The sequence below is a fragment of the Phaseolus vulgaris genome, chromosome 10, assembly GCF_000499845.2.
Source record: "Phaseolus vulgaris cultivar G19833 chromosome 10, P. vulgaris v2.0, whole genome shotgun sequence".
Classification (NCBI taxonomy): domain Eukaryota; kingdom Viridiplantae; phylum Streptophyta; class Magnoliopsida; order Fabales; family Fabaceae; genus Phaseolus; species Phaseolus vulgaris.
Window position 1 is genome coordinate 34564969 of NC_023750.2, and position 69434 is coordinate 34634402.

Sequence of the window (69434 nt, forward strand, 5' to 3'; positions counted from 1 at the left end):
TTTGAAAAGAATAAAAATAAAAAAATTATACCATATAATTTGGATATAAGAATATAATATTGTTGCAGATAAAAAAAATATTGTGCGTGCAAGAATATAAACCCCAACCTCCCCTGTTACTTAATTTATAAAGTCAGTACCTGAAGTGGGTATGTTTCAGTCTTCCAAAAAAATCCCAACAAATTGAATATGTATAAGTTTGATAAAAACCTGAATGAGTGATCCTTAGAACTGTAAGGTTCCACATCTTGTTTGTTTTACTTTCACACTGCTTTAAAGGTTCATATTGTCTTCTATGCATTTCAGAAGTTCGTGAAATGTTTTCACAATGCAAAAGCACCTTTCTTCCAAAATAGAGCTGTTGGTTGATTCATGATGGGGTATGCGGAGCGGAGGAATCATTCATACGCTAATTCTTTCACAACTTTTTTCCTCTCCAACTTCCCAGACAGTCATGGGAAACGCGATATGTTGGAAGTGTTTCAGAAGTGGGCTAGGGTCAAGGAAGTATTCATATCAAGGAGGAGGAATAGATGGGGAAGAAGATTTGGGTTTGTGAGATTTTTTGGTGTAAGAAATGCTGCGAGCTTGGAGAGGGACCTGGACAGTTGTTTCGTTGGAAATATGAAGCTCTATGTTAATATACCAAGGTATAGAAGAGACGGGCTAGGAAGCAAAGGAAACGCGTTTTACTCTGATGAAGTGAAACCACCAGGGGGTGATGCACAGAGCTATATAACGAGGAAGAACAAGGAGGTTTGGAGGGAGAAAGGTGGGAAGGAAGCAATGGCTACGAATAGTTATAACGTTAAGTCGTATGCGGACGCAGTAAAAAGACCAGCACAAGGTCAGTGGAGCGGCCCTAGTATAACAACCAGGGTGCAGTCTCTTCCTTGGTTGACCAATAGTATGATTGGCCATATGCTAGATGAGTTTAACTTTGAAACAATGCGAGAGGAGTGCCTTAAGGGAGGGATGTCTATGTTCAATACGAAGTTTTTGGGTGACGACCAAGTTCTGCTATCACCTAAGGCGGAAGGAAGAATGGAAGACCTGGTGAAATCGCATAAGGAATGGTTCTACAGCGTTTTCGCAGAAATTAAACCTTGGACTGAGCATGACGTTGTAAGGTATAAAAGAGTGTGGGTCAGATGTTATGGGTTGCCGCTCCATCTATGGAGCAAGGAGTGTCTAACAAAAGTTGTGGGGGAAGTGGCTACGGTGGTGGGGTTAGATGAAGCTACTCTGTCTTGGGATTGCTTGGAATATGCCCGGTGCCAGGTTAAGATGCTAAAGTCATGTAAAGCAGATTTATCCAAGGAGTTCCGTATTAATGGGAGATTATATAATGTCACCGTTGTTGAGGAGGCAGCAAAATCTGGTAGAGTAGACTACTGTAGCAAGTGTGCATTTCACAACGAAGGGTCCTCTATTAGTTCATCCTCAGTAGAATCTTTTGTGGCAGACTCGTTGGTCTCTGAGAAGTTCAGCGAGGACGAGGACGGTAGTGAAGCAAGGTATGGGTGGCCGGAAAAGGTATCTAGGGAGGAGAGGGTAGGTCAACAACGTGTGCACCAAAAGCAATGGATAAGGAATGTTCAGAACGGCACGAAAGTTGTCAGGAAAAAAGTGGGCTATTTTCAACTAGAAAAGACCTGTGTACGCAGGGAGCCTCAGCGGAGTGGACTTGTGTGTCTGACACACAAAGACGTGTCAGTGATGCGTGTGCAGCTCTTCATCAGTCGATGGTGAGCTTAGTAGAGGTAGTGGAGGCAATTAGTAATGCTAGGCCCAAGCCCATTAGCATTGAAGCCCAAACCAGCGGAAGTTGCACTCAGAATTTTGAGTGCCACAACGCAAATCGCGTTTTGACTCAGACGTAGGAGTTGGGCGGTGTTGGGCGGTTGTGAGCGGCGGTTAGCACGAAGGATGAACCCAGTACGGGTGAGGTCGTTAGAGGAGATGCGCTCCCACAACCTAGTCAGGAAGAAAATCAAATCGACGTTGCTACGATTAGCAACGAGGTTGAAGTGGAGAAAGCAGAGGGCGGAATGGGTAACGAGGAGGTAGGCTGTGATCGCAGAAAGGAAGGTGGAGCTATGGTGGAAGATGGTATCACACCAGAGAGAGTGCGGCACTTAAGAGCACTATGGGAGAAGGGGACTCTCACTGTTCAACGACGGTGGAGGTCGAAGGGGGGCTTGGGGTCTCTTCATCAAGGGAACAGTTACTCGACCAGGTTAAGTTCCAAAACTTATGCTATGTCAGATTCTGAAATTGTGGAATGCAACAATCGTCTTAGAAGGGAAGCCACCCAATCGGAAGCAACTAGGATTTGGGAAGTTGGAAAGCGTTTGGGGACAACCTGTTCTGGGGATGCAGGCATGTTAATTAAGGAAATGGAAACCTTGGAGGATAGGGACAACCAAGTTTTGAGAAATTTTAAGGAGGGTGACAGAGGAGGTATCCCATGATAGTTATCAGCCTGAATGTCAGAGGGCTGGGGGGGGGGAGTGAAGGCTAAATATCTTAGGAATATTATAGGTAAGGAGGGTGCGGAGTTTGTGTGTGTGCAAGAAACTAAACTAACTGAGTTTTCTGATAGCAGGTGTTTCTCTTTGTGGGGAGATAATAAGGTGGGATGGGTGCATAATGAAGGTGTGAATGGGGCTGGAAGCACGTTATCTATGTGGCACAAGGAAGCCTTCCACTACGTGTCTCATACGGTAGGGAAATGTTTTATTGCTGTTGTGGGGCACCATGTTAAGTCAAACTGTTCTTGTATTAAAATTAACGTCTATGCTGCTTGTAATCCGAGTGAGAAGGTGGCTATGTGGGAGGATGTGTCTGTTATCAGAAGTATCCATCAGGATAAGGTGTGGTGCTGTTGTGGTGACTTTAATGTAGTCAGGTGTGCTGCGGAAAGGAAAGGCATTAGACGAAATGCAAGCAACAAAAAGGAAATCAGGGACTTTAATGATTTCATTGGAAGCAATTCTATGGAGGATTTGCCTCTAGTAGGTAAGAAGTTCACTTGGTTTAAGGCAGATGGGTCTGCAAAAAGTAGGCTGGATAAAATTCTGGTATCCGAAGAATGGTTACAAGTGTGGCCTATGAGCAAGCAATACATACAAACAAGGGAAGTTTCGGATCATTGTGCAATAGTGGTGAAATCATGGAGTAAAGATTGGGGCCCAAAACCTTTCAAGTCTATTGATGCATGGCTTCTGGAGCCCGGGTTTAAGGATTTGGTGAGGGGTAAATGGGGATCTTATGAGGTGTAGGGCGACAATATAACCAAAGTTAAAGAGAAACTCAAACTTTTAAAGTTGGATCTCAAAGAGTGGAATAGGAGTGTGTTTGGGAATCTTGAGGACGAAAAGCGCAGGATTTTGAAGGAGATTGAGGATCTTGATGTCAAGGATGTGTATCTGACTTGGTGGAGGGTGAAAAGTTGAGAAGATTGGAACTTGTAAGCCAGCAAAAATTGGTAGAGAAAAAGATGGAATCCCTCTATAGGCAAAAAGCCAGGTCGAACTGGTTCAAATATGGAGACTCTAATTCTAAATTCTATCACACTACTATCAGATGGAGAAGAATCAAGAATGAAGTTAAAGGATTTGAGTTAAATAGTCTATGGTGTGAGGAACCGGAGGCAGTACGAAGGGAAGTAAAGCGAGTGTTTGAGGAGAGATTTAAGGCCACTCCTGATCTACGAGTGAGGCTTGGAGCTGTGGAATTCAGATCTCTCCCTGAAGAGGTAAGTCTGAGAATGATTGAGGTGTTCTCCGAGGAGGAAGTCAGGGAGGCGGTGTGGAATTGTGAGGGGACTAAGAGCCCGGGTCCAGATGGTTTTAATTTCAACTTCATTAAAGCTAATTGGGAGACCCTAAAGGAAGATGTTATGGGAGCAGTACATAGTTTTCATGAGACAGGGATCCTTCCGAAGGGGTGTAATGCGTCCTTTATTGCTCTAGTCCCAAAGGTAAAGGATCCAACTACAATTGATCAGTACAGACCTATCTCTCTTGTGGGAGCTATGTATAAGATTATAACCAAGGTCATGTCGAATCGGATCAAAACTGTTCTACCTATGGTCATTGACAAAAACCAATCAGCCTTCATGCAAGGTAGGGGGCTACTAGAGAGTGTTCTGGTGGCTAATGAGGTGATTGAAGATGTACGAAGAAGGAGGAGGAGGGGTGTGTTCTTGAAGGTGGATTTCGAAAAGGCATATGACTCGGTCAGGTGGAGTTTTCTGTTGGATATGTTAAATAGGCTGGGGTTTCATGTGAGATGGATTAAGTGGGTGCAAAGCTGCTTAGAATCAACAACAGTATCTATTCTGGTCAATGGATGTCCGACAGAGGAGTTTAGACCGACTAGGGGTCTGAGGCAAGGGGATCCCATGGCTCCGTTCCTGTTTCTTGTTGTGGCGGAAGGTTTGGCGGGCCTAGTACACTCTGCGTCTAAGGAAAACCTTTTAAGAGGAGTGAAAGTGGGGAGGAATGAGATAGAGTGTAGCATGCTGCAATTTGCAGACGACACACTCTTTATGTGTGAAGACTCCTTCTCTAATGTCTTTACTATTAAGGCAATCCTTAGGATGTTTGAGCTGGCATCTGGTCTCAAAGTAAACTTCCATAAATCTAAGTTGGCAGGTATCAAGGTTGGTAGGAGCTCGCTAGAAACCTACGCTAGAAGTCTCAATTGTGGATTAATGCAGGTTCCTTTCAAGTACTTGGGTTTAAAAGTAGGCGGGAATCCTAGGAGAACGCAATTTTGGGAGCCAGTGGTGGAAAAAGTTAAAGCTAGACTTAGTACTTGGAAGGGGAAATGCTTGTCACTAGCAGGTAGAGTTTGCTTGGTTAAATCGGTCCTAACATCTGTTCCTTTGTTCTACTTGTCCTTATTTAAAGCGCCAGTGTCAGTGTGTAAGACGATTGCAAGTATTCAGAGGAGGTTTGTATGGGCATGGGGGGCGGAAAATAAGCGTATCTCGTGGGTCAGCTGGGGCACTGTGTGTAAGCCAAAGGAGGAAGGGGGTTTAGGAGTTAAGGATGTTAGAACGTTTAACTATGCCTTACTAGCAAAATGGAAATGGAGGATGTTGACTGAGGAAAAAGGGAAATGGAAGGAGATCCTAGTCTCTAAGTATGACAGGGAGGGAGTAGGACATGAAGTGTCCAACATTTACTACTCCTGGTGGTGGAAAGACCTATCTAGGGCTACTGGTGAGGGGGAGGGGACATGATGGTTCCACAAGTCGATAGGTTGGAATGTTGGAGCAGGGGATAAGGCCAGGTTCTGGGAAGATGTTTGGTTGGAGAACATTAAGCTCAAAGTGCTGTTTCCTAGGCTGTATTCGGTTTCGCTGGACCAAGGTAAGGTGCTGGGAGAAATGGGTGTTTGGGAGGACAATGGGTGGAGTTGGAGGCTAAGGTGGAGAAGGTCCAGGTTCACGTGGGAAAGTGTGATGGAGGAAGAGTTGCTTAGCCTTATTATGAGAAAGACCCCGCGCAAAGATAGAAATGATGTTTTGATATGGAATGGAGAACAAGATGGTGAGTTTTCTGTGAAGTCTGCCTACTCTATATTGTGCAGTCTAGCAAATAATGAAGTGCAGGACACTTTCCCTTCACTCTAGCAAGCTATAGTTGTCCCTAAAGCGCTGTATACAACTTGGAGAATCCTGATCGAGAGACTTCCAACCTATGACAATTTGATCCGAAGAGGATTGGCTGTAAGCTCTTCTCTGTGTGTGTTCTGCAAGGAAATGCAAGAAACAACACAACACTTCTTTATAGAATGTGCCTATGCGCAGAGGGTATGGATCCTCTGTTTCAGATGGTTTGGCATTACATTTGTGCAGCATAAGGATATTTTGATACACTTCGAGAGTTTCTATCTGCCCCATCTGAGTGTTAAACAGAATCAGATTTGGAAGGGTGTTTGGGTTGCTATTGTTAGAAGCATGTGGGACCAAAGAAATTTGGTGGTGTTCAAGCAGGGGACAGCTGATGTAGAAGAGATTGTTCACCTAGCCCAACTTTCAGTGTGGCTCAAGCTGAAGTTTGGGACAAACTCCTTCACCTATGCTTTTTCGGATTGGGTTCTAAATCCAGGTGTGTGCATGCAAAGCTGCTAGTTGGAGGGCAAGGGCCTGTATACTGATATCTAAGGTAGGCACGCATAAGAGGGGATTTGTTCTATGAAGGTCTCCCTATTCAGTTGTCAGCTGAAGTTAGTATAGGTGGAATCAGTGGGGGTGCACTGAGTTTTGGTGTTAGGTGTTCAATATAGATGAAAAGTGGACTTGTGAAGGTTCTGTGCGGTCTCTGGTTGTCTTGGGTCTAGATGGAGGTCATGGTTGTTAGGGGAGGGAGCTCGGTATACTACCTAGGCCTTTAAATAGGGGCAGTCAGTTTTTTGGTTCTCTAGTTGGCGACTTTGTGTCTGGACAGGTGTGCAGGTTTTGGTTGATGGTATGCAGACTGCATACCAGTTTGGAGTTCGGGTGCAGCTTCAAGCTTGATTTATGCAGCTGGTTATACCAGTGGTACCATCAGTGGGGGGGATGAGCAGGGGTGCGGTTGACGTCTGGTTGATGAAGGGGATCGTTGTTGTCAGGACATGCAGCTTTGATGGGTGCTGTTAGGATGTGCTATGCTGGTTTGGGTGATTCTGTTAGGGGCTAAGTGTTGTATGCTTTGCTGGTTTGGATGACCCTGTTAACGGGTGCTGTTAAGATGTGCTATGCGTGTTGTTCTCACGGTTATTAAGTGAATCTGATGGTAGTTGCGACAATTCAAGGAAGTTGAAACCTAAGTACATCTGGGGTTTGGGCATGCTGTTTGACGGGCATATTTGAAGTTGAGGTGTCCAGGGAATAGACTTAGGATGAAGGAGGAATGTGTGTTGCTGGATCGTGTCTGCTTTGGCCAAAACAACCTCAAGCTGCACATGCTTAAGGCTGTGTCTTAAGGGTCTACAGATGCTTAAGGCTGTGTTTTAAGGGTCTACAAATGTAATTCAAATGGCCAACATTGCTTCTGAAGATCATCACCACTGTGCTGTAATCATGAAGTAAGAAAACCTGGGTTTTGCCTATAGTAATGATTGGGACTACCGTGGGTTTTTTTTGGTCCTAAACAAGATGTAGATGGATTTGTCATGGGTTAAAGGGATGGGAGGGAGTTGCTTTTCCCATATTTCAGCAGTCTGTTTTCTGCTGGTGTTTGTGCTAATCAATTTTTTCTGGTTTGGGAAGCCTTTGTAGTTTATGGTCTCTATTGTTGTTTGTTTAAACTATGAGGGTATTATGTATAAGGGTTGAGACACCCCTTAAGTGTCTCATTTTTATTCTATTAATTTATTGCTGATAAAAAAAAAAAAAACCTTTCTTCCAAAATCAAATCAAAATCACAAATCGCAGAACCTCAAAAAATAAAAGATTTTTTTTTTAAAACTCACCTATATTGAGTTGCATAATTTTGATCGGGATAAATGATGAGTGAAAACAAAGATAAAAAAAAAGAGTAAAAGGAAGAGAGAAAAAAATGATGTGGGGACAACTATATTGTTTATCTGCTGTAATATGGGTTGATAATACGTTAGTCATTGCAATTGAAAAGAATCTTGTCCAATACGATACAACTAAACACATCCAAGGTGAAATATCATGTCATTAGTGAAGCATACAAATAAAAGAAAATCAGCCTGAAGCAAATTTGAGTTGTGGAAATCAAAGCTTGTAATATCGAAAAGAACACTTTTCTAAACACTTAAGATCACATTTGTTTTTTTATCTTCTGTTGCTTTGTTTTGTTAGATAGAAATGTGTGATAATCCTTATTTTATAGGAGAGTTGGTTCTATGGTGAATGATTAGGTAGAAAGAAGTGTTGGTCCCTGTTTAGTGGAGATTTACATCACTCTTTTGTGCACTAACTAAAGTTGGCATATGCACGGCTCCAAGTTCGCATTTTGAAAGTTGATAGTGCGAGATTAGCAAAATGTGTGCAAATTAATAAGCAGCTTTGCAATATTCTTATTGAGGAGGAGATACCAATGTGGTGTGAAGATAGTTATAAGTTTAAAAGTGCCCAGTCAGAATCATCAGACAGCGTTTCCTCCTCAGAAACTTATGTAGAAGAAACAGATTTTACAGCCAATAATGGTTTGGAGGAGCACCGGTCGTGGGAGGGGGAGAACCACTGGTCAATCGGGGCGAAAGAAGGATGGGAGACAAAGGAAGAAGATGAATAGTGTTCGCATACGACAAAGCCGCTAACGCCACTCACTAGGGGCTACACTGCGGAAAATATCACATGTCAGGGGAAAAGTTACACAGCTATAACGAATGTAGCAAGGAAGGAGCAAAAGGTGTCCGAAGATGTTGACTTCTACCTTTCTGAAGGCGTCTGTGGCGCCACCCTACGGAGTGCCCCTGCAAAAGCTGAGGTGGCAAGACTTGTGATTGACATAGAATGTGGTACTAACTTAAAAGAAGCCAACGTAGGGTTGGGCTGTGCAAGGGAGATGAAGGCCCATTGTATCCCAGCCCAAATAGAAGCGGAACAGAGTGGGTCTGCGAAATGGTCAATAGAAGTGGCTAGTGATGGTAGGGGTGCCAACGGTAATATAGGTAAATCTGGGGAAAGCCTTGTAAGAGGCCCGATGAGTAAGGAAAATCATGGTTCAAGTCAGCATCTTTATGGAGGTAGCCCATTGGGAGCAGCCATGCTTGAGAATGGATCGTCGAAAATCATGAAGAAAGGGAAAGGTGTGGAGAAAGAGGAAGGGACTCAAGAAGATGACGGAATAGAAGGAGATACATGGTTGTGTGCATCCGCTATAAAATTTACAGGAGAGGGGGGACTAAAGGCAAGAAGTATGTCTAATTCTCCTTTACGAAGGAGAAAGAAGAAAATTTTTTCTGAACTAGGGGATTCGGTACCCAATCCGAGACGGTCAACAAGGATTAATGCGAGACTTCAGAAGGCTGGTGCAAAACTGGTTCGTGGGGACGATGTTTCGATGGAATCAATCTCTGATAAGGACATCAATCTTTGCAACTCTCGTTGGTGCTCCTATCGTGCTGCGGATGATCCTATCAACCTGTGGGAATCTGGAATGCGGTGTGGGATAGCATGCCGAGGAGATGAAGATGAAGTCATTAATGAATATGAGAGAATGGAAGCAAGGGATGAAGAGGTGGTCAACTGCAACAAGAAGGGGGATGTAAAAGGTGATTAATGTTAATTGTGAATTTCAATATTAGAGGCATGGGGGGGGAACATCAAAACTAGTTATTTGAGACGCATCATAGGGTGTGAAGGAGCATAATTTGTCTGTATTCAAGAAACTAAATCGAAAATGTTCTCCGATGCCAAGTGCTTCTCTTTGTGGGGGAATAACAATATTGGGTGGTTACATTACGAAGGTGATAACGGAAGTGGTAGCATTCTATCAATGTGGCATAAAGAGGCCTTCAGTTACGATAGTCATGTCGTGGGAAAGGGGTTCATTGTGGTGTTTGGTTATTATTCAAAAACCAACATTAGATGTGTAGTGGTAAATGTGTATGCTGCATGTAATCTGAGTGATAAGAGGTTACTTTGGGAGGAGTTGTCTAATATTAAAGCGTCTTCACAGGATATGGTATGGTGTATGTGTGGGGATTTTAATGCCATTAGAAGACGAGGTGAAAGGAAAGGAAGTAAAGATAGGGTTTACCAATCAAGCGAGATGGATGGGTTTAACAGGTTCATTGATACAAACCTGCTGCTTGATTTACCTATTGTGGGTAAAAAATTCACATGGTTCAAATCTAATGGCTCGGCGAAAAGCAGATTGGATAGGGTGCTTGTTACGGAAGAGTGGTTGGATCATTGGTTTATGAGCAAACAATATGTTCAACAAAGGGAAGTATCTGACCATTGTGCTATTGTGGTCAAATCTATGGTTAAAGATTGGGGCCCTAACCCTTTCCGAACAATCGATGCCTGGATGTTGGAAAAAGGTTTTAGTGAGATGTTAAAGGAAAAGTGGTCCTCTTACGTTGTCCAGGGGTGTGAATTCGTTAAGTGTAAAGAGAAGTTGAAGCGGATGAAGGGTGATCTAAAAGCATGGAATAGAGATGTCTTTGGTAATATTCATTCCAAGAAGAGGGAGATATTGCAGGCAATTGCGAATTTTGATAACCAAGACTGTCTCAGTAACCTCACGGAAAGTGATAGGGCTAAGAGGTGTGAGTTGATTAGTTGTCTGAGGGATATTGACAAGAAGCTGGAGTCTATCATGTGTCAAAAGGCTAGAGTAAACTGGCTTAAATATGGGGACTCATGTACTAAGTTCTACTACTCAACTCTGAGGTGGAGACGTCTGAGAAATGAAGTAAAAGGTGTGGAGGTAGGGGATCATTGGTGTGAAGAACCTAGTACAGTTCGTCTGGAAGCCAAGAAGATCTTTGAGAAGAGGTTTAAAGCAACTAAAGATTTTGGAGTACGTCTTGATGGGGTTGAGTTTAAATCCCTCTCAGAGGAAGACAATGCGAGTCTGATAGCTAGCTTTACTGAGGAAGAAATAAGGAATGCAGTGTGGCAGTGCGAAGGCACAAAGAGTCCAGGCCCTGATGGGTTCAATTTTAATTTCCTTAAGAAAAGTTGGGATTTCATTAAAGAAGACATTGTGGCAGCGATGTGTCTTTTTCATGAGAAAAGGTGTATACCGAAGGGCTGTAACGCCTCTTTCATAGCTTTGATTCCTAAAGTAAGGGATCCGTTCACTTTTGAGCAATATAGGCCAATTTCTCTAGTGGGAGCTGTATATAAGATCATAGCGAAGGTGATGGCGGAAAGGATTAAGAAAGTGCTACCGGCTGTTATCGATGAAAGTCAGTCGGCTTTCTTAAAGAACAGAGGAATTCTTGACAATGTTCTTTTGGCCAATAAAACGGTGGAGGATCTAAAGAGGGGAGGGAGGAGCGGTCTGTGTTTAAAAGTGGACTTTGAAAAAGCGTATGATTCAGTAAGATGGGAGTTCCTGTATGATATGTTACAGAGGTTGGGGTTCCATAAGAGGTGGATTATGTGGGTTCAGGGTTGTATGGAAAGTGCAACGGTGTCAGTACTCGTAAATGGGAGTCCTACGGAAGAATTTAAACCATCAAGGGGGCTAAGGCAGGGTGACCCTTTAGCTCCATTTCTCTTTTTAGTGGTTGCTGAAGGCATGGCAGGGCTAGTAAGGCAAGCTGTGAAGGCTGAGTTATTAAAGGGCCCTAAGATCGGAAGAAAGGAGGTTGAATTGAGTCTTCTTCAGTTTGTAGATGACACCTTGTTCCTATGTGAGAATTCTTATGCCAATATAGTCACTCTCAAGGCTATCCTTAGGGGATTTGAGCTGGCATCTGGCCTGAAGATCAATTTCCATAAGTCGAAGATAGCTGGTATTAATGTCCCCCAACGTGATTTGGAGTGTTACGCAAAGACTCTGAATTGTGATCAAATGGGAATCTCGTTTACTTATTTGGGATTAGAAGTGGGGGGTAATCCAAGGAAGAAGAAGTTTTGGGAGACGGTTCTGAACAAGCTGAAATCGAGGCTTAGTGTATGGAAAGGGCGTTTTTTGTCTACGGCTGGTAGAATATGTTTAATAAAATCTGTTATTACGGCTATACCGTTCTACTATCTGTCTCTTTTCAAAGCATCGGACTCGGTATGCAAAAGTATCATCAGCATCCAAAGAAGGTTTCTCTGGGGATGGGGCAAGGAGAAGATACCGATATCATGGGTAAGTTGGAAAATTATATGTAAACCGAGGGAGGAAGGTGGTCTAGGTATAAGAGATATTCGGAAGTTTAATGTAGCACTTCTAGCCAAGTGGAGATGGCGGTGTATTTCGAGTGAGAAAGGAAAATGGAAAGAATGCCTGGACTCTAAGTATGATCTGAAACATGGTGGTAATCATACATCTATGAGACTACAATCCTGGTGGTGGAAAGACCTTGGGAAGGTTTGTGGGGAGGGCGACGGAGATGGGTGGTTTCAAGAAGCTGTGGGGTGGAAAGTAGGAAGGGGTGATAAAGCAAGGTTTTGGGAGGATGTATGGTTAGGAAATGTCAACTTAAAGACATTGTTCCCTAGATTGTATTCTGTGTCGTTGAACCAAGGCCAGAAGGTGGAGGAGGTAGGTATGTGGGACGACGCGAGGTGGAGGTGGTGTTTAAGATGGAGGCGTGCAAGATTTGAGTGGGAAATCCCGATGGAAGAGGAGCTCGGTATACTTTTAACTAGAGCCATCATCATTAAGGATGTAAAGGATATACAGGTATGGTCAGGTGATGAATCTGGATGTTATAATGTCAGTTCTGCTTATGCTTACCTTGACAAAATTGATAGGGGACCACACTATGATGCCTTTAAGTATTTATGGAAGGCTAAGGTGTTCCCTAACGTGTTAACCACAGCATGGAGGGTTTTGAGGGGCAGAATGCCAACTAGGGTGTCTTTGGGCAGGAGAGGAGTTGTGTTAAGCACACTAGTGTGTCCGATGTGCCAGACAAAGGAGGAATCATGCCAGCATCTGTTCTTGGAATGTAAGACTGCAATACATGCATGGGCTTTATGCTTCAGATGGAGTGGACTAGTGTTTGTCCAACATAATGACATTATGGCCCACTTTGTGAGTTTCCATTTAATGCAGAGCAGCAAGGTACAAAATGAGGTATGGAAAGGTGTGTGGGTAGCCATAGTATGGTGTTTATGGGAGCATAGAAACCAAGTGGTGTTCAATCAAGGAGTAGCTGATGGGAAGAAGTGTTTCACAATGCCCAACTCAAATCGTGGTTATGGCTGAAAAATAAGGCACAACATTTCAATTGCTCTTTTGCTGAATGGATGATGAATCCTCTGGTGTGCATCACCAGCTACAAATGAGTAAGGCAGAGGACATCAGCGAAGGTATCAAGGGAAGGGGGAAGGTGCTCCTAATCAGAAACAACTAAAATCAACAGCACGGCTCAATTTTGTTAGGAAACCTGCAGTATTAATCATGGAATTTGTTGGTTTTGTTGCCTTGGTTGGGCTAGGGATTTGAAGATTATACTAATAGTAGGCTCGGTGATTATACTAATAGTAGGCTCGGTGGTCCATTGAGGAAGGGTAACGGAGTGGCTAGTGACACAAAGTTCATGGCAGCCACTAACTTATTATGCTGCATAAGCTGAAAATTATGCAGATCTGGTGCACTTTTGGTTCAGCAGATTGGTTTTTTGGTGTTAAAGCTTGCCTTTTATTATGAAACAACTTGCTGTAATTTGCTTTCTGTGAGACTAAGTTTTAGTTTTTTGCTCTTATAAAAGCAAGAGCCAAAGATCTGGGAAGGATGTCATGATCGCCGGTCGATGAAGTGGCGCTCGCCATATGTGTGTAGTCGGTGGTCGCCGAAGTTATGCAAGGCCAACATGATCGTTGGTCGATGAAACGGAGATCTCCATGCATGCGTAGTCGGTGGTCGTCGAAGGTATGCAAAGGTCAACATGATCGCCGGTAGATGAAGCGGCGTTCTCCATAGGTCAACATGATCGCCGGTCGATGAAGTGGCGCTCCCCATATGGGTGTAGTCGGTGGTCGCCGAAGTTATGCAAGGCCAACATGATCGCCGGTCGATGAAACGACGATCTCCATGCGTGCGTAGTCGGTGGTCGTCGAAGTTATGCAAAGGTGAACATGATCGCCGGTCGATGAAACGACGATCTCCATGTATGTGCAGTCGGTGGTCGCCGAAGTTAGGCAAAGGTCAACATGATCGCCAGTCGAGGAAGCGGTGTTCTCCATATGTGTGTAATCGGTGGTCGCCGAATTTTGTGGATGATTTAGGAAGTCCACTTCTGGTTACTGTATATGGGTTGGGATACCCCTGAAGTATCCCCTTTAATTTTATTTATTCATTGCTGATAAAAAAAAAACTAAAGAGACAACTTTTCTCATCTATCTTTATCTTTTTGTAATATATTATCTACTATAATAATGAATAAAATTAAGTTTAGTTAGGTTTGAATTGCATCTTTAATTTAAATATTTCCCATTGAGTTTATATTAAAAAAAACAATATTTTATTGAGTTTTATATGAAAAAAAATTATTCTACTGAGTGATCAAAATATTTTTTTTTATTTTTTTCTAAGTATTAAGTCGTTTGATTTTTGTCATGAACAATATGATGTGATTGATGGTTACTTTCATTCTTTTCATCTATATATTCATTTCTTCTCTAATATCTTTCAACTGAACTTTACCCTCTTGTACCAAAGCTGCAATAATGCAATATATGCAGCAGAAATAGCTGATGGTATTTGCAGTTTGGCTTAAAAAATTGAAAATAACCTTAAGACAATAGGAAAGTTATATAAGGTTGAAATATTTATAAAATTCTTCGTTTAATTTTTTTATTTTTATTTTTTATTGATAAAAAAATCATCCAAAAGTAATAGTTTATTAAAAGTGTTTTAAATAGAAACTGAATTAAAAGCATTCAAGTTTAAAAAGCTAATTAAATCTTAATTAAACCATAAAATTATAATTGTTTTCCTCCCTTAGCTAAAAAAATAAATAAAAAACATCCTTATGCAGTTTTCTGGTTTTATAACTCTTACTGTTTTGTGGTTTTATAACACCTTTCCTCTTGCTAAGCTATTTGTCTTCACTAGGAATATAGTCTCATCACGCAGCAATATTCTAAGACGACTTGAAAAGTGAACTAGTGATAAATAATCAAGTGCAAAATGTTTTATTATACAGCAAAAATCCATTTTATGCTACATCACGTGATAGAGTATTGGCCCCCAAGACAGCAAGCCCATCAGACAGAAGAAGAAGCCTTCATGGATGAAAGACTATGTTATTTAATAGATTATTAGTATTATCATATCTAATTTTGGCTATAGAGCTTTAGGGCCCAATGACTTGTATCAGCCCACATCATCTCCTATTTAGGTGATGAGAAACTTAAATAAAAGACATGAGAAAAGTTTCTTAAACCTAGAGTAGAATATTCAGAGTTAACATCTTTCTTAGCAAGCACAGTAGCTGTAACCTATCATTGGTGCTTTCATTGCTCTCCACCATGCCTCCCTCACGCCAAGCTAAGGACCTTGAGGACATTCTCCTCACCATCCAAGAACGTCTTTCAGCCATACAAACACAAATGGAAACCACAGAAGCCAGGCAGACCAACATAGAGGCCAGCAACGAGTTCCTTCAAACCACACTCACCTCCTTGGTAAACCAGGTTTCCTCTAATTTCCCTCCTACTTTTTCCCCACACATGTCCACACAAGACCAGCCAAATATTCCACCCACCATACGACCACCAAAACTACAATTAGCCTTCTTTGAAGGACCATACCCCTTGGATTGGTTATTCCAAGCTGAACAGTATTTTACATTCTACCAAATTCCCCCAGATCAAAGATTATCCATGGTTCCCTTTCACATGAAAGGGGATGCCCTTAGCTGGTTTAAGTGGATGCATCAGAACAACCTTCTTGCAGATTGGCCCTCTTTTACCCGTGCCTTAGAGCTACGTTTTGGCCCCTCTTCCTATACCAACCACCAAGCTGAACTATTCAAACTACACCAACATTCTTTGGTTTCAGAATACCAGGCACGCTTTGAAAAAATATGTAACTGTGTCCAAGGGTTGTCCCCAGAAACCATTCTGAATTGTTTCACTTCAGGCCTCCATCCCGAAATCCGAAGGGAACTTGCTATACTTAATCCCTATTCCATTTCCCAGGCTATTGGTCTTGCCAAACTCATCGAAGATAAAATCAGAGACTCCAAACCTAAACCCTTTCGTTCCCCAAACCTTACAAATTTTCAGCACCACACCACCAACAACTCACGCCACCCACACCTTCCTCCAACAACCACGACTACCCAAACCAACCTCAATCACCCTGTTGTACCCCATAACCTACCACCCACCCCTCCCTTACCCATTAAACGTCTCACAGCTGCACAACTTCAGGAAAGGAGAGCATTAGGTTTATGTTATAACTGCGATGAAAAATTTTAACCCAGGCCACAAATGTTCTAGCTCCAGATTTCTTTTACTCCTAGACAATTCTGACTGTCCCTCGGCCTCCACGGAAGAAACCCTAGAACTCACACCTACAGATGACATGATCCATTTCCACCTTTCACCACATGCTCTAAATGGTACCCTCTCACCACAAACCCTTAAATTCACGGGTCTCATCAACAATCTCCCAGTCACAGTCCTAATAGACTTTGGTAGCTCCCACAATATTTTACAGCCTCGCATTGCCCATCACCTTCACCTCCCCATCTCACCCAGTCCCCTATTTACCGTCATGGTTGGAAATGGAGCTTTTATCACGTGTCAGGGCATTTGTCCCTCAGTTAATATCGCTCTCCAAAACACTACCTTCACAATTCCTCTTTACCTCCTTCCCATAGAAGGAGCAGATGTTGTTTTAGGGATCGATTGGTTGCGCACTTTAGGCCCAATTACAGCTGATTTCTCTATCCCCAGCATAGCCTTCACCCATCTCAACCAACAAATCACTCTAAAAGCCAGCACACCCACCACACCAACCCCAGCTACCTATCATCAGTTCTGCCAACTCCTTTCCACAAAAGCCATGGCATCCATCCATCTTTTATCCATTGACACACCATCAGATTCCACCCTCCCTCTAGAAATCAGAATACTAACACCATCCTCTCCGTTATTCTCTCTGCCATTTTCAATACAATCCATCCTTCTTCAACATCAAACCATTTTTCAAATTCCTCGAGGCCTACCACCTCCTCGGCCCCATGACCACCACATACCACTCCTCTCTCACACATCACCCATTAATGTTAAACCATATCGCTACCCTCACTCACAAAAATCCACCATCTCTACCCTTATTCAAACAATGCTTCACGAAGGCATTATCAAACCAAGCACTAGCCCCTTCTCCTCCCCAGTTCTTTTGATTAAAAAAAAAAGATGGTACATGGCGTTTTTGTATAGACTATAGAGCCTTAAATGCAGCCACAATCAGTGACCGCTTCCCCATTCCCACCATTGATGAATTACTAGATGAATTGGGTTCGGCTACTATTTTCACTAAGATTGACTTATACTCTGGATACCACCAAATTCGCCTCACCCCCACAGATACTCACAAAACAGCTTTCAGAACAATGGATGGTCACTATGAATTCCTAGTAATGCCTTTCGGCTTGACAAATGCACCATCAACTTTTCAAGCAGCAATGAATGATCTACTTAGGCCTTATCTCAGACGGTTTGTTCTTGTCTTTTTTGATGATATTTTGGTCTACAGTCCCACACTTCAGGACCACCTAACTCATTTAAAGCTTATTTTGCAATTATTGGCACAACATCATTTCTTTGCTAAGTTATCTAAATGCAGTTTCGCTACCACCCAAGTTAGCTATTTGGGTCACCTTATTTCATCTATAGGTGTCGCACCAGACCCAGACAAAATTCAGGCAATCACAAGTTGGCCACAGCCACGTTCACTCACGGATTTACGTGCTTTCCTCGGCCTCACGGGTTTTTATAGAAAATTCGTTCACCACTACGCCACTCTCGCCTCTCCGCTCACCGATTTATTACAACACAAACAATTTACATGGACATCAGCGGCACAAGAGGCCTTTCAAATATTACAAGCACACATGGCAAAAATTCCTACACTACGCCTGCCAGACTTCCAACAACCCTTCACAGTGGAAACAGATGCCTCTGCTGTAGCTGTAGGGGTCGTCCTCAGCCAAGCCAACCATCCCATAGCTTTCTTCATCAAAAAAATGTGTCCCCGCCTCCAATCCGCATCAGTTTATGTCCTAGAAATGCATGCAATTACAGAAGCAATTAAAAAGTGGCGTTAGTATTTACTTGGTACACATTTCACCATTTTCACTGACCAAAAAAGCCTCAACACCCTGTTATCCCAAACAATCCAAACCCCAGAACAGCAAAAGTGGACTGCCAAGCTACAAGGATATGATTTTAAGATAGTATACAAACCTGGAAAAACAAATGTCGTAGCTGATGCCCTTTCCCGCCAAGAATCGACACCCAAATCAGTGTTTTTGTCCATCTCTTCTCCCATGCCGACCATCTTCCAAACTCTTCAACATTACTTCGCCACCAGTGACGGCCTCCAAGTTATACAGCAGTACACTCACAACCAACCTTCACCATCCCTATTCCACACACGCAGAGGACTGTTATTTTTTCGCAACAAAATTTTTCTTCCAGAGGCCGACAATTTTCGCCAACAGGTTCTCCGAGAATGCCATGAATCTCCCACCGCAGGTCCCTCAGGTTTAACACCCACATTGTCACGAGTGGCCGCGTCCTTCTACTGGCCAGGATGGACAAGGGACGTTAAAACCTTCATACAACAGTGCTCTCCATGTCAACGCAACAAGTACCTGCCAAAGAAAATTCAGGGGTTAATACAACCTCTCCCAATACCAGATCAAGTGTGGGAAGACTTATCCATGGATTTTATTACACACCTACCTTCATCCGCGGGTCACACCGTCATTTGGGTCATCTGTGACCGACTCACAAAATACGCCCACTTTCTTGCGCTTCCAACCCACTACACAGCTGAAAGTATTGCACGACGATTCTCAAGCGAAATATGCCGCCTTCATGGGATTCCCAAATCCATTGTGTCTGACCGAGACCCCATTTTCATTAGCAACTTCTGGAAAACCCTGTTTCAAGCACAAGGCACAACCCTCAAGTTCAGTTCATCATACCACCCCCAGACAGATGGCCAAACATAAGTGATAAACAGAGGCTTCGAAGCATACCTTCGTTGTTTTACCAGTGACAACTCGACCTCGTGGTATCGCTTCCTTCACCTTGCGGAACTGTGGTACAACACATCTCATCATTCAGCCATAGGCACATCACCCTTCACGGCGCTTTACGGCCGTCCACCACCATCCACTTTGGATTTGCTCCATACCCCACGCTCCGGGACCACCGTGACCGAGCTCCTCCACCAACACACCGTCATCTTACACGAATTGAAGAAGCATCTCCAGTGCACACGCCAACGCATGCGGGACAACGCTGATCGACACCGCTCGGACGTGTCCTTCAACGTCGGCGAATGGGTATGGCTCCGCCTCCAACCGTATCGACAGCAATCCGTGGAACGTCGCGTTTCACATAAGCTCGCGCCGCGCTACTCTGGACCGTTTGAAATCCTCCGCCGTATCGGCGCGGTGGCGTATGAACTCCGACTTCCAGCCACTTCAAAGATCCACCCCGTCTTCCACATTTCGTTACTTTGAGGCTACAAAGGACCCCCACCCTTGCACTTTTCAAACTCAAACTCAAACTCAAGTCGCATCTCTCTGCCCACTGAACATAACTCTAATTCGAACTCCCTCTCACCTACTTCAGTAGCCGCACCAACCCTGCCCACAACAATCAATGTTACCTCAGAGAAACTTTCACCTAATTCAATAGCCAACCCTACTCGGCCCACCAAAATTAACGTTACCACACCCCCCCTTTCACCTAATTTTCTAGCCACACCACCCCTCTTACCCAATGACCAGCCGCCACGTCAAAAGTTGCATGTGGAAATGGTAAAGCACCTCGAGACACTCTCCCACTCACCAATCCAGCATGCTCCACTCATTATCTCACCTAATAATGTCAATCCCACCAACCCACCATTACCTAGCCACGTGGATATTAACCTCGAGCCACTCTCCCACTCACCAATCCAGCATGCTCCAATCATTCTCTCACCTAATAATGTCAATCCCACCAACCCACCATTACCTAGCCACGTGGATATTAACCTCGAGCCCCTCCCCCATTCAACACTCCAGAACACTCCTTTTACCCTCCCCTGTAACCCTAATGGCAGTACCACCAACCCACAAAGTCCAAGCCCAACCCAAAATGCTTTCCCTACCCACTTTGAGGACAAAGCGTCTCCACAAGCGGATGGACATGATAGAGTATTGGGCCCCCAAGACAGCAAGCCCATCAGACAGAAGAAGAAGCCTTCATGGATGAAAGACTATGTTATTTAATAGATTATTAGTATTATGATGTCTAATTTTGGCTATAGAGCTTTAGGGCCCAATGACTTGTATCAGCCCACATCATCTCCTATTTAGGTGATGAGAAACGTAAATAAAAGACATGAGAAAAGTTTCTTAAACCTAGAGTAGAATATTCAGAGCTAACATCTTTCTTAGCAAGCACAGTAGCTGTAACCTATCATCACGCTTAGAGTTTTAACTTGTATTCCAATAAATAAGCCAATTTAACAACCAAAACAATTATTATAAAACTCATCCAATGCATTGTAGGGTGCTTATACAGGCTGTAAAGTAACAGGTTGCATTTGGTATACATCGAAAGCAGATTTCCTTTCAGTGTCTTCTCACAACTTCATTTTGAATCTGATCTCAATCAATGCTTTGAAGTGATTGAAGGAAGCTACCATGATTCTTTGTCTGCATTCTTCATCATAGTTTCTTTCTGGTTCTTCACACTAGTACAAAATTTGAAAACAACGACTATTTATTTAGTGCGGCTTTGCGTTTAAACGCATTTGTAAAAAACGCGGTGGCATTTTTGTAATTAAATTGATTTACAAATGCGGTTTTAGGGTAAGACCGCATTTGTAAATCAATTAAAATGAATTACAACTGCGGTCATAGTAAAGACCGCATTTGTAATTCATTCTGAATTGAAGAATGAATTACAAATGCGGTCTTTACTATGACCGCAGTTGTAATTCATTTTAATTGATTTACAAATGCGGTCTTACCCTAGAACCGCATTTGTAAATCAATTTTACCCTAAAAATAGAAGCGCGCCACTGGTTTTCACTTCCACTTTCGTCTTCTCCGCTCTTCGTTTCAACGTTCTCAGCTCTCTCCGCTTTGCATTGTAAGTTTCAGCTCTCTCTGCTTCAACGTTTGTTTTCGTTTTCGTTTTTGTCATTGTCATTATTCACTTCCTTGGCATTGTCATTTCGTTTCCTTACTCGTTTTCTGCATATAGGTGGTTACTGTTCTATTGGTTCTCTGGTTTTTTCTGCTCCGCCACCGCTACTGCTTCCATCACCGCCACTGCTTCCGCCACTGCCTTCGCCTACGCCTTCGTCTTCGTCTCCGATCACCATCAACCTAAAGGTTGGTGTTGTATTTATTTAATATTTTGAATTTATATTTAAAATTTTGAATTCATATTTAATATTTTGAATTTTTATTTTTCTGTATTATAATATATATTTAATTAATAACTAATATAACTTGGAATGTATAACTAATAACTAATAATTTATATATTTGTGTGTATTTTGAATTTTTGTATTATATAATTTCTATTTTCTTAAATTTATATTATATATAAATTCTATTTTTGTAATTATTTTTATTTTTTGCACTTTCTCTTTGCATATCTTTCTTTTTTTCCCTGGCATCATTTATTTTTTATAATTGTCACTTTAAACTACTTTTACTTAAATAAAAATGAATATGATATTAATCTTTATGGAATTATAATTCTATAGTGTATTAAACTTTGTTCTAGAATTTTAATTTTAGAAGTGAAATATTTAGTTAGTTGTTAATTACATTTTAATAAAAGTTTTATGTTATGTTAGTTATTGTTACTTTTAGAATAGAAATATCGTGTTTGGATTGAGTCCGGGGGTGTTCGACCCTCGGCAAATGTGTGAGATTGAAGAGAATACTAATTATTAGAAAATCCTAACTATATTCCAGAATATATAATGGATCGAAGTTGGATTAATGCTGTTCGTATAAGTGATGAGTACGAAAGGGGAGTAGAGGAATTTATACAATTTGCGCAGCGTAACGCGATTATTAGTGGTCATGATGGAGCAAAGATCAGGTGTCCGTGCGTTAACTGTTTGAATGGAAGGATACTGGATGTGAATATCATGAGGGAACACCTGCTATGTGATGGGTTTCTTCGATCTTATACAACTTGGACATGGCATGGTGAATTATTAAATTTACCACGTGTTTCCGTAACTGAAGAATATGTGGGTTCTACCATGGATGAAGCAGTACACGATGATGGAGATGATGATCGATTGGAGGACATGATTCGTGATGTGGGAGCTGAGTGTTTTGCAAAAGCGCATGGATATGAAAGTATGTCAAAAGATGCAGAGACTCCTTTGTATCCTGGATCAACTAACTTCACACGGTTGTCGGCGGTGTTAAGATTGATGAATTTGAAGGCAATAAACGGATGGACTGATAAAAGCTTCGCGGAATTGCTCCAGCTGTTGAAGGATATGCTTCCAGAGGGAAATAGTCTACCTAATCGTAATTACGAGGCAAAAAAGATTCTTTGTCCAATGGGTATGGAGTACAAAAAGATACATGCATGTCCTAATGATTGTATATTATACCGGAAAGATTTTGAATTGTTGAAAAGTTGTCCGAGGTGTGGGTTATCACGTTATAAGTTGAAACAAAAAGATGATGATTCTATTGATGACATGGAAAAGCATGGACCCCCAATGAAGGTTATGTGGTATCTTCCCATCATTCCAAGGATGAAGCGTTTGTTTGCAAACCCAGACGATGCTAAGAATCTTAGATGGCATGCAGATGAGAGGAAATGCGATGGCATGTACCGACATCCAGCTGATTCTATTCAATGGAAGAAATTTGATGATGACTTTCCAGAATTTGGTAAAGAATCAAGAAATATCCGACTTGGTTTAGCTACAGACGGAATGAATCCGTTTGGTAATATGAGTACAAATCACAGTTCATGGCCTGTATTACTAGTTATTTACAACTTACCTCCTGGATTGTGCATGAAGCGAAAATACATGATGTTGTCTATGATGATATCCGGTCCGAAACAACCAGGGAATGATAAGGATCGTCGGAAGAAAGCTCAAGAGATAGCTTTGAAGAATCTTACCCCGCACGTTATGTCTCGTTCGGGGTATAGAAAACTTGAGCAAACACTGATGGTGGAAAAGGAGAAATCTCAACAGGGGACGTATTCTGAGAATGTGGAAACAGGGGTCACTTCTCCTCCACCACCTTTTCGCCATGAAAAATGGAAGAGGGCCCGAATTAAAAAGTCCGGTGCACCAAGTTCCGAGCAATCCGGGGTTATAATCGAAAAAATTGTAAGTTATTTTTGTTATTTTCAATTTTTTTAAAGCATTAATTATATTAAGATTGAAAATATGATTTTTGTGTACTCTTGCAGGATTCCTTGGAATCCGACGGTACATTTGTTGCTGAAGGTCGTCACGATATCCTGGTTGAAGCAATTGGACGACCTGAACACTCTGGTCGTGTTCGTGCCGCTGGACAAGGGGTCGGAATTAAACTTTATTTTGGAGTTTCAGAACGACAGCCATCCTCCTCCTCCAAGAAGGAAACTCAAATGAAGACTAAGTTACGTGAAGAAATAATGGAGGAGATGAGAAAGGAGACTGATTTGATGTGGCTGGAGATGAAAAAGGAGAATGATCGAATGCGACAAGAGTTTCTATCGCAACAAGTTTGTGCTGAGCCGATTGAACCCCTTGTTAGTTCCACTCCCAAGAGCACAAAGGGGAGTTGTGCGGCTCCTCCAACATCAGGGGATGATATCAATGGGCAGACAGAGGATTGTGAGCTACTGGTAGTGGGCGGCAAACTTTCTCGGGTGGTGGCACTTGGAAAAGTCTATAAAAACGCCACCACCTTACATAACGTTCCTCTCTCCCCTGATGTGGCGAAGGTAACTGTTGAAAAAGTACGATTTCCTGATGCTCGTGTTCCACTACCTTCAGATGAGGTAACCACTGTGGCCGATGCATTTCAGACATTTGTTGCCTGGCCCAGAGAGCTCATTCGATCTATGCCCGAACCTCATGTAATAATTTCGTTTCATTATATTATTTTTTATTTATATTTATATATTACATATAATTTAATACAAATGTTGTTTATCTTGTAGGAACCTTTTCAGCCACCAACTCCGAAAAAGAAGCGTGAGGTTCCAGTTGACGATCCTATGGCTTCCCTACGTCTCATTGCTAGTCAGATTGGCAATGATCCTTTTCCAGTTCCGTGGGATAATACATTTTTTCAAATCAACACTGAACTGCCACTGATGATTTACAACACAGATTTATCAGAATTTATATCTGGGAACCAGGAGCTCAATATAAGTATAATTCAATTTTTTATGATGTAAGTATCTTTACCTATTATTCAATTTACTTTATGTTAAATTATTATTGATTATGCTTTAACTAAAAACTTGTAGGTTTTTGCATAGAGTCTGTATCACTGAGGGGAAGGAAAATATGTATGGATTCGTAGATCCTGCATATACTAATCCCGTTGGACCAAACTCAACTGAGACTCAAGCATACATCACTAACATCCTGGAAAAAGAGGGAAAACAAATTTATTTATGCCCTTACATTAATGAGTAAGTTTAATTATATGTCATCAATTATTATTATTTCATGTTTTAAATATTTACTAACTCTTTTCAATGATCATATAGGCATCATTGGCAGTTACTTGTCTTATCAATGGTTGATAAGACTGCTGTGTGGTTCTGTTCCCTACACAAGAAGATGCCCACAAAATTTAAGGATATCATTGATACGTAAGTATAGTATAAACTTAACTTTGTATATGTTACTAATTAACCATCTACTAACGAGGTTTTTTGTATTAACCAGTTCATGGCGTGGATATAACATCCTAAAAGGTCGATCCAGTTCAAATAATTTGAACTACATAAGAGTAAAGGTTTGTAATTTTTTTCTTTCTCTATTATCATTGTTTATCAATATACTAACATATTACTTTTTATTGAATTATATAGTGTAATAAACAACCAGGAAGCTATGAGTGTGGCTATTACATTATGCAATGGATGATTACCATTATAAGACTAGGTGTTAAAACTGGTTGGAAGGAGGTATATGTTAAATCATTTTTATAATTCTTGAACATATATATATCTAGAAACTAATTTATGTCAACTTTGCAATGCAGTTATTCACAGAAGAAACACCAATGAGTGAGGAAGGCATTTCATATGTTAGAGATTCTTGGTCCACATACTTCATTAATTTTTATAACTCTAGCATAAGTAAACAACATTAGTGGTTTTATTATATGTAATTTGATCACTTGTAAATGTACATTTTGATGATTTCAATTGGTTACTACATTTTTGTATTTGTCTGGCTGGGTTTAATCATTATGCAGGTTATTTAAATATATGGTTTCTGCACAAAACAGGATGTACCAAAAAAAAAATACTATTTACAAATGCGGTCATTTACCAAGACCGCATTTGTAAATAGTGAATTCGCATTTACAAATGCGGTCTTAGTAAATGACCGCATTTGTAAATAGTGATTTATGAATGCGGTTTTTACCAAGACCGCATTCATAAATCCTAAACCCCAAACCCACTCCCTAATTCAGAATAATATACAAATGCGGTTACCTAAAATGACCGCATTTGTAAATGTGATTTATGAATGCGGTCATAGAACCGCATTTGTAAATTCCAGATTTACAAATGCGTGTTGATCAAATGCGGTTCTATGACCGCATTTGTAAATTTAAAATAGCCGCATTTGTTTAACTTATCTGCACTAGTGTCATCTTCTCTTCATTGTTGTCAGGTAAGCACTGTAATGACTGTTTGGTGTAGTCATCTTGTTCCTTTCATGGAACAATGCATGTTTAATCTATCTATAACCTAAATCATCTTAGTATCTTAAACTTCCTTCCTCTAACTTTGCTGCTACTAAAATTTTCACAGATCAAATTATTGAATTCATCAATCTTGAAAGTTCACAAAAAAATCACTTTATTCTAATTTCATTACTGATGCTAAAAGGAATCTTCATATTATATATGAATGAAATTAAGTATACACTGGACTGTATTTTTTCAATCGATCAGTTTTTTAATCATGAGAAAATATGTGATTGAACTTGTGAAGAAGAATAAGTCAGTATTTATAAAATTTTGACACAGATTCAGTGAAATCGGTATGGTATAACATACTCCCTCCTTTTGAAAACTTTCTTTATTTTAGTTTTTAATTTTCTTTCAAAATATGTTGATTATTTTATATCCCAAGTTGAGTAAGAAACTTATTTCAGTGAAATAACTTTGATCTCTATAAAATACTTATAAAAAAAGAGAACTAATATCATGCAGTGAAAGTAGTTCTGAAAATTGTTTATAGAAGTATAAACAATTATAAATTAGTAAATGAGAGTAATTTAATCTAAATTAAATTTGTACAAATTATATATTCCCGAATGAGTATGAAAATAAATCTTAAATTTCTAAAATGTTGGAATGAAAAGAATAAAAGTTTGTATAATGATTAAATGAAGTACTTTGATTGAATCATATCTTATATTACAATCATATCTTATATTACAGGTTTGTCTTGTCAAGTGAAGTAATATTGCCTAAATTGAAGTTATTTTTAAGCATGTGACGGTTGTCGATCTTCTCTCATATAAATGGTAATGTATTTTTCTTAGTTTGTATCATGAAATTCATTTAAGTACTTGTTGATAAATCATAAGTGGTAAAAAGATTTTATATTAAATTATTAACTTTGGTTATGCACGATTTCTAACTTTAATCCTTTATTTTTTTTCCCACAATTTTAGACCATGTAAATTGTATATTTGCTCAAGAACATCTATACGCATGATTTTTTTATTCTTTTAACTTTGAAATTTATTTGTGCGAATCAATTAATCTACATATTAATTTAAAATATTTTCTCCATGAGCTTACTTACTAACTATGTAACACCCTAAAATATATAAAAAAATTAAAAGAAAAAAAAATGTTCTCCACTCTTTTTTCAAAGTCTCTATTGCACCTGCATGTATATTGACTTGTACATTTAGTGCAATTCATACACAAACAACACCTCATGCAATGGTAAGATTGAAATAAAATTCTAGCAAACAAAAATATAAGTAAAAGGAATATCATTCATTCATTCATATATATATATATATATATCATTCTATATAAATTAGTCTCTAAATCAAGCTTTTAGGTATTAATATTTTAGATTCTAAATTAGTTACTAAAACAGAGATTAATTTAGAATATAAAGTAGTTAGTAGCTAAAACCTTGGTAGTTAATAGTTAGATACCAATCTAGAAACTACTTTATAAATTTTTATTAATAATAGAAACTACTTTAGATATCAACTAATTATTTTGGTCTCTAAAATTAGTTTTTATTTAATGATTTTCTTGTAATATAGAGGATCTCTATTGAAACATAGGTGCCTTTACTTAATGACAAACCAATCAACAACTCATACATTATCTCAAATGTATGGTCTTAACTCCATACAATTTCATCATCCTTATACAATACATATCATTCATATACAATGTATATCAATCACTCGTATATTATTTAAGATTTCTCAAATTAATTACATAATCATCTCAATTTCATACACCTTCCATTCACACCAATTTATATCATTTAGAAATTACACAATTCAGATAAGCACACAATATCACTCTTATATTACACACGTTCAATCACACAACACATAAACTTTCACAAATCAATTGAATTCACAAACAAATGTATATTTTTCTTAAAAAAATTCGTGCATAATTCAAATCATTGAAAAGATATGAAGAAAAGAAAAGAAAGAAATGGAATTTTTTTTTAAATAGTTTTAGACTAGCTTGAGTGAAAATTTCTAACTTAAGCAAAAATGAGTTTGCTTGAGGGAAAATTTTCTCACTTAAGTGAAAATGAGGCCAAGACAATTGATTTTTCAATGCGGTTTTTGCATGAGCGACTTGAGCAAGAACAAATCTAAAGAATAAGTCAAATGCAGGAATATTTTTTCTTGAGTGAGAATTTTCTTGCCTGACCAAGAGTTGTCTTGTCTAAGCGAAAATATCAGAAAATCAGCCTTAATAATAGACTTAAATACATTTTTTAAAGATCTAATCAAGAACAATCCTACCATACAACTTCTAAATAGTTCAAAATAGATTAATCTTAACTAAAATCCGTTCAAACATCATTCTTCAATCATTTCAATACAATACATTACAAAAAAAAATCAATATTACCTACGAATTTTTATTTACGAATCTAAACCCGTAGGTAAATTCATCATTACCTACAGATATTATCCACGCATTTCAATTCATAGATAAATTTAGCATTATCTATAAATATTATTTATTGATCCGAATCCGTAAGTAAATTCAACATTATCTACAGATTATTACCCACAGATCTCTATTCGTAGATAAATTTAACATTATCTACAAATTTTACCCACGAATTTATATTAAAAAATAAATTCAATATTATTATTAATATAAATATTTTTATAAAAAATATAAATAATCTTAATATTTTTTTTAATAATATAAATAATATTAATCATAATAATCATATATATAATATTAAAAATATTATTTATATATACAAATAATTATAAAATGATAACTAATATTCCTAAATAGTAATAATAAAAAATAATAATTATAACTAATAGATATACATACTATTTATATTATAAAACTAATAATATTATAAATAATATTAAAGGTATTAATAATATTACTGATATTAATAATATTACTGATATTAATAATATTAATAATAATTAATAATATTAATAATAATTAATAATATTATTATAATAATTAATAATTTTATTAATTTGAATAATAATATTAAATATATGAATAATATTAATAATTTTTATATTAATTTTTTTATCAGCAAAGAATAAATTAAATTAAAAGATGACACTTTAGGGATATCTAAATCCTTATATTCTTACTACCTTTTAGATAGTCTATACACATGTAACAAAATTGCTCAATCCGGATGAGGGTTCACTACAAAAAAACGTGTATAATGCGGCGGTTATTTTCGTAAAAACTGGCGTTTTTAACCGCCGCATTATACGTCTGTGGCGGTACCGCATACCGCCAGAATTCTTGCCGCCACAAAGTTTAATGTGGCGGTCAATTAAGAACCGTTGTAGCAGACGCCATATTATGCATTGTATAAAGTGGCGGTTTTAAGCGTGTAATTGACGTCAGTTATAAATGTCGTAATTTTAAAACTGGTTACACCAATTCTAACGTAAATAGTGGCAGTTTTAACCGCCACTTAATACGATATAATATGAATTTAATTTAAATTTTAATATTTATAATAATTAATTTAATTTCGTTTTATAATTTGATTTCATAATATTATTTAATTTTATATTATAATTAAATTTCAGTACGCAATTAAATTTCATAATATAATTAAATTATAAGATAAATTATTTTTATAATAAAATTATACCTCATAATATAATTAAAATTGATAAATATAATAATAAGAAATGATTTTATTCATTCATTAAGATAACAAAGTTTATAATGTCAAACTAATCCAAAAAACAATTAAATTAAATTGTCAAAATGTAAATTTTATTTGAATATATTACAACTAATGTCATAGTCCTAATTCTAATTTGTCTTGTTGCCTCCACTTGATCCAATAATATTCTGGTTCAGTGATGAAGTACGACTTCCATCATCCGGTGCCTGGAATTAATTAAAATATGTTTAGAGTTAATTTTCAAATTTTAAAAAATAAATGAATTATTTTAGAAAAGAGAGAAAGAAAAAATAACATGTGACAAATTAATTATTTAAAATAGGAGGAAAGTGAAGCTTGCAACAAAGAAAGTTGTAGATGGAATAACTACATAGCAAATGAAATTAGTGTTATATATTAATATATCTAATTCAGGTAACAGGTAAGGGTCTAGACATGTATGCATACTCAACCTTTGTCGTTTCAATTTCAAATTAGGTAAGCTCCCATTGTATTCCTCGTTTTCAAAGGCCAGTGGACCTGCAAACTAATTTGTTATAAGGAATAAATTGAAACAAATAAAAAAAAATTTAAAGGATAAATTAGTCACTTTAAAAAATAATCTTTCAAAAATACTTTAAAATATAGCAAAGAATTGGAATTAAAATTAAAAATAAATATTAATTATTGTTAGTATTATAATAGTAATAGAGAAATTTTATGTTCATTAACTGTCATTCATCATAACAATAATAATCCATCAATGGAATTAAATCATAATCCTAGATATTGTTGCAAAGGAAATGCAAAAGAATACAGCATTTCAAACTAGTTTGAAAAATCTACCTTGGAGCCGTTAGGGACCAGTTCTTGGAGTGTCTTAAGCCGCTCACTTATTCTCTCTCTTCTGTTCTGTGATACACTCGTACAAACATTCTATCAGCATTGAGCTTATATTTAAGTTTTCTTAATTTGCAATCAAAACATGGAACATATATGCGACATACATAATTTAACTTAGGTTTGAAGTAATTAAGCAAACCTTGGCAGCAACATTTTGAGGATCCTTGAGTGGGCTTGACTTTGGTTTTGTTGCTTTACTTGTAGTTGTGCATGGCTTCTTGGCATTGGCAGCTTGCATGGTCTCTCCCTATAAACACCAAAATCATTCTTCCATTCTAATTAATTTAATGTACTTCTTATGGATGCTGCCACAAGAGCAATTCTTGTCCTTGTTATGACTCCTAATTAATCCAAAGAAGTCCTGATTCACAAAATGATTCAGATTAGTGCATAAAATACAATAATCACCTTACACACTATATTGATAGCTTGTATTAAAAGAGTAGGGTAAGAATATTCAAATGTACATTATAATCCATAGAATCTGGAAGAAATGACAAACTACCATAAGTACTGTTACTCTGCTTCTTTTTCCCACTCATACGGTTACTCTACATCATCATGATATGGGAAGGTGTCACAATCACACATGCCCATGAGAATCTAATCAATTACCACTACCTATTTTCCTACCAAATGTTACCATCTCTATTACCAACTACATTGTAGCCCTACACAAATTCTAACACTTTCCTCAATTAGTTTACTTCAATTCACAAAAATTCCTAAGGTTATAAAGTTTTAAAGCAGATCAAAGAAATAGAGAAAAGGGAAAAAACACTAGCAGATTTGATCTAAGTTATAAATCTGACAAAGAGTAAGAAATTGTTGTCATGTTGTATCTTTTTTGGCTAGTGTTTGGACTTCTTCGTCGGTAAGCTTGTTGCCATGGAGAACCTTCTTGATTCTATCTAAGGTTGTTATGCGAATGTATTAAGAGAGAATGTGTGTGCCAGAAAGAGAGAGAAAGGAAAGAGAACAGAGAGTGTGAATGAACTAGAAAAACATAAGAGAACGCATTTTTAATAATCTTCAGACAGTGTTTTAATAATTAATTGCTGCAAACATATACTAGCAGATCAATTCAAATCAAAGCAATCATTAATCAAAATGGTGATCAGTGCAACAAATAGGTGAGGGGTTTGAAGACACTTACTACTTCCAAATAGGTAGGAGCTAGTCTTCTTGTAATAACGAGCAAGACGGTGGATTCTGCGCTCCACGAGAATCAACCTAAACTTGGAGTCCTTGTCCTTTCTATTCCTCTCCAGATGCTTCCTAATTGAAACTGCCTTCTTAATCAAATGGTCAAGTGCCCTATCTAGGTGCAATAAGCACCCCCATTCACTTTATTCCCAAGTGAAGACAGAAAGTAATGAAAAAAGAAACCCCAACAAAATTAAAAAATAACTTCATTTTAAAATATAATTATTATTCTTACAGTTTTATGAGTCTTTTAGTAATGTTATTAGATTGTGCTAGTACTAGTTACTTACTAATTTTTTAGTATGTGAATGGCATTAGATATATCTATATTCGTACAAGACACAATTCATGCTTTAACAACAAACACAAGCCAAATCCCGAGAGTCAATTAAGCTTTATTCACCACCACAAACCTAGTGTAGTCACTGCGTTAAATTCCCATGCCCCATCCTAATTTTCATATTCAGTATACTTAACTTTCTGTCGGTATGGGAAAACTGAATACACTCCTATATTTTCGAAGGTATTATCTTCTTTTACCAAAAGCATTTATAAATTTCATTTTACTATCCTATTTTTTTATTATACTATTATAACAAATACTTTCTTTGTATTGTGCTATCTATTGTAATATAAAAATTGTCCACCCGACACCACCTATTGGTTGGACAGTACATTGGAGCTAACTTTTTTCTCCCAGCTCTTCTTTTAACTTTATTTAAAAACTATGCAGAGCACATACACTCTCTTGTTTGATAATAAACTTCATGCTGAATAACAACATTCAGGAAACATACTAGTAGGTAGGTATATGAAAGTATTATCAGTATGTTTTCATAAAGTTCACTTTTGTTGAATCTAACTAATAAGTGTCATAAAAAGCGGGTTTTGATACATTTTACGGTGGGCAGTTGCAACCTATATAAGAGTGATTAATTTTTTTGTTCGGTCCTGCTGGTCCAGGATTTTGGATCCACCATAGGGTGACATAGGTAGTGGAATTTTCTCCCGTCCTGTGCACATCTATTCAGACCTTTTTTCTGCATATACAAATTGTTGAGTCAAAATATACACTCAAGCCTTATTTCTAAAAGTCAATAATCTCAAGTTAGTATTAAAGTAGGCCTTGGTAGTCACTGCCTATTCACACAATAACAACCCAACTGGCTTAACAATTGAAACTGTGACAACGTACGCCTTAGCTATTGAAACAGTTATCTCCCTGAATCTTGATCGATAACTTACAAGACAAAATGGCTTGAATTGATGTAAATATTGTCCTACAGTATTGTTCTGTCAATAGGCTTTCTCTCTTTCTCACTCATTCATCACACTTGGTAGTTCCTATACAATATGCAACTATCAATACACATAACTATCGCAACTCGATCTAAAATAGCTCAAGGATTGGAATAAACCAAGCATCGGTATATATGCATTATTCAACAAGACAACCTTACCCAATTATGTCCATAAGAACTAAAATGTGTTGTTTGTTGTACAGACAATGGATTATCCCTCTTTTCGGCTAAAATATACATAGATAAACAAATACATCATGGACATACATGGTCAAGAGAAAAGGGAAATTAATGAAGAGCATCTTGATATCAACCAGTATTCTCAATAGTAACCAGCTCTTAATCAGGCTAACAACAATTAAGGACAGGAAAAATTTGTGTAGTCAATGCATTACCTACTCAAGTTTTCAATCACGAACATACCATCCACCATCAAAAGATATGTAAGCTTTGGTCAGGATTTGCACCACTTCCATCCAGCAGAATTCCAGGTTTGTTAATACTATCAAACTGCATTTTATTTTTTGAAAATAAAAATCTACAAGATATTACATCATCTTATCTCTATATTAATGATTCATTCAAGAACTACGGAAAAAAATATGATTTGATGATGATAGCCACTTGGGGAAGCCAAATGTTTCGCGTTACTTATTCTTTTAGCAATCGACTTAATGGGGTTTTAACAGAAACTTTGTCTGTTCAATATGTTTTTCAATTCAGCTTTCAACTATCTTTTCTGTTCATTCACTCAAATTACCAGCAGAGAATTATACCTTGGAATTTTAGGCTGCTCTAATTTTGCATTTGAAAGAGATATTGCATTTTCTTAGAACTCAAAATGAGTTTTAGAATTCTCTCACCTGCCTTTGTGATAACTTGCTTTAATTGCTCGAAAATCAGAACTCGAGTCAGGAAACTCTTTCTCCCCTACCGCCTCTGTGATAACTTTTTAGCTACCTAGTAAAAAGATGAAACACATAATGAAATACACAAATAGAATCACATGACAAATCCTAAACATCAAACAAAGTCGGGCATTGATAAGAGAACGCGCGAGCATTTAATTACCTTCAAATTGGTTCCGTGTAGAGGCAGAGAGAGTAGGGTTTTGTGAGGTAGAGAGCGCTAGGGTTCGTATGGAGGCAGAGAGCGTTAGGGTTCATGTGAGGCAGACATCGTAAGGGTTCGTGTGAGGCAGAGAGCGCTAGGTTCGTGTGGAAGCAGCGAACGCTAAGGTTCGTGTGAGGCAGAGAGCGCTAGGTTCGTGTGGAAGCAGCGAGCACTAGGGTTCATGTGAGGCAGACATCGCTAGGGTTTGTGTGAGGCAGCGAGCGTTAGGGTTCGTGTGAGGCAGCGAGCGTTAGGGTTCGTGTGAGGCAGCGAGCGCTAGGGTTCATGTGAGTGTGAGGCAGAGAGAAGGACGAGAGTGAAAGCATTAGAGTTAGGGTTCACTCTGATTTTCAAAATGAAATTAAAAAAAAAATTATTTTCTTAACTTTAAAAAAAAAATTATTTTAAATCAAGTTAAAAATGTGAATATAGGAATAAAGGAATAAAACAAGTTTTCAGAAAGAAAATTATGACAGTTAAAAATGACATAATTTGAAAGATAATTATGACGGTTAATGAAATGACGTATTATACTGAAATTTGTGGCAGTTATTAATAACCGCCATATTAAAACCGCCACTTTTTACACATTTTTTTGTAGTGGTTGTTAGGCAAAACTCCCCATATGAGCATTAGACATTGCCTATGCTACTAAAGGATATGACCCTTGACAATTAACTCAGAGCAATGCCAAAATAAAAAACAACACTATATTCTCTTTCAATTCCAGCCAATATGCTTGATAGAAAACCAACCTTCTCTTTTTCCTCTTCGTGAATTTGAGTGTGTTTTGATTAGTGCAAACTTCTCCTTGTGATCTCTTTGTTAGTGGTTCAGGAATTCTTCTCATTTAAGTCATAACTTTCCCTCTACTCTCTGAGTTGTATTTTATATATATATATATATATATATATATATATATATATATATATTCTTCTGCAGGCTCAAAGCTTTTTTTATGAAGGTTAAAAGAGTCGCTGGAGCCACAGGTACCATGGCAACCACTAGCTTCTGCTGTATAATCTGTTTTTTTTATCGGCAATAAGCAATTAAGATAAATTGACCCACTTAAGGAATGGTCCAACCCTCATACAGAGAATAAAAGATAAAAATTCTTTCCCCCTTCTTATCTAAAACCCACAAATTAATCCTCTACTTCCTTTCCCAACACTAAAATTGAATAAAAGACAAAATACTGTACCATTATTAAATCGAGTACATACATACTAGAGATTCTAAACACCATTCAGAGAACGAGAAACTCACTAATGGTATCTTTGAATTGATCCAGGACCAAACCTTGATCTGTGCCAGAGAAAATACTTCGGTATGATCAACCACTCCTCCTTTAAACAAACAATTTTTCCTGTGTCTCCAAATCTCTCTGACCAAAGCTATGCAAATATTACCCATAATAAGATTAACTGAGTTAGGTGCATCCAAAAACTTGAAATGTTCAAAATGTGACCTAAGAACAATAAGATCAATTGAATTCAATCCTAACCAGTAACAACCTTGCAACCGAAGAAAAGATGATTTGTCGACTCCTCTGATAGCCTGCATAAGCTGCAAATATTATTCGCAATCTGAATCCCTGGTCTCTCCAGATTTATATTCTCAATTTGAATCCATCGTCTCTCCAGATTTACCTTTGTGGCTACCCTGTTTTCAATCACCCTCCAAGTTGTGACATGAGCTGAAGGCAACACTTTTATCCGCTAGAAAGAATTGTAAAATCTCGAATCTTCCTCTCCTCCTTCTCCCACTAATAAAGCGTAAGCATACTTGACTGAAAACCCTGTTGTCTCTCTATCCTTCCATACCCATTTATCCCCTATCTCTGACTCTATCCTCCTATTAGAAATCGTCTCTAAGAGCTGGCTTACTTGATCCTCCTCCCAAGCGAACAAACCCCTTCTCCACCTTAAATTCCACTCCCAGATTCCGTTAATCCTTGATCCATATTCACAAATGTTTGCTTCCTTAAGTACAGACAAAGAGAATAATCTTGGGAATCTACTTTTCAAATCTCTAGATGTTACCCAATTATCTAACCAAAACAACACGTCTTTCCCATTTTCAACCTCCCAATTAACAAGATCTTCAAACTTCCTTCCTCACTCCTCTGAACTCCATACCTTCATCATATCTCTCCACCATAAAGAAACTTTGTTGTTATCATTCTGAAGTTCCTTCAGGCCTCTCCATCCACCGTACTTGGATTCGATTACTTCCCCCCATAACCCTCTCTTAATGCCAAATCCATTTTCCCAATAAAGCAAGATTAAAACGTCTAATGTTAATAATGCCTAGCCCGCCTGCATCCTTGGAATTACAAACCTTATCCCAAGCAACCCATGCAATCTTCCTCCCATCTGCCCCCCAACCCCACAGAAAATTCCTCTGTAAACTCATAATCTTCTTTAACACTTTAGACGGAATCTTGAAAAGAGAAAGGTAGAACAAAGGTATAGACGATAAAACAGACTTAATCAAACAAATTCTCCCTACCATCGATATGTATCTACCCTTCCATCTACCTAGTCTGCTTTTTACTCTGTTGACCACCTCGTCCCAAAATTCACCCCTCTTATGGCATCCCCTATAGGCAACCCCAAATACATAAAAGGAGTTCTCATAATTTCACAATTTAATACAGACATGAAACTCAGAATTTTCGTCTGTTTCACCCCAACCCCACCAATCCTACTCTTGAGGAAATTCACCTTGAGACCAAAAACCAATTCAAAACAACTCAACATGACCTTAATGTTAAAAACACTTTTGATATTTCCCTTACAAAAAAACAAAGTATCATCAACGTATTGTAGCATATTTACCTTAACTGACTTTTTTCCTATCTTTAAGCCTTCGATCAATTCTTTCTCAACTACAATCCTAAACACCCCTGCAAGACTTTCGACCACTATTAGGAACAAGAACGGAGCTAAAGGGTCGCCTTGTCTCAACCCCTTTTTCGAAATGAATTCCTTAGTAGGACTCCCATTAACTAGAACTGATATCGAAGCTGATTCCAAACAAGCCATTATCTAGGATTTCCACTTTTCACAAGAGCCAAGCCTGCCTAACATATAGTAGATGAAATCCCACCTCACACATTCGTACGCCTTCTGATAATCCACCTTGAAACACACACAACTTTTTTTTCTTCCTCTTCATCTCTTCTATTATTTCATTGGCAACCAAAATGCTATCCAAAATCCCTTTTCCTTCAAGAAAAGCGGATTTCCTGATATCTATTACTTTACTAATCACTTTTTTCAATCTGATTGACAAAATCTTCAAAACGATCTTATACACACACCCTACCAATGAGATAGGTCTATAATCGCTAAGCTGCTGCAGATTATCGTTCTTAGGTATCAAACAGATAAATGATGCATTAGTCCCCCTGGGCCACCTTCCATTGACCATAAAGTCATTAATCGCCAACACCACACATCCTCCTTAAGACAATCCCACAAAATTTAATGAAGCTAAAATAAAAACCATCTGGACCAGGACTCTTTGAACTATCACAGCTCCAGACAACATTCTTGACTTCCTCTTCAGAGATTGCTCCTACCAACAATTCATTGTCTTCATCAGATATAGTATTGAATCGAACATTGTCCAACCTAACCAGGGGTTTTGACTCTCTAGCAAATCTAGCTTTGAAAAACTCCTCAATTGTAGACTTAACCACCTCCTTATCCTCACACTACTGCTCATTTACTTCTACCCCGTTGATCCCGTTTCTCATTCTCCTCCACTTCACTAAGGAGTGAAAAAATTTAGTATTTAAATTGCTTTGTTTTAACCACTTTTGTCTTGCTTTTTGGTGCATGACCGCTTCTTGTCTAAATAGGTTCCGACTTTGTTCCGCCAACAAAAATCTCCTATCTTGCCTCCCCAGCTCATCTAACTCACTTTCATCATCTCTTGCGTCCAACTCTTCAATCTTCTTTTGTATGGATTCCCCTTCCTGATTGACATTCCTGAATACCTCTCTATTCCACTTCTTCAAATCTATCTTTAGCTTTTTCAATTTTTCTTTTAGAACAACCATTCCCTCCACTGAACACCTCATAGGTCTGCCATTTACTACGAACAAAATCCAGAAACCTGCTATCCTTTTGCCATACATCCAAACTTCTGAAAGGTTTAGGCCTCCAATCCACTGATGAAACTTTTAGGACTAACACGCCATGATTAGAGACCTTTCTGCTGAGAGCAAGCTGTTTACTATTTGGCCAAACATCCAACCATTCCTTAGAGACAAGAATTATGTCTATTTTGCTCTTGACCGTATCATTTGGCTTGTACAAAGTAAACTTTCTACTGACCATTGGAATATCCAGTAATTGCATGTTATCAATAAAATCATTAAATCCCCTTATCTCTCTACTATAATTTGATGATGAGATGACACTTTTTCTCTCCTCTTTCCTTCTGATTGAATTAAAATCCCCGACAACACACCATACCTTGTTTTGTCGAATCTCCCTAATTTTTCGTTACTCTTCCCAAACCTCCTTCCTTTCTTTCAACGTATCGGAACTGTACACATTTGCTATCATAATATGTATCCCGTCTCCTGGTTTCCAAACTCCTTCGATGATAGGGAAACCTTTTCCATTTAAAAAACTTGTCATATTAAAACTCCTTTTCCACATAGTAATGATTCCACCTGCGTTATTTACTACCCCGTTCTCTACCCAATCGACTTCATTTGAACCCTACAGATAAAAACAACTTTCCTTTCTGAGCACTGAGCACTTTGTTTCCTGTATACAGACCATTCCAACCTCCTCTTTTCTAATCAATTCTCTTGCGTATGTTCTTTTTATATTTCCTCCTAACACCCTTATGTTTAAACTAATTAGACTCATCATCAGAAACATTAATCTCCATCTCCAAATTCCTGCAATCCCGATTCTCCACACTGCTGAGCCTATTTAATACCACCTCTTCTTCACTTAACAGAGTGAAACCCATCTCCTTACCAGCTTTCCACCTCCTCCTAGCTTCGCCCTGCTCATCTTTTAACCAAAGCATTCTACTGTATTTTCTTACATCGTTGTCTGAGATAATGATTTCTGATCTTAAGCCATTTAGAGAGTCTGACTTAGCTAACCTTTCAAACCTCGGTGAACTTACGTCTCTTGATTTAGGCAAATCATCCACTCTTCCACCAAATCTAGCCATCATCCTCCCCACTAGGTGACTTGCAAAAAATGATTTTGTCTCCCTTACCGTGCCCTTAGGAGTGGACATCTTCGTAGCTCCATTATTTTCTCTACTCCATACTAACCCCGTCCTCTCCACCATGCTAACTGAGTCTCTACTTGCCTCACACCCCAAAAATCCTTTGTTTTCGTCATCAAATCCACCTTGTTCTCCCTCAGCCTGCATTTCCCCTGCCGCCACCGCTCACCTTCTCTCCATCACCGCGCCTCATACTGGTATGAACATGCACAACAGCGTCAGCCGCCGTCCCTCGTTGCCCTGCCCCTGCAGACGCCTCCACGTCTTCCCCGGTCGTTGCACTAAAGTCAGTCGCACCATCGCCGGTCACCGCAATCCCTCCTCCGTTGGTACCAGTCACTCCCTCGCTAGTAGCCTTCCCAGTTCCGACGTTATCATCCACCGCCGCCGATAATCATTGTCTCTCGTTGTCCATCTCCGGTGACTTCGAGGTAGAACAAACATTGGAACCCACAAAACCAGCGACGATATCCATCGCCGTCAATGCATGGAGAATCTCGTCGGCTCCATCGACGTCTAGGCTCTCGATACCAACGTCGCAAGCCACTTCGGCGACTCAGGAGTGGCTGCATCAGTTCCATCGTCACCATCACAAGTTTCGCCGCTGCCTCCCATCCAGTCCGCCGCTCCTCCTTGTCTGACAAACCCTAGTTGTGAGTCCATGTCAGCATTGGGCTAAAAAATTAGGGTTTCCCCCACCCAACTACTTGCGCATCCGTTGCCTTCAACAATTTCCCGATATAAAATCTTTCAAGCCAAAAAGATGTTTCTGCATTAACCCTAATATTTGGCAAAAATTCTTCATCTCGCTTCTGATCGAAATCCTCCTTTCCTCCCCTAATAGCTTGAGCATAAGAGCGTTGTTGGGTATTCTGACTCTGAAAATTCCGAGAGTGTGTCTGACTATGTGGATTACGTAAAGGTTTCTCTTGCCTTCTACCTTTTGGTAGTTTTGCTTGCAGTTTCCATGTATCAATCCAAATGGAATCAAGTTGCCTTTACAATACGTATTCATCCCTTACTCCATGAAATCTAACGAATCAAAACCTTTGTTTTTTGCCGTTTAACTTTCTAGAGATGAAGACGTCTAAAACCCTTCCCCAATGCTGAAAAACCTTCCATAGGTCCTTCTCTTGAAACTTATTTGGAAAATTAGTAAAAAAGAAAGACATGTCTACCATCTTCGCTCTCTCTCTCTACATCCTCGCAATGAGAAGTTCGTTGTACCTTTTCTGTATAATCTGTGATTATGCAGATCTGGAGTAGCTTGTATCAGCTGCTGGGTTTGTGTTTTTTTTGGCTCATTCCTTGTAGAAACAGCTTGCTGCAATGTGTTTCCTATGAGCTTTTGTAGTTTAAGGCACTGTTGGTTTTGTTAAAGCAAGTGTCAAAGATCTATGCCTTTGTGCTTGTTTTGTTTTGCCTTTTAACTTTGAAGAGATGAGTCTTGTATAAGGGTTGGGACACCTCTGAAGTATCTCACTTAATTCATTTATTCATTGCTAATAAAAAGAAAGTACCGACTCTCTGTAGCCTATCTACTATGTTTTTGATTAACTTTCAGTATCTCCTTATGATCTAAGTGGTCCTTGTTAAAGTATCACTTTTTCTCAACTACTGTTGCTGTAATAAGATATGCATCCTTCTCAATTCCACGTCCTTCCCCAAACTACCACCTATTTACAAGAGACCAGTCCTTGCCACAGAAATTAGTTTAACAGTGGAGAGAGGAAGCTGTTTTGGTTGGGAATGATTTAACTGGCTTCACTAATGGCCCTGTACATATCACCAAAAAAGAAAAACAACATAAATAGCATACAGATTATGTTAGCCATGCAGTCCAACCTTAGAAATACAATAAAATAAAAAATGATATTAGTAATGCAACCCAACACTCCATCATCCACCCATGTTGGCTCATCTCCAACCATTGTCGCACACATCATCCTCTAGTGCAATTGATAAATTTGATTGTTAAGTTACTTCATCTGTTTTACTTTACGATCCCTTCCTTCCAATCCTTGCCAACCTGCACAAATGAGTAACCTTTCCTAGTCTTTAGCTAAGACAATATCATATTATTAAGACTAAAAATACATCACACATAACAACATACACACTTTTAAAACACTTGTTTACATTCTTAGTTGCCCCAGACCCCAGAATAATTATATTAATATTGATAATCATACTAATAAATATAATAATAATCATAACATGACAATAAAATTTGTCTGATGTAATGATTAAAGCTTAGTTCACTCCAAAAAACTTGGGTTCGAGTCCTATCTGCTACAGTTTATTTCTGACATTAATTATTAATTATAATTGTGATAGCATATATAATAATTGTCAATAATATTTTTAAATTAATATTTGTGAATAACAATTTAAAAAAATAAAAATAGATTCAATTGAAAGACCTAAAGCATATTATCAAAACTAGCGGGCTGTGTATCCGCATTTTTCATGTTTACTATTTATATATTCATATAATTTTAATAAATATTAAATTATATGAGAAGATATGTAAATTATCTAAATGCACCATTGATAATAGTTTTATTAAGATTTTATGTTAATTTTTTTATATTTTCATTTTATTGTTTGTGAATATTAAATTTTGATTTAACTTGGATGTAATCTTGAACTTTGTAAAGTTATCAAGATTAAAATGAAGGTTTAAAAAAAATGGACCAGCAAACAATGTCAAAACATAATGCAAATGATTGTATGTTGGAAGTTGTAGAATCTATCACCATATCAATTGAATCCACATCTTTCATGGCAAAGAAGTTGAAAAAAATAAAATAATAAACTAAATACAAATTACCAAACTTCCAACTTATGTAATATCTAATAGATCAAAGCATCAGTAGACATAAAAACTTTGCCCGTAAAGCTGACTTAGGATTCATACAAAAATATAAAAAAAATTAAGAAAGCAATAGAAACAAAAATGTTCAAATCCTATAACAATGAGACACGTCTCTGCTTCGAACGCTTTGGGAAGTGCGAGAAGGAGGAAGCAATGGAGGTTGTTGTTGTACAGTGGTGATTGAAGAGGGACTAAGATGGGTGAGAGTAGGAGAAGAACATGGAGCGTGAAGGAAGAGAGTTCAAAATGTGTCAAAATTTATGAGCATTTTTTTTCTTTGGATGCAATTGGTGAAAACTACTCCTTATAAGGGAATGGAAGAAAGTGGTAACCGCTCAACTACTCCTTATAAGGGAGTGGATGTAACTGGTGAAAACTACTCCTTCGTAAGAAAGTGGATGTAAATGGTGACAGTGAAAACTACTGAAGAAAGTGGTAACCGCTAAGTAGTAATCAAATTGTTCACGTTTGGTCACTACTCACATTTCCTAATATTTATTTCTCTCTCATACAACAGACACTCCCTCTCATTATGCAATTAATTTTCAAAATAAATTATCTCTTTTAATTCAAACGGTTGCTCCATTTATTTCAAATATCTTATTAAATTTATTTCTCTCTCATACAACAGACACTCTCTCATTATCCAATTAATTTTCAAAATAAATTATCTCTTTCAATCACTACAAAAAAAAGTATATATTTGTGACGGTTATTTTCGTATAAACTGGCGGTTATAACCGCCACAATATACGCTTGTGGGGTTTCCCAAACCGCCATAGAACTGGCCGCCACAAAGTTTAATGTGGCGGTTTTACTCTACCCGCCGCAACACCCGTCACTTTAAACATAGTGTAAATAGTGACATTTTTTATATGTAAGTAGTGTCAGTTATAACTGTCGCAATTTACATTCATTGAAGAAGATTCTGACACTATAATATACGTAAGTAGTGTTAGTTATGACTGTCGCAATTTACATTCATTAAATAAGATTCTGGCGTCATAATATACATAAGTAGTGACGTTTTTAACTGACGTAATTTTAATTCTGAATAAATAAAATTTAACCACCACATTTTTATAATTTTTTTATAAGCTGTTTTATACAATTATAAAATTTAACTACCACTTTTTCATAATAAAATAAAATATTGTATAAAGTTATAATCATCTATTCATTTCATTAAAATTAAAACACACATAATAATGTTCAAAAGTTTATATGTAATTGAAAATTAAAACACATAAAAAGTTCATACATCCCTAATTAAGTTTAAAATTAAAACACACATCCCTAATCAGTTTTGCTTCCAGCACTTGATCCTATTACTTGATTAGGTGATGGAGCACCATCTTCATAATTGATACCTGAAATAAATAATTTTTAGTTAATGAATTTGTATGTTTATAATTATCAAATAAAAGACACAAATAAATATTTAAATATATTAATAGCTCATAGTATACAAATAGTCAAAACAATCCAGATTTACAATTCACCAATTTCAACTTACAAAGAAAAATCAAATAACAATTTTAACACAATTGTAGATGGTCATACAGTACCTAAATGAATAATGACATGCACACTTGTATATTCGTAACCTATAATTTTTATTAATGTGAAACAAAATTCATATTTTCACTTAAAATTTCAATTTACAAATAGACACTAAATAGTAATTTATGTGCAATAAAAACGTGGACCCTATATGTATTATTTCAAGATTGAGTGTCGCATCAAAACATCATAGACTGAAATGGAATTGTTCTAAACCCAAAAAAAACAAATGGCCCCACAAGTATTAAATTTGGCAAATATATAGAGAAAAATGAAAACCAATTCGACGGTGGACTCACTCACACCAAGAAATAACCATGCAACAATTCTAAATCGTGAATAATTGACTTCAGTCACAATGCCAAGGAGATTATTCTTTAAATTATATTATAATAGAAATTACAATAAAAAAAGAGAAAAACAATGAAACATTAATCTTGTAACTTAAACCTTGAGTAACACAAAATCAATTTATAAAATAAAATTTAATAATATACATATTTTAATTGACTTAAGATTTTTACACTTTATCCTACTGAAAATATAACCTCTATGTAGAAAGAAAAATAAATGATAGAGAGTGATAAGATAAGTTTAAGAAAAGTTGTGATTACATCTTAAGGTATATAGTGTACCGTTTATTTCTTTTTGTTTGATTATTCATCTTCGTCTTTGTATGCTACTGCTAAAGCTGAAATATTGCATGCTAATGAACTTGAAAAGTAGAAATATTTTTTAATGCTTTTAACATCTTAAATATTAAGAAAATCATTAAAATTGTTCAAGAGTTTAATTTTGTCCCTCTTTAACATTTTTTAGAGTTATAGTACAAGCCCTTCATTATAAAAAGGTAGATGAAATAAAATTAATGAAACTGCTCATACAAGCAGCAAGGTAGAGAAAAGTAAGTAACTTGGCTTTGAAGTGTAGAAGCAGACTGCATGTATATATCATCAACATCATCCATTCCATAGCTAACGGTTCATCTCCAATTCCCTTTTCACCTCTCTCAAGTTCTTCCAATAAATCTCAAACTCCTAGAAACTGCGTGCATAGAGCAGAAATTTAACAGAGGAGTAAAATTATAAATCTACATTCTAGAACAAAATATTTTTAATAAAAGATAAACACAATCAATGATTAGTAATAAATTACATTTACAAGTTGGAAAAAGGGATAACGCGCAAATCAATTCAATAACATTAAGTTGCAATCCACAATTCTAGAGTATATATTTGTCACTTCTGAATATCTCAGTTCACACATCTATAATTGATAAAAGGAGAATGAGTGCAGCAAGATACAATTAATATAGAGAGAATATGCTCCGTCGAAGCCATGCCCACACCACTCTTTGTTGTGCCATAGGCAGCTCCCATACCTTCCTCTATCATTTCAAACAACTCTTAGTAAGATAAATCAGAGAATGAAGAGCTAACAAAAATTCTCACTATCCCTCTTTCTATGTTTAAATACACAGCTATTCAAGCTCTTCTGCCAAGCAATTTCAAGAATCAAAACAGAGTGAAGAAATTTCAACAAACTAATTTTGTCCATCGAAACCCAAACAAAGCAATGAATAACCAAAAACTATCCAGTATCAACATCAACCTATATCTATGAGAAACTAAATCTACGATTTGAAGCTACGCAATTGAATCCAACAAAACAATTGAACCACATAAACTACAAAAAAACAACTGAATCAACCAATCATAACATATATTGTTTACCTTTTTTCTTTTTCATGCAAGGATCAAATTAAGCATAGGACAACAAAAGTTCCTAAAAAATTGAAACTCGAAAGACATCATGTAACTATTCCAAACACAAATCTAATTGAGAAGTTAGGGATTGAATTACAAGAGAAGATGAGTGCAACTGCGGCTCCAATAAATTTAAACCCTCTCTGCAGTCCCTCGACGACGCCGATCCTGATGACCTCCTCCGCTACTTCGACAAGCCTAACATCCCTCTCAACAAACAAAAGCGTCTCGCCAACATTGTCGTCGACGCCGTCCTCGATAGAGTCCATCGCCACCACCCACCGCAAAACCCTCCAGAAGGTCCGATGCAGATCTCCACCTACATCAAAATCAACGCATTAGAAACGAGACAGTTTGAGCGGGCTTTGATCGTTGTCGACAACAGGAGCTTTGTGAAGTATTTGGAAGGGTTCATTGCTCCATCTTATGACCGGAACCAGCATCACGCAACGATGAAGGAGTTCTGCCCTCTATAAACTGGCGTTGGAATAGGGTTTAAAAGGGTTTTAGAAAATTTTAGAGGATAGAACGAGAATTTGGAAAATCAAAATTTTAAATAAGCGTGGGAAATGAAAATGGAGGGAAATAAAGTAAATAGGATGGAGGGAATAAAAATGAAAAATCAAAACATTGTATATTTTATAAAATGACAGTTTTAAATGTCATATTTTGAATATGAAATATGACGGTTATTTAAGTGTCGTATTATATTGATAATTATGACAGTTTTTAATAACCGTCATATTAAAACTGTCGTTATTTACATGATTTTTTGTAGTGAATTCATAACCACTCCTCCACCTCTCTTTCAATTCATAACCGTTCCTCCACCTCTCTTCAATTCATAATTGTTCCTCCACATCTCTTTCAATTCAAAACCGTTTTTCCACCTCTCTTTCAATTCAAAACCGCCCCACTACGTATACCAAATATTGTAGAAAAAAATAAGAAAGGGCACAATGACCATAATACAATAATAAAATTAAATATTAATATAAGGATACAATGGGAAAAAAATCGAGAGCAATTAAGAGGGAATAAGAAATGACACAATGACCATAATACAATAATAAAATTAAATATTAATATAAGAATAAAATAGGAAAAAAAATTAAGAGCAGTTAAGTGGGCAATCCCTTTATATATAGGTATAGATATCACTAAATTTTATTATAAAAAATAATTATTAATAATTATTATTATATAAAAATAGTAAATAATGTGTAATATATTATTTTTTAAAATAAAATTAATAATAATTCTAATAAAAATATGAAATGCATACATTAAATAGGAAATATTTAATACATTATTATAGAATATGAATAAACACAATTATTTTGGTACCATCATATCCTTCTTACCTTATGCTCCATACTCTATGCACAACATATTTACTTTCTTTCCCTCTCTAACACACATGTTTCAAGAAAATAACACTCTACTCACTTTCAACAATAGCACACACATGAATAATTAATTTATCAAAAAAATAAAAATAAATGTAAGTTTGTCTGAGAATATATGATTGAGTGTCCATATTTTTTAAATTATTATGTTATTTTATCACAAGATTCATATGTATATATTTGTTTCTTTGATTTTTTTAAATAATCACTGTCTTTATCTTTTACTAGGAGATCATATATTAAAAAGGATCGTCATTTATTTTTGGTAGATACTTTTTTTTATTAAAAAGTTACTTAAATCTAAGAGTAAAATATGGTTCAATATTTTAATTAATATAAAATTTGAATAAAACTAAAGTAATATTTAGATCAATTTTTGTGTTTTTTTATTATAAATTTGTCAAACCTATTTTTACAAAAATTTAAAATTGTTAAAGAGACACATTATGAATTTTTTTATAACCTCACGAAGCAAACCATATAAGTTGTTATATGGTAAAAAATATTGAAAGACCCAAAGCAAATTTTTAAATATTTCAATGACTTAAAATAAAATAAATACAAAAAATATTTCCTTGAGAAATTTAATTTAAACAAAAGTATTTAATTTATTAGGTACACAATAAAAGAAAAATTTATTAAATACTCAAAATAAAACAAATTATATATGGAGAAGTTGAAACTTGTTTAAGCCTTATCTAAACTTAAATCATGTAATATTTAATAGTTTTTGTTAAAATAAGTGTTTTAAAATACTTGATTTAGAACAAAAATAGTGATTGAGGATAATATATAGATATAATTTCATTTACTAATGATTATTTCAATTGTTAAAGTATTATTTTTCTGATTTGGTTATTAATAGTTGTCGTTTAGTTTTCAAATTAAAATAATATTAAGCTCAGACAATCTAACGTAGTGCTAGATCATTGATGACTTTTTTTGTGGCAAGTGTACCATGTTGTCACATGTAATAATTTGTCCCTAAGGACGGATATCGAATCTACAAGAAACCGTTATTTAAAATCCTAATCATGACACAATAATTTGATTTGATTTGATATTGACAATATTTTTCAGTCAAATCTAAGGACTAATAATGTAAACAAGTATTACAAATAAAATGACAATACCAATCATCAAGAACAAAATATTATATTTAAATATCATCTCAATACATAAGAGTTTGAACAAATTACTCCAAATTCCTAAGGGTAGAATTAGTCACTCATGTTGGCCATTACAAGCATGGAAAGCAAGAAAAGAAGATGTTGTGGAGAAGCTCAAGAAGAAGAGAGATACTATTCAGCATACCGTTGACGAGGAAGAACGTCGACATGGAAGAAGAATTCACGTTGAAGTTAAAGAATGGATAGAGAGTGTGGATAAACTCATTCTCGCATATAAGGATTTCCACGAGGACGAAAATTGCCATAACTGTGCAGTGTTTGACTTTTTCGAAAGTGGTTATCTTCCGAAGCCGGGGATAAGGTATCATCGAAGTAGAAAAGCAGATGATATCACAAAGCAGGCAAATGGGTTGCTGCAAAATACAAAGTTTGACATTTTGTCTTATTGGTCTGGGCCACCCTCCATGGCTGCATTTTTTTCAAACCTTGGTTACGAAAACTATACATCAAGAAATGACACTGAAAAAGATTACTGATGAATTCCAAAAGCCAGGTGTTAGAATGATCGGTCTTCATGGGTTGAGTGGCGTTGGCAAGACCTCTTTGGTGAAAGAAGTTGTGAAGAAAGCCTTGAAAGATAAGATGTTCGAAGTGGTGACCATGGCAAGTGTGACAAAAAACCCTGACGTAAGAAAAATCCAAGGACAAATTGTTGACATGTTGGGGGTTGTATTGGAGGAGGAAAGTGACATTGCTAGAGCTGCTAGGATTCACCAGATATTGAATAATGAGAATAAGAGCACGCTTATAATCCTAGATGATCTTTGGGAAGAAGTGAACTTTAACCTGCTGGGGATTCCATCTGAATTAGAGAAAGATGATGGCGTAACAAATTTCAAAGGAAAATCTTGATGTTGATAGCTCCAAGAATATCAGTGACGGAAATTCCCCCGGTGCTCATGATAGCGTGAAGAGTGTCAAAAAAAGAGATATCCTTGGTGGTGGTTTGAAGAAGGCGAATGAAGGAAAATCCCCCGTTGATGCTTCGGATAAGGTGAAAACGGAAAAAACTGTTCCTCAGTACATGTAAAATAACAGGCAATCACTCACACTTGAATTTCTTTAAAGAAACACTCTTCTTTGTAATTCTCTCTATTGTATTTCTTTTTGTGGTGCCTCTTACAAATGAGAGAGCATCCTTTTTATAGGCTTTAGGAAGCTCTTCTAGAGAAGTCTTCATTATGGCCTTAAAACCCCACTAACAACACAATTAAAATCCCACTCACAATTTTTGACCTTTTACATATCCAAACTCCCATTCTACTCTTTTCTAGTAACTTCTAACTTTAAAACCCACAAATTACATTAAAGTTTATTCAACAAAACTCCCCCATAAACTTAAATGTTTCTACCATCCATCATGCCAATCATCTTCTTGAATTTGTCGAAAAAGACTTTCGGTAGCGGTTTTGTGAAGATATCAGCAACTTGATCTTGACTTGCCACATGCACCAATTCCACACTTCCTTTCTTCACATGATCACAGATAAAGTGAAAACGAACGTCAATGTGTTTGCTTCTTTCATGGTTCACTGGATTCTTTGCCAACTCAATTGCTGATTTGTTGTCAACTTGAATCACGGTTGCATTTAGTTGCTTTAGCTCCATCTTACTCAACAAGTTTCTCAGCCATATCGCATGACATACACACCATGATGCTGCCACATATTCAGCTTCACACGTCGATAGCGTCACGATCGGTTGCTTCTTTGAAAGCCAAGAAAATGCTTTGTTGCCCATAAAGAATACATATCCCGATGTACTTTTCCGATCATCTATGTCTCCACACCAATCGCTGTCAGAGTAACCCACCAACTTGTAATCTCCTGCTTTTGAGTAGGACAATCCGAGTGATACAGTACCTTGGATGTACCGTAGGACTCGCTTCAATGCCTTCCAATGTGAGTAAACTGGTTCCTCCATGAACCGACTTATGATGTCGACACTTAATGAAAGATCCGGCCTTGTGCATGTGAGATAACGAAGGCTTCCTACCAAACTCCGGTATCTACTTGCATCGACACGTTCTCCTCCATCGAACTTTGAGAGTTTTGCACCTGGTTCCATTGGTATTGATGGTTGCAATTTTCCATCTTGTACTTCTTCAAAATCTCTTTTGCATATGTCTTCTGTGATACAAAAATACCCGTCTCTTTTTGTCTAACCTCCAAGCCAAGGAAAAATTTCATCAATCCCAAATCTGTCATCTCAAATTCCAATCTCATTGTGCCCTTAAACTCTTCTATCATCTCATTATTGTTACCCATAAAAAAGAGATCATCAACATAAAGAGCAACAAATATCATGTTACCTCCACTATTCTTTGCGTAAAGAGCATGCTCGTAAGGACATTGTTTGAACCCATTCTCCTTGAAGTATGTATTGATACGAGTATTCTATGCCCGCGGTGCTTGCTTCATCCCGTAAAGTGCCTTCTTCAATTTTAGCACCTTCTTCTCCTCTCCGATTTTCATGTACCCAGGTGGTTGTTCGATGTAGACTTCTTCTTCAAGCACACCATTCAAGAATGCCGACTTGACATCCATTTGAAATATCGGCCATTTAAATTGAGCCGCTTGGGAAATGAGCAATCGAATTGTCTCCATTCTTACAACGGGAGCAAACACCTCATCGTAGTCAATTCCCTCCTTTTGTTTGTATCCCTTCGCAACGAGTGGCGCCTTGTACCTCTCTATCTCGCCTTGAGCATTCATCTTTTTCTTGAATATCCACTTCACACCAATGGGTTGACTTCCCTCTGGCAATTTTGTTAGCTCCCATGTGTTGTTGCGGTCAATCTCTTTAATCTCCTCATCCATGGCAGTTTGCCACTTCTTGTCTCGCACCGCCTCTTCAAAGCTGATATTTTCTGCATTTGCCAAAAGACATACTAGGTGTACCTCATTTGTCGAATCATACAAATCATGCAAACTTCGAATTTTAGGTTGTCGTGGTTCATCTTCATCATCGGTTGTTTCGGAATTTATACTTGTCGGTGATGATTCTCCAACTTCAATCATAACCTCTGAAGAATTGTTCCAATCCCACTCGCTTGCTTCATTTATTTGCACATCTCACCGTCACCTTCTTGCTTATTGGATCAAGTAGCTTGTACCCTTTTGTCTTCTCATCATATCCAATAAAAACATACCTTTTGCTTTTGTCTTCAAGCTTCGTTCTTCGTTGATCTGGTACGTGTGCATAAGCCACACTACCAAACACTTTGAGATGAGAAACTGTTGGCTTTTGTCCACTCCATGCCTCTTGTGGTGTTTGATCATCTAACTTCACATGTGGACATCGATTTTGCACATAGATGGCGCATTGCACAGCTTCCGCCCAAAATTCCTTTGGCATCTTTTTGCTCTTAAGCATTGATCGAACCATGTCGAGAATGGTCCGATTCTTCCTCTCAGCCACACCATTTTGTTGAGGAGTGTATGGTGCAGTTAGAAATCGCCTTATGCCTTGCTCCTCGCAATACTCCATGAAAGCCGTTGAAGTATACTTGCCACCTTTATCAGATCTTATAGCTTTGATCTGTTTATCAGTTGTCCTCTCCACCATCACCTTGAACTTTTTGAACACCTCAAATGCCTCGGATTTTTCCTTCAGAAAATAAACCCAAGTCTTTCGTGAGAAATCATCGATAAAGGTAATGAAATACCTTTTACCGCCGAAGGAATTTGGAGTAATTGGTCCACATATGTCGGTATGAATCAATTCGAGAGGTTGCTTAGCCCAATATTGAGCCTTCTTTGGAAACGAGGTTCTCACATGCTTGCTGAGCACACATTCTTCACAAAATTTTCCCTCGTAGTCCATGTTGGGTAGCCCGTGCACCATATTCTTCTTCGCTAACTCTTTTAGTCCACCATGATGTAGGTGACCAAAACGGAGATGCCACAACAATGCCTTATCTTCTATGTTGACTTGCAAACATTTTTCTCGTATGCTTCTCAAATTCAGCTTGTACATCCGATTTCTTGCCATCTCGATTCGAGCAACCAAACGCCCTTGCTTGTTCTTCAAGTGTAGGAGTCGATCTTTCAAAAATATCGAGTAACCTTTCTCCGTGAGTTGCCCCATACTCAAAATGTTGGTCTTGAGGTCTGGTACGTAATAAACATCTTGGAGTGACCCAATTAAGCCATCCTTTTGTAAGTAGCAAACCGTACCTCGGCCTTTGACCTCCACCTTTGATGCATCTCCAAATGACACATGACCATCTTCAATCTTTTGCATATCTTTGAATAGGTACTTGTGACTGCACATATGGTTGCTTGCTCCTGAGTCGAGGTACCACAGAGTGTCATTGTTAATGTTGACTTCATCTTGAGCCATCAAGAGAACACCTTCATTCGTTTCGACTTCCAAGGCTAGGTTGGTTGTTTCTTCTATCTTTATATCAGCACGACAATCTTTTGCAAAATGCCCCACTTTACCACAATTGTAACATCTGTCAGAGTTACAATCCTTCGCATAGTGACCATATTTGTGACATTTGTAGCACTCGATGTTGGAATAATTCCATCGGCCGCCTCTTCCTCTACCACGTCCTCTTCCACGCCAATTTGGTTGGCTCGACTGTTCCTTCTCCTTATAGTACCCTTCATGGTTGCTGCCTTTTCCACCACGACCATTTCCACGACTTCCACGACCACGCCCTCTATATTGAGAATTTTGATGATAGAGTACCTTTTCGTCTTTGATTGACGCCTTGGTTTGAAGTGCTTGCTCGAGTGTTTCCTCCTTCTTCTTCTTCTTTCGTTGCTCGTGTGCCTCGAGAGAACCGGCGAGCTCGTCGACTGTGAGTGTCGCAAGGTCCTTTGACTCTTCTATCACGCACACAATACTCTCAAAATTGTCTGTTAATGTTCTCAAAATCTTCTCCACAACTCGTGCATCGGTCATCGTTTCACCGTTTCGGTTGAGTTGATTCACCACAGCCTGTACACGCGTGGTGTAGTCAGATACACTTTCTGACTCCATCATCTTCATGTTCTCCAACTCGCCACGCAGAGTTTGTAGACGCACTTGCTTAACTCGGTCAGCTCCTTTGAACACCTTCTCCAATATGTCCCATGCTTCCTTTGAAGTGGACGCACCAACAATCTTCTCAAAAATTGCCTCATCAACAGCTCTATACAACATGTACAAAGCTGCCTTATCTTTCAATCGCGTCTCTTTCAACGCCTTGGTTTGAGCCGCCGTATAACCCGTGGTATTTGTTGGTTCTTCAAAACCTTCTTCGACCACCTCCCATGAATCTTGAGAACCGAGAAGAGCTTTCATTTGAATGCTCCAGTTGTCATATCTGGTCGCCTTCGTTAACCGTGGTAGCGGTATTTGACCCGTCACATTCGCCATTGGCTCTTGATACCAAATTGTAAAATAACAGACAATCACTCACACTTGAATTTCTTTAAAGAAACACTCTTCTTTGTAATTCTCTCTATTGTATTTCTTTTTGTGGTGCCTCTTACAAATGAGAGAGCATCCTTTTTATAGGCTTTAGGAAGCTCTTCTAGAGAAGTCTTCATTATGGCCTTAAAACCCCACTAACAACACAATTAAAATCCCACTCACAACTTTTGACCTTTTACATATCCAAACTCCCATTCTACTCTTTTCTAGTAACTTCTAACTTTAAAACCCACAAATTACATTAAAGTTTATTCAACAGTACAAAGGGTGCAAGATTTTGATGATTTCTGAAATCAAACAAGTGTTATCAAGTCAAATGGAAGGGAAAGAAGAGTATATTTTCCCCGTGGAAGTCTTAAAGGAGAAGGAAGGAGAGATGCTGTTCAAGAAAAAGGCTGGAATAGGTGGCAAGAATTCTGAATTTGACAAATTAGCAGCTCAAATTGCCAAGAAGTGTAAAGGGTTGCCAATGACAATAGTTACCACTGCAAGGGCACTGAAAAATAAGAGCCTTTCTGTATGGGAGGAAACTAACCGAAAACTTGAATCTCAAAACTTAACTAGAGCACCTGAATTTTCTACAAAGTTGAGTTATGAGCTTTTGGATGAGGAACTCAAGCACACTTTCTTGCTTTGTGCTCGCATGGGTCATGATGCATTGATTATGGACTTGGTCAAATATTGTATTGGCTTTGGTTTTCTTCGAGGAATCAACACAGCAAGGCAAACCAGAGACAAAGTATATACGTTGGTTTCAAAGCGAAAAGAGTCAGGTCTGTTGTCTGACAGTTATTCAAGTGACCATTTTACCATGCCGGATACTGTTCGTACTGCAGCTTTGTCAATAGCATATAACGAAAACCATTTATTTACACTGACAAAGGGAAAAGTAGATGACTGGCCTGATAACCTTGAAAGCTATGCTGCTATATCCTTACATCATTGTGACTTCATTGAAGAGTTTCCCGGGAGAATAAACTATCCAAGACTTAGAGTCCTTCAAATTGTCAATAATAATCCACGTCCGAAAATACCTAAAAACTTCTTCGAAGGAAAGAAAGAACTCAGAGTGTTGATATTGACTGGTATTCATCTCCACCTCATTGATTCTTCAATTTCATGCTTGCATAAACTTAGAATGCTTTATTTAGAACAATGCTGCATGCCAGATGAGGAATTATTCATCATACGAGAGCTGAAAAGGTTAAGAATTCTTAGTTTTTCAGGATCTGATATTAAGAGTTTGCCAGATGAGTTGAATGGGTTAAAAATGTTACAAATTTTTGACATAAGTAATTGCTCTCAACTTAAAAGAATTCCATATGGTGTCATATCTAGCTTGATAAGTCTAGAGGAGTTGTATATGAGAAATACCTTGATTCAATGGGAGGATGAAGAACAAACAGGTAAAAGTAAAGTGGCTGTTCTTTCTGATTTGAAACATTTGAATCAATTGACAACTCTAGACATACAAATCCCAAATGATTCCTACTTGCCAAGGAATTTGTTTTTTGACAAGTTATATAGTTACAAGATTGTTATTGGAGATTTGAGTTCATTTTTAGAGACTGATTTCAAAATGCCAGAGAAATATGAAACATTGAAATTTTTGGCAGTACAATTGGAAAATGGGTCTGACATTCATTCTCTAAAGGGGATCAAAATGCTGTTTGGAGGAGTAGAAAATTTGTTTCTAGAACTTAATACCGTCCATGAAAAGCACAATAGTGTCCATAAAGCCCATAATATTGTCCACGACCTTTTTTATAGATTGAATTTAAAAGGATTTCCATGTCTCAAACATTTGTGGATTGTAAATAATTCTACCATTCAATCTCTCATCCATCCAAAGGACAGGCAGCACCCTGAGAAAGCTTTTCGAAACTTGGAATCATTAGGTCTCTATAATCTGAAGATGAATGAATTATGCTCATGTAAACTTTCTGAACCCTCTTTTGGTAAACTGAAAGTCATCAAGATCAATCTCTGTGGTGAATTGAAGAATGTCTTCTCAATTTCTGTGGTTAGACTTTTAAAAGTCCTTGAAACAATTGAAGTTTCTGAATGTAACTCTTTGAAGGAAATTATCAATGTGGGATCAGAAAGCAACCCTGAAAAAACTGAGCTTCTTACGCTTCCTGAATTACGCTATTTGAAGCTACAATCTTTGTCTGAGTTTATTGGGTTTGATGTCATTCCTCCTATAGAAGGAGAGGAAACAAAACTCTTCCACGAAAAGGTGGGTTTAAAATTATCCTCTAAATTTCTTTGTTAAAACTTACTTTTTCACTCTTTTTTTTTGTTAAAGTAAAAGGATATTGTAAGGAGTTACACTTTAAAAAGAGAAGAAGGTTATTTATCTATTAAGAAAATTAAGTTGAGAAAGTCAAAATCAATTCCCTAGTTTTTGAGACACTAATCACGTGTGTCTCTTTGCAGGTTGGAGTTTCAAAATTAGAGAGACTGGAGTTGTCCTATATCCAGATTGACGTTATATGGAGTGAAGACCATTCTTCAAAAGGATTATCTTTTGAAAATTTGACACGTTTGGATGTTAATGGTTGTTGGAAATTAAAATATTTGATGTCATCTACAATGGCCAAGAGTATGGTGAATCTTCAAAGCCTTTATGTAAGTGAATGTGATAAGATGAGAAGCATCTTCCTTCCTGAACGAGATACAGAGAAGGATATTATGGTAAGAAGATTGATCTGATTAGATTCAATGTTACAAACCCACAATCGTAGTTTCAAAGAGTACAATAACTGATGTTGTTTGTTTGTATTGTAGATCTATAAATGTTATATTAGTCCATTTCAAATTTTAAGAGTTTTTATTATAACCAAAGTACTTCATGTTTTTCTGTTTATTAATTTGGTTTCTCTATTTTACATCTAATTCCATTAACTAATGGCTACTGTGTACCAAAATAGGGTAGCATCTTTCTAAAATTGAAGAATATGAAACTTGGCAACATGAAGAGTTTGAGCAAGATATGGAATCCGAAACTCCCTTCAGACTCCTTTAACAAACTAGACACTCTAATCATTGAGGAGTGTGACAAACTTGAAAATGTAATGGAGGGAATATTTGGGAGTCTATGCAACTTGAGAGTTGCAAATTGCAGGTCCATGCAAGCAATATTTAATATACATGAGCAAGTTGGGGATGTAGCTAATAACTTGCAAGATGTTTATTTAAAAACACTCCCAAAACTGAAGCTTGTGTGGAAAATCAATAATGAAGACCGAATAGGGATGCCTAAGTTTAACAAACTGAAGAAGATGTGGGCACAATATTGTGACAGTTTGGAATATATATTTCCATTTTCTGTAGCAAGGAGTCTTGTTAATATGGAATCTCTTGTGGTTCGTGATTGCTATGGATTGAGTGAAATTGTTGCCGAAGCTACCAACAAGGATAGAGCCAGATTTAACTTTCCTAAACTAAGCACCATCAAATTTTCAAAACTGCCAAAACTTACGAGCTTCTATCCAACAGCCTATGATTTATCATGTCCATTGAATGAGCTGTCTATTGAACTTTGTAACAATCTGGAACCATTCAACAAAGCAACAGAGCATGCAGAAGGAAATCCTGTTCATGTATTCTTTCCTGAAGAGGTACTAGTACTGTGCCCTTCAACTCTTAAACCACACAATACATGCAAAATTAAATAGAAAATGATAAAAATGGAAATATATTCTTCCACTTTAATTTAAATATATGTACAATTTATATTACTGTACCCATCCTTTTCTTTAGATGTTTGTCGATTATAGGTAATCAATAACTTAAAGTCCATGCAAATTGAGTCTTGGCATGCAAAGTCACCAAGCAGTTATATGGGTAAAAGGAACCATCGAAGGGATAACTTAGAAGAGCTTTCCTTGTCTAGATTAATGGATACTGAGATTTTATATTCTTTTCTACACAGAAATCCTAATTTGAAAAGCCTATCATTGAGTAATTGTTTCTTTGAAAAGATAGTGCCTCTAAAAGAAGATACAGAAATTGAAAACTTGGGAGTAGTTCCAAATCTGAAAAGCTTGAAGTTGATAGACTTGCCGAATCTTGAAGAGATAGGCTTTGAACCAGACATAATTCTTGAAAGGTTAGAGTTCTTGATTTTACAGAACTGCCCCTGTATGATTACTATAGCACCTTCCTCTGTATCTTTTACTCGCTTGACAAATCTAGAAGTGGTCAACTGTGATGGATTGCAAAGTCTAATGTCAGCATCTACTGCAAAAAGTTTGGTTCAGCTCAACTCCATGAAGGTAGTGAAATGTGAATCCCTGATGGAAATAGTAAGAAAAGATGGAGAAAAATCGGACAAAGTTGTTTTTCAACAATTGAAAGCCCTAGAGCTTGTTTCACTGAAGAACCTCAAGAGTTTTTGTGTCTCTGATTGTGACTTTGAATTCCCATCATTAGAGAAATTTGTAGTGAGTGCATGTTATAATATGGATAAGTTTTCTGAAACAGTCTCCAGCTCACCAATTTTACAAAATATACATGTTATACATGGAAAAGAGAACAAACGATTCTGCTGGGAAGGAGGTATAAATTCTACAATACAAAAAATATTCGGGGAAAAGGTATGTAATTATGTATGACTTTTCTTGACTAAATTTTCGTTTCAATTTTGTTGTCCCCAGTTTTAAAAGTTAACTTAAAACAATGTAATTAGTGGGCTTAAAAATTTGTGTGAATTTGTGGTAAATAGAAAACGAGAAATAATTATGTTTTAGCTACAGTTATCTTTTTAAAGAATCAATGACAAGTGATTGTCTGAGTGGAATAGTTATTATATAATGACTCACACACAATATATATTCACAGAAATTTTTTGAAGGCATGGAGGAGATGAGCCTTTCTGAACATCAAGAGCTACAAGAAACGTGGCAAAGTGGAGCTGGTCTGCAAAAGCAAAATAGCTGGTTTTATAGTTTGAAAATTTTGAAGCTTGAGAATTGTGTAATTCAACCATGTGCAATTCCATCTAATATTCTTCCTTATTTAAGGAGCTTAGAAGAACTGCAAGTACGAGGTTGCAACAATGTAAAGGTAATTTTTGAGATGAATGCTGAAGAGCGTACTGGAACAATATTCCACTTGCAGAAATTGACTTTACAACAGCTGGCACAACTTAAGGATGTGTGGGAAAGAAACGGTAAAGGAACTCAAAGCTTTCAGAATCTGAAGGTAGTCAATGTCAGTAAATGTGAAAACCTTCAAACTGTGTTTCCTTTGACCTTGGCAAAAAATCTTAAGAAGCTTAACGAACTTCAAATAGTATTTTGTGATGGATTGCATGAAATTGTTAGAAAGGAAGAGGACACAGAAGCGGTGTTTGTGTTCCCATGGTTAACTGCACTGTATCTTGGTCATCTGCCAGAGCTCATTTACTTCTACCCAGAATCATTTACTTTGGATTGCCCTGTGTTAAATAAATTATTCATGTGGGGTTGCCCAGAGTTGAAGCTATTTGGAGGTGCTAACAGACAATTCATTTTCTTTGATCTAAAGGTAATTAAGTAGCATGCAATGCGCACTTTCTGTCTCTCTCTCTATGTTTTAATACTCAGTGCTCACCCTTTTATTTGTTTTTCTTTCACTAGGATATCTGCAACCTTGAGGTACTGATACTTGACTGGGAACTCACATTGGTGTTAAGGACTGTTCCTGCTAGGGAGATGGGACCTAGAGAACTGTTGAAGTCTTCTTCTCCTTCCTTCAGTCGGGCAGGTGGCTGGGTGATGGACTGGGATCCTTCTCTTCTTTCTGCTTCTCCTTCGGCACTCGGGACTCGGTCGTCGGGTGTACACCGGATGGTGGGGGTACCTGCGAAGGCACTCCGACGCTCAAGTCAGTAAAGCGGGTGGTTAGCTCTCAGGTAGGTGAACAGTAATAATGACATACCTTACTCCTTGGAATGCGTGCTATTTATATTATTCTAATGGGCCTACCTTGTTGGGCCCGTTTATCGAGGTGGATACAGCTTAGGGTTGCATTACCTAATTCTTGATGATGGATTAGCTTTACTGATCTCGGTTTGAGCGTTAATCGTAATAGGGTTCGGCCGTCGGCCAAATTCTCATGGTGAGGGTAGGCCATCGGCCAAATAAGTGTGGTCTTCGACCATCTCAGTTAAGTCTCCAAAGGTTTCGGCCACTCGTCAGTCGGCCAAGTATACGAAGGTCTCGGCCATTCGTCAGTCGGCCAAGTATACGAAGGTCTCGGCCATTCGTCAGTCGGCCAAGGACAGATGTGTTAGATATGTCCGATGAGTCTTTGATGATGGGAGACGGTTGGGCTCCCTTGGCCGTGCGGTCGTTCTCTTCCAACACGGTCTCCAGGCGTAAGACCGACACGTGGAGACCGTGTCGCAGTTGGAGCACAAGCTCTCGGAGGCCGCTCAGTCCTTGGAGCAATCTTTGGCCGCTAATGATGACTTGTCCACCAAGATTGCCAAGGAGGTGGCCGAGAAAGAGTTGGCCCAAAGTGAGGCCGGCGAGGCGAGGCGTCAACTAGAGTCCGAGAGGAGGAGGGCGGCGGCTGAGGTCGCCCAGTTGAAGAAGTGGGCCGACGAGAAGCTCGCGGAGTCGGCCGCTGAGGTGCTTGCCCTTAAAACTACCAAGGCCAAAGTCGAAGCTGAACTCGACGAGAACTATGACGAGGCCGAGGAGTTACTGAAGCAGTGTTTTGAAAGGGCCGTGCGTCAAGCGCACGTGCTATATGGAGGGCCGCCGGCTACTGGGGAGTTCGACCTTGATTGTGAGGTTCATCAGGGTCGGATTATGCCGAGTGTTGAGGTGGCCGCTCTGACTGCTCAAAGGGCTGAACCGGCCGGGACCGAAGGAGGGGAGGCCGAGGTTCAGGATAGGGAGGCCGAAGCCGACGAGGGTGAGTGCATTGAAGTGCGGGATTAGGTTTATACCTTTGGCCGGGTTGTGGCCTTTCCCCTTTTTCTTTTAGCATCTTCCGAGGCTGGGGCGTGGCCTTCTTATTTTGTTTTTGATGTATCGCCCGGTGCTTTTTTCATTTTTATCAACACATCGTCCATCTTTTCTTTTATCAGAGTTTGGCATGAAATTTGAGAAGTTTAAACAGTCGGCCAGCCATTCGTTCGGGCGCCGGCCATAAATTTTTGTTAAATTCTAGCAAGTAAAATGTGGGCGATCGGCCATAAAATTGGGAATGTTAAATTCGAGCAGTCAAAATATGGGCAATCGGCCATAAAATTGCGAATGTTAAATTCGAGCAATTAAGATAAGGGCGATCGACCATAAAATTGCGAATGTTAAAATTTGAGCAATTAAGATAAGGGCGATCGGCCATAAAATTGCGAATGTTAAAGTCGAGCAATTAAGATAAGGGCGATCGGCCATAAAATTGCGAATGTTGAATTCGAGCAGTCAAAATATGGGCGATCGGCCATAAAATTGCGAATGTTGAATTCGAGCAGTCAAAATATGGGCGATCGGCCATAAAATTGCGAATGTTGAATTCGAGCAGTCAAAATATGGGCGATCGGCCATAAAATTGCGAATGTTAAATTCGAGCAATTAAGATAAGGGCGATCGGCCATAAAATTGCGAATGTTACAATTCGAGCAATTAAGATAAGGGCGATCGGCCATAAAATTGCGAATGTTAAATTCGAGCAGTCAAAATATGGGCGATCGGCCATAAAATTGCGAATGTTAAATTCGAGCAGTCAAAATATGGGCGATCGGCCATAAAATTGCGAATGTTAAATTCGAGCAATTAAGATAAGGGCGATCGGCCATAAAATTTCGAATGTTACAATTCGAGCAATTAAGATAAGGGCGATCGGCCATAAAATTGCGAATGTTAAATTCGAGCAGACAAAATATGGGCGATCGGCCATAAAATTGCGAATGTTAAATTCGAGCAATTAAGATAAGGGCGATCGGCCATAAAATTGCGAATGTTACAATTCGAGCAATTAAGATAAGGGCGATCGGCCATAAAATTGCGAATGTTACAATTCGAGCAATTAAGATAAGGGCGATCGGCCATAAAATTGCGAATGTTAAATTCGAGCAATTAAGATAAGGGCGATCGGCTATTAGCGAATGTTGGATTCGAGCGCGTGAAATGTGGGCGATCGGCAGGCCGACACTTGCGATGTTATTCGAGCAAGTGGGCGTTCGGTGGGCCGTCACTTGCGATGTTAATCGAGCAAGTGGGCAGTCGGCAGGCCGGCACTTGCGATGTTAATCGAGCAAGTGGGCAGTCGGTGGCCGGCACTCGCGATGTTAATCGAGCGAGCGGGCGTTCGGCAGGCCGGCACTTGCGATGTTAATCGAGCAAGTGGGCAGTCGGTGGGCCGGCACTCGCGATGTTAATCGAGCGAGCGGGCGTTCGGCCGGTACTCTCGGTAGAATATTTCCAACACTTTTGATGAAAACGCCTCGTTAAAACCTCCCTGATTGGGTGAGGAAAGAGTGCGTGATTTTATTGATTTTAGCTGTAATAGAATTTGAGGTGCGTGGCATTCCACGTCCTCGGTACAATTTTTCCTGAAAGCCATTCTAGATGATAGGCCCCTCCTTGTGCGACTTCTCGGACTCGGAAAGGCCCCTCCCAGTTGGATGAGAACTTCCCTTCGTTTTTTCTTGCATCGCTGCGCATTCTCTAGACAAGATCGCCCTTCTGGAAACCTCTAGGCCGGACTTTGGTGTTGTACCGTCTGGACGCCCGGGCTTTGCAGGCAGCCTCCCGAATCTTGCTTTTGTCACGAAGCTCACTTACCAGGTCGAGGTTGACCGCTAGGCTTTCCTCGTTTAGGGTGAGATCGAACATCTGCCGTCGTATGGTGGGCTCGGCCACCTCTACCGGGATCATGGCCTCGGTTCCGTATGTCAGGCTGTAGGGCGTTTCTTGTGTGGTAGTTTGGGGAGTGCACCTGTACGCCCAAAGTACCTCGATCAACTCCTCGGTCCATCGGCCCTTTGCTTTGCCCAGACGCTTCTTCAGCTCGTTGAGTATGACCTTGTTGGCGGCCTCGGCCTGCCCATTGGTTTGTGGGTGTTCCACCGAGGCTGTGACGGACTTGATGCCCAGGTCGTCATAGAAGGATTGTAGGCCTCGGTCGATGAACTGTCGGCCATTGTCACTTACTATTGTGTGTGGGACGCCGAATCGGCAAACTATGCTCCTCCATACAATGTTTTGTACATTCTTCGCCGAGATGGAGGCGAGGGGCTCGGCCTCGATCCATTTGGTGAAGTAGTCGACTCCCACCAGGAGGAATTTGGTCTGCCCCTTCCCTGGGGAGAATGGCCCGATAATGTCCATCCCCCACATGGCGAACGGCCATGGGGAGATGATGCTATGCAGTTCTTCCGGCCTGGTGTGGTGGAGGGGGCCGAACTCTTGGCACTTGGCGCATTTCTTCACATATTCGGCACAGTCGCCTTGCATGGTCGGCCAGTAGTAGCCGGCCCTCAAAACTTTGGCGACCATCGTCCTCGTCCCGGCGTGATTTCCGCAGATTCCTTCATGGATCTCGGCCAGGATGTACTCGGCCCTTTTGTTGGTGATGCATTTTAGCAGGGGGGTCGAGTAGCCTCTCCGATACAAATCTTCGTTAATCATGGTGTACCGGGCGCATTGCTGCTTCATCGCCTTCTTTTGGCCGGCCTTGCATGTGCCGACCGTTAGATATTGGATGACGGGTGTCATCCAGTTTTCGGCGTCGGCCTCTTCTTCTTCGATAGCCAGACACTCGGCCTCGGCCTCCGTCACACTAGGGTGTCTCAGCCATATTTGTATGACTGACCTCTGGTGGCTCTTCTTTTTGGTGATCGAGAGCTTGGACAGGATGTCGGCCCTTTTGTTGTCCTCCCTCGGTATGTGTTGCAAGGGCGCTTTGTTGAAGCGGGCGATACTGTTTTTGGCCGCGTGGTAGTACCGCTGCAGCAAAGGCTCTTTAACCTCGAAATCTCCGTTGACTTGGCCGACCATCACCTGGGAGTCGCTTTTGCATGTAACCTCGCGCGCTCCCATGTCGTAAGCTAGGTTCAGCCCGGCCAGCAAGGCCTCGTACTCGGCCTGATTGTTGGTCGCCCGAAATCCGAACTGGAGGGCTTGTTCCAGGAGGAGGTCGCCCGGCCCTTCCAGGACGACTCCCGCTCCACAGGCTGTTTTATTTGATGAGCCGTCCACGTAGAGAGTCCAACCGTCCGAGAGGGTGGGCAGTGGTGTCAGCTCGGCCGAGAAGTCGGCCAAGCATTGAGACTTGATGGCGCCCCTCGGCTCATAACGTATGTCGAACTCGGAGAGTTCGACCGACCATCCTATCATCCTCCCTGCAAGGTCCGGTTTAGATAAAATTTTGAAAATAGGGTAGTCGGTTCTTACAGTTATGGAGTGATTTTGGAAGTAGGGGCGCATCCGTCTTGCCGTGAGGACGAGTGCGAGAGCCACCTTCTTAATCATCTGATATCGGGTCTCGGCCGAATGGAGGGTTCGGCTGACAAAGTATATGGGTCGCTCCTCGCCCTCGGCTTCCTGCACTAGGGCAGCGCTGACTGCTTCTTCCGAGACTGCTAGATATACGAGGATTGGGACGTCGGGTCTCGACTTCTGGATGACGGCCGGAGATGTGAGGAACTCTTTGAATTTTTTGAAGATTTCCTCGCATTGGTCGTCCCAGACGAATTTTTTGCCTTTACGGAGCAACTGAACGATTGGCCTCGTCCTCTCGGCCAGGCGGGGGACAAATCGAGAGAGGGCGGTCAGCCGCCCAAGGAGTTGTTGTACCTCCTTCACGGTGTTCGGGCTTCTCATGCTGAGTATGGCCTGGCATTTGTCGGGGTTGGCCTCTATCCCTCGGTGGGTGAGCATGAAGCCTAGGAACTTTCCCCCCTCTACCCCGAAAGTACATTTTTCGGGGTTGAGTTTCATGTTGACTCCCCTTAGAGCCTTGAAGACCTCGTCTAGATCCTTCAGATGTTGCTCGAAGGAGTCGGACTTCACGACTATGTCGTCCACATAGACTTCTACCGCCCGGCCTATCAGACCCTTGAAAATTTTGTCCATGAGACGCTGGTAGGTCGCCCCGGCGTTCTTGAGGCCGAACGGCATGACCTCGTAGTAGTAGTTGGCATCGACCGTCATGAAGGCCGTCTTCTCCTTGTCCCGCAGGTGCATGCTTATCTGGTTATAGCCAGAGTAAGCGTCCAGGAAGCTCATAATTTTGTGGCCGGCCGCCCCATCCACCAGTCGGTCAATGTTCAGGAGGGGGTAGGTATCCTTCGGGCATGCGCTATTGATGTTTTTGTAGTCGACGCACATCCTCCAGTTACCGTTAGGCTTGGTAACCATGACGACGTTGGCCAGCCATGTCGTGTATCGGGCCTCCCTTATGAATCCGGCCGACAGGAGCTTGCCGGCCTCCTCCTTCGCTACGAGTCGTTTTTCGTCGCCCAAGTCCCTCTTCTTTTGGGAGATCGGACGGGCTTCCTTAAATATGGACAGCCGATGGGTGATGACATCCGGACTTACTCCCGGCATGTCGGCCGGCGTCCATGCGAACATGTCGACATTCTTTTTTAGCGCGGCGTGCATGACCTCGGCCTCGGCCGCCGCCAAGGCTGTCCCTACAGCCGTGCTGTGCTCTTCATCGAGGAGGGGGACTCTCCTCAGCTCCTCTCTTGCCTCTAGCCTGTCCTCGGTTGCCCGGGGATCAAGGTCTACTAGTGCCACGGTTGGCTGGGTCTCCCTGGGCCGGTCCTTCCTGGGGGAGCGGTCCTTTCGGGAGGACTTTCTCGCCCGAAGGGGAGAGGTGTCTGCCCTTAGAGGCTCCACCCGGAGGCTCTCGGCGTAGCACTCCCGTGCTTCTTTCTGGTCCACGTGGACCGTGAGAATGTCTCCTGTCTTCGAAGGGAATTTCATTGCGAGATGAGGGGTTGATACTACAGCCATCAGCCGGTTGATGGATGGTCGGCCGAGGAGGATGTTGTAGGAGGTGTTGGCGTCGATGACCAGGTACCGAATTTTGATGGTCCTGGTGTTCTTCCCCTCTCCGAAGGTGGTGTACAAGTCGATATACCCCTTGGTACCCACCCTTTCGCCCGAGAATCCTACCACATGGTCGTCGTATGGCATCATCTCGGCCTCGGTCATTCTCATGGCTTTGAAAGTTTTCCAGTAGAGGATATCTACCGAACTTCCTTGGTCTACGAGGGTCTTCCTTATGGTGAATCGATCTATGTCGACCGCTATCACCATCGGGTCGTCCTGCTGGCGGTAGTCTACGCCCTTGAAGTCATCGTCCGTGAATGTGATGGGTGGCATTCTCGGTCGGAACGCCACAGCGTTTACCTGATGTACTGCCCGGAGGTGCTTCTTTCGGGCGTTGTTCGTGCTTCCTCCCCCGGCGAAGCCGCCGGCTATAGTGTTGATAACCTCTCGGTTACCTCTCCTATCGGCCTCCCTGGGGGGGTCGTCTCTTCGAGGGGGATCGGCCCTTGCGGGTTGTCGGTCGCCTCTGTTGTTTTGGTTTTCTCGGCCGCGCTGAGGTGACCTCGTCCGCCTGGGAGGATCCGCCCGGCCTGGTGGGTCTCGGCCATTCCTGACGAACCGGCGGAGATGCCCAGCCTGGATAAGTTCCTCTATCTTGTCCTTAAGGGCCTGACACTCGTCGGTTGAGTGTCCGGTGTTCTTGTGGTACCGACACTGCTTCCTCCGGTCGGCGTTATTTGGGCTGGCCACCTTCCTTGGGGGAGGGATCAGCTCGGCGTTAAGGGCTTCGTCCAGAATCCTTCCCCGCTCGGCCGTTAGGGGTGTATACCTCGAGAAACGGATCGGTCGGTCTCGGTTTTCCCGGCGCCGGTCCGTTCTCTGTATCGGCCGAGCCTGTCGGTCTTTTTCTTCTTTCCTCTCTCCACCGGCCTCGGCACGGGCCTGGTTGCGGAACTCTCTTAGCTCCTCCAGCTGCATGTACTTAGCGGCTCTCTTTCTCAGTTCGTCCAGGCTGTCGGCCGGCTGCATGCATAGGTTGTCGGCAAAGGGCCCCGGGCGCAGGGCCATCAGCATGTGGTGCATGGCGACATCCGGACTCAGATTTCGGATGCTCATTGCCACTTTACTGAACCTATCTACGAAGGTTCTCAGCGACTCTCCTTTCTCCTGGCGGATGCCTACCAGGGCGATTGAGGTCAGGTGGTGCGGCCGGCTGGTCGCAAACTGTGTTTCGAACTTTGCGATGAGCGTGGCAAAGCTATCTATGGAGTTGGGTGAGAGCTTGGTGAACCAACTAAGGGCTGCACCCTTCAAGGATGTGGGGAACACTCGGCACAAGACGGCGTCGTCCGAGGTGTAGAGACTCATATGGGTGGTGTAGGCGTCCATATGCTCGTCCGGGTCGGTCGACCCGTCGTATCGGTCTCGGTTGAAACCCTTCCACTTCTCAGGAAGTGGGACTTCGATGATGTTGTTTGTAAAGGGGTGACGGCGGTTCGGGTCGGCCGTCAGGGTCGTCCGGGTGGATCTGATTAGGCACGACTCGTCGCCCGTTTCAGTCTCGCGGGGAGGGGGTCGGCCTCTTGTCCCCTCGGCCACATCCGGGTTGGGGGGATAGGTGTAGGACTTGCCGACCACGTTCGTCGGTATGACAGAGGGTCCTCCCTCCCCCAGCTTCTTTCTCATATCTTCGTTCTCCCTGCGGAGAACCTGCAGCTCTTGCTCATTCTTCTGAGCGGCCTCCTCGGCCTTTCTTCGCATCTCGGCCATCTCCCTCTGGAGAGACAGCAGCAGCATTGTCTGGTCGGCTTCAGTCATTATTTCCATGCTTCTTGTCGAAACCATCTACTTTTTTCCTTCAGCTAGTTTCCCTCGGCCCCACGGTGGGCGCCAATTGTTCCTGCTAGGGAGATGGGACCTAGAGAACTGTTGAAGTCTTCTTCTCCTTCCTTCAGTCGGGCAGGTGGCTGGGTGATGGACTGGGATCCTTCTCTTCTTTCTGCTTATCCTTCGGCACTCGGGACTCGGTCGTCGGGTGTACACCGGATGGTGGGGGTACCTGCGAAGGCACTCCGACGCTCAAGTCAGTAAAGCAGGTGGTTAGCTCTCAGGTAGGTGAACAGTAATAATGACATACCTTACTCCTTGGAATGCGTGCTATTTATATTATTCTAATGGGCCTACCTTGTTGGGCCCGTTTATCGAGGTGGATACCGCTTAGGGTTGCATTACCTAATTCTTGATGATGGATTAGCTTTACTGATCTCGGTTTGAGCGTTAATCGTAATAGGGTTCGGCCGTCGGCCAAATTCTCATGGTGAGGGTAGGCCATCGGCCAAATAAGTGTGGTCTTCGACCATCTCAGTTAAGTCTCCAAAGGTTTCGGCCACTCGTCAGTCGGCCAAGTATACGAAGGTCTCGGCCATTCGTCAGTCGGCCAAGTATACAAAGGTCTCGGCCATTCGTCAGTCGGCCAAGGTTTAGGGTTTAGGGTCAATATCGTCAGTCGGCCAAGTATACAAAGGTCTAGGTCTGCCGGCAGTTTGGCCAGATTTCTGAAGATATTGACTTATCAGTCTCTCGGTCAGGCTTGACTGGGAGTCGGGCAGGCAGGTGGGTCCCGGCCTCGCCCAGTACCGGTACAAGGACAAAGTTGGGAGAATCTATGGACAACCTCAAATACTTTCATTATATTCCCCTGTATTTTGATGCTGATGAGAATAAAAGACCTGATTTGCCTATTCAAATACTCCAGAAGATGCCCAATTTAACAAAACTGAGTATAAACTATTGCAGTTGCCTCGAGTTATTCCAAACTCAAATCCCAGAAATTGTTCATAAAAGGGTGCTTACTGACTTGAAAGCATTGGAACTGAATGAAGTTTCGAAACTCCAGTCCATTGGGTCGGATGACTCACAATGGTTAAACGTGATTTGTGACAGTGAAAAGCTCCAAGAATTATATATTTTCAATTGTCCTGATTTGAAAACTTTAGTGCATTCTACTCGTTTAGTGTCTTTCAAGTATGTGAAAGAAATGTTCATACAAAGCTGTCAAGAATTGAAGTATTTATTCACATTATCTGCGGTGAATAAGTTAGAGAACCTTGAGCGTATAAAAGTCAGAGACTGTGAATCAATGGAAGCAATAGTTATGAAAGGTGAGGGTGAAATTTCAGAAGAGATCAAACTACAGCAGCTAAAGCGCATAGATCTAAATCTTTTACCAAGCATGGGATGCTTTTATTCCGGCAATGACACTATGCGCTTACCGTCCTTGATGCGATTGAACATAAGGATGTGCCCCAAGATGAAGTTTTTCTCTGAAGGAGAAATAGAGGTGAATTCTTCTTTTAGAGGAATTCAAGCTTCAAACATCTCAAGTGATGAATTGGTCTTATACAATAATCTTAACTCTTCGGTAGAAAAGGTGTTCCTTCAACAGGTAACCACTTCTAATTATGAATCAATTAATTATGACTCTGGTTTGAGTGAATTTAAAGAATCTAAAACAAGAACCATCTTAAATTTATAGAGTTTTTTAAGGTAAACAAAGCAGAGAGCAGGCAATTGATATATCTGATGATAAACCTATTGCAATATTTACAGGAGTTTTTTCAAGCCGTGGACAAGGACTGCTTTTCTGATAATCTTAAGCTACAAGCAGACCTGCGTTGTAAAATTGGTCTGCAAAACAAATGGATGGCCAATTTGAAAACTTTGAAGCTGCAGAACTGCACTCTATCATATGCAATTCCGTCTTCTATTCTTGCTCTTTTAAAGAACTTAAAAGAGTTAGAAGTGCGAGATAGCGACCAAGTAAAGGCAATTTTTGACATGAAAGATATTGATATTACGGCAACAGAATCCCAGTAGAAGATATTGACTTTAAATGGGCTACCAGAACTTACGCGTGTGTGGGAAAAGGACACTCAAAGAATTCT

General features: G+C 39.5%; 8 protein-coding genes across 16 annotated transcripts in view; 5 read left to right on the forward strand and 3 right to left on the reverse strand.

The window, feature by feature from the left end:
• The first annotated feature begins 375 nt into the window (after positions 1-375).
• Positions 376-1752, forward strand: LOC137817962 (uncharacterized). Its single transcript, XM_068621185.1, has one exon. It carries the CDS (start codon positions 376-378, stop codon positions 1750-1752), a length of 1377 nt encoding a protein of 458 aa, XP_068477286.1.
• A 737-nt stretch (positions 1753-2489) lies between these two features.
• On the forward strand, positions 2490-3284 carry LOC137817963 (uncharacterized). The gene has a single exon (XM_068621186.1). It carries the CDS (start codon positions 2490-2492, stop codon positions 3282-3284), a length of 795 nt encoding a protein of 264 aa, XP_068477287.1.
• A 19704-nt stretch (positions 3285-22988) lies between these two features.
• On the forward strand, positions 22989-25341 carry LOC137818878 (uncharacterized). 2 transcript variants are annotated; one of them, XR_011082161.1, is made up of 6 exons: positions 22989-23222; positions 23306-23959; positions 24044-24279; positions 24356-24523; positions 24602-25024; positions 25102-25341. XR_011082161.1 is itself a non-coding variant. In XM_068622520.1 (5 exons), exons 1-5 carry the CDS (start codon positions 23019-23021, stop codon positions 24708-24710), a joined length of 1371 nt encoding a protein of 456 aa, XP_068478621.1. In that variant the 5' UTR covers positions 22989-23018; the 3' UTR covers positions 24711-25341. The 2 variants fall into 2 exon arrangements, 1 of the variants encoding a protein (XP_068478621.1); XM_068622520.1 differs by having other exon boundaries at positions 24602-25341.
• Positions 25342-29475: 4134 nt separating this feature from the next.
• LOC137819668 (putative transcription factor bHLH086) lies at positions 29476-33267 on the reverse strand. Of its 8 annotated transcripts, none has more exons than XR_011082369.1 (5): positions 31527-32126; positions 30510-30731; positions 30314-30403; positions 29941-30007; positions 29476-29694 (listed from the first exon to the last, which is right to left on the reverse strand). XR_011082369.1 is itself a non-coding variant. In XM_068623572.1 (5 exons), exons 2-5 carry the CDS (start codon positions 30606-30608, stop codon positions 29684-29686), a joined length of 279 nt encoding a protein of 92 aa, XP_068479673.1. In that variant the 5' UTR covers positions 30609-30731; positions 31527-33267; the 3' UTR covers positions 29476-29683. The 8 variants fall into 8 exon arrangements, 3 of the variants coding, with proteins under 3 accessions (XP_068479673.1, XP_068479672.1, XP_068479674.1); XR_011082368.1 differs by having other exon boundaries at positions 29936-30007; positions 30314-30379; positions 31527-32115; XR_011082367.1 differs by having other exon boundaries at positions 30314-30379; positions 31527-32109.
• Positions 33268-35708: 2441 nt separating this feature from the next.
• LOC137817965 (uncharacterized) lies at positions 35709-37037 on the reverse strand. The gene is made up of 5 exons (XM_068621188.1): positions 36831-37037; positions 36576-36716; positions 36331-36432; positions 36129-36239; positions 35709-35972 (listed from the first exon to the last, which is right to left on the reverse strand). The coding sequence occupies exons 1-5, from the start codon at positions 37035-37037 to the stop codon at positions 35709-35711; spliced, it is 825 nt and encodes a 274-aa protein (XP_068477289.1).
• Positions 37038-49402: 12365 nt separating this feature from the next.
• On the reverse strand, positions 49403-49987 carry LOC137817966 (secreted RxLR effector protein 161-like). The gene has a single exon (XM_068621189.1). It carries the CDS (start codon positions 49985-49987, stop codon positions 49403-49405), a length of 585 nt encoding a protein of 194 aa, XP_068477290.1.
• Positions 49988-53807: 3820 nt separating this feature from the next.
• Positions 53808-60426, forward strand: LOC137817967 (uncharacterized). The gene is made up of 7 exons (XM_068621190.1): positions 53808-55730; positions 55931-56188; positions 56425-57114; positions 57274-58092; positions 58337-59023; positions 59116-59334; positions 59887-60426. Exons 1-7 carry the CDS (start codon positions 53808-53810, stop codon positions 60424-60426), a joined length of 5136 nt encoding a protein of 1711 aa, XP_068477291.1.
• A 7729-nt stretch (positions 60427-68155) lies between these two features.
• LOC137817968 (uncharacterized) overlaps positions 68156-69434 on the forward strand; it is a 2236-nt gene continuing 957 nt past the window's right edge. Inside the window, exons 1-2 of the mRNA XM_068621191.1 lie at positions 68156-68935; positions 69100-69362. Coding sequence (XP_068477292.1) covers positions 68156-68935; positions 69100-69362 — 1043 coding nt within the window. The remainder of the gene's footprint in view (positions 68936-69099; positions 69363-69434) is intronic.

Bases quoted from the DNA above. Each gene is read 5' to 3' on its own strand.
- LOC137817967 (XM_068621190.1), top strand. From the start codon at position 53,808: ATGGAAGGGAAAGAAGAGTATATTTTCCCCGTGGAAGTCTTAAAGGAG. The intron at 55,731-55,930 runs GTGGGTTTAAAA...GTCTCTTTGCAG, and splicing joins CAAAACTCTTCCACGAAAAG to GTTGGAGTTTCAAAATTAGA. The intron at 58,093-58,336 runs GTATGTAATTAT...ATATATTCACAG, and splicing joins AAAAAATATTCGGGGAAAAG to AAATTTTTTGAAGGCATGGA.
- LOC137817962 (XM_068621185.1), top strand. From the start codon at position 376: ATGGGGTATGCGGAGCGGAGGAATCATTCATACGCTAATTCTTTCACA.
- LOC137817963 (XM_068621186.1), top strand. From the start codon at position 2,490: ATGTCAGAGGGCTGGGGGGGGGGAGTGAAGGCTAAATATCTTAGGAAT.
- LOC137817965 (XM_068621188.1), bottom strand. From the start codon at position 37,037: ATGGCTTGTTTGGAATCAGCTTCGATATCAGTTCTAGTTAATGGGAGT. The intron at 36,717-36,830 runs GTAAATATGCTA...TTTGGTCTCAAG, and splicing joins TAGGAAAAAAGTCAGTTAAG to GTGAATTTCCTCAAGAGTAG. The intron at 36,240-36,330 runs GTTTGTAATTCC...TTTGGCATTAAG, and splicing joins CATGGGTTGCTTGGGATAAG to AGAGGGTTATGGGGGGAAGT.
- LOC137818878 (XM_068622520.1), top strand. From the start codon at position 23,019: ATGTCTCGTTCGGGGTATAGAAAACTTGAGCAAACACTGATGGTGGAA. The intron at 23,960-24,043 runs GTAATAATTTCG...TTTATCTTGTAG, and splicing joins GATCTATGCCCGAACCTCAT to GAACCTTTTCAGCCACCAAC. The intron at 24,524-24,601 runs GTAAGTTTAATT...ATGATCATATAG, and splicing joins TTATGCCCTTACATTAATGA to GCATCATTGGCAGTTACTTG.
- LOC137819668 (XM_068623571.1), bottom strand. From the start codon at position 30,608: ATGCAAGCTGCCAATGCCAAGAAGCCATGCACAACTACAAGTAAAGCA. The intron at 30,404-30,509 runs GTTTGCTTAATT...CAATGCTGATAG, and splicing joins CTCAAAATGTTGCTGCCAAG to AATGTTTGTACGAGTGTATC. The intron at 29,695-29,940 runs GTTGAGTATGCA...AATTAATTCCAG, and splicing joins TTGAAATTGAAACGACAAAG to GCACCGGATGATGGAAGTCG.
- LOC137817966 (XM_068621189.1), bottom strand. From the start codon at position 49,987: ATGGAGGAACCAGTTTACTCACATTGGAAGGCATTGAAGCGAGTCCTA.